Source organism: Haemaphysalis longicornis, unplaced genomic scaffold, assembly GCF_048455015.1.
Source record: "Haemaphysalis longicornis isolate Haplotype H1 unplaced genomic scaffold, Haemaphysalis longicornis Haplotype H1 scaffold_9, whole genome shotgun sequence".
In the NCBI taxonomy this organism is placed as follows: Eukaryota; Metazoa; Arthropoda; class Arachnida; order Ixodida; family Ixodidae; genus Haemaphysalis; species Haemaphysalis longicornis.
In genome coordinates this window covers 154,289,271-154,361,359 of record NW_027526460.1, presented here as the reverse complement: position 1 = coordinate 154,361,359, position 72,089 = coordinate 154,289,271, and the positions used below count along the sequence as shown (strand labels likewise).

Below are 72,089 nucleotides of genomic sequence, written 5' to 3'. Positions count from 1 at the left end.
ACATGACTTATTAGGAGTCGAAACACTACGCTCACATCATACTTTCATGCAACTTGTTTTATTCCGTCAGATATTTTGTGAGCATAAGCCACTACGGCAAAGACGCTGGGGTTCTATTTTGGTTTATCTGTTTCTTCGTCCGATATTACCCATTTTACAAGACTGCCACTGGCCCTACCAATTATGTGGTCAGGGTACCGAAATCTGCTTAACTTCTCCACCGGCTCTAAAACGCTGGTAGCCATTGACTACTGCGAGGATTTGGATATGGCCGACTTCAGGCTGGAAAGGGCAACGCCCTGCTTTACCAGTTTCAAATGCCCCAACCAAAAATTTAAAAGTGCTTTGACATACCTCAAACAGTACTTGTAGCACGCATGCCCCGAACCGAAAGTCAGTCTTAAAGGGACACTGAAGTGAATTGTAAAGCTCCCGTTTTTGTTTGCACTGCATAGACTGCCTAAAATTAAGCACACTTTTCATTGTTTACCCGGGCGATAAGTCGGTAATTATTTTATAAAGCGCGAAAGAAGAAAAATCGCAATGCGGGGTCTGCGGCGGCCGCACCAACTAAGGGCTGTGACATCGGAAGGAGGTGCACCGTGATTGGACGGTATCCAAGATTAGCATTCAAACAAGTTTCGGTTTCGATTCTGTAAAACAACATGCTTGAAATTAGACGTTATCGGTGGATGGGCATTCTCGATACCTCAATGATCACCACACCGTGCTTCTGTCATGTTGTCGGCTGCAAATGCCTAAGATTGGCCACCCAGGACGGCTTGGAATCGCAACAATCACTAGCCAAGGCCTACGCAGTGGATGAACGCCCTCCGCGTCCCCGCAGATGCTCAAATGCCACGCGCTTTTCCCCCATATTTGGAACTTGCCTCACTCATGCCTGTATAGTAAAAAGCGTGTTCGGTCTGCTGATTCTGCCCTGTCCCCACTGCCCGCAAGCAGTCGGTGCTTATGGCAACAGCACGCCAACGAGAATACGCTACCGCGTCATTGTCAGTCTGCGCGCGTTCTGTGAAACACCTCGGGGAGCAATAAAGGTTACGGCCCAAAAATGGTGAATTCAGTACACACTCTTCGGGGGAAAACGGAAAAATCAACTTGCACAAAAAAGAATGTACACTTGGTGATTCGAACTTCCGACTTTCAAACTAACACACCTAGCGCTCCAGACAATTCGGCCACGGGCCTTTTTGTCTTTATTGCATGGAAAAATAGCCCGAAGAGCTTTTAAGTCGCACCCTAACTACAAGAACGGTACATTCACGGGCACATATTTTTAAAGTCCGGCAGGCACACACCCGCCTCAAGCAGACGCAGCCAGTCTCGCGGCTGCGATTGCGCGGCATAGACAATGTACACAAGCGCACATTGTTCGGGAAAACATTGACGTAGTTCCACGAGGTTCCTCGGCATTGCGGTCAATCATGCGACACTTCCGTAGGCTAAACAATCCCATAAGCACAAAACGTTCCTTTGGTACGGAACAGTTCTTCTCACTGGCAGGAATCGTATACTGTAGGGGGTGATGTCAATGTCCTTTTTAGGTGTCCGCTGCAGAACCTCACACACAAAAAAAACACAGCATACCGACATAAGACAAAGGAGTGGTTGAATGACTCAGGCTGGTCGCAGAAGTGACAGTTAACAGACCTAGGCAGATATACACCTACACTATTGAGCCATCTTTTAAGAGGCAACGTTGATGTGTGCAACTTAAAAAAGGAAATTTTTGCAGCCGCTTGGATGCACATTTTCTTGGCGCGCTTCAACACACTGTCATCTAAAATCATCAGGTATAATTGACGGTAAATGAGCACTGGAAATAACCTTTCAATTAAAACGTCCATCAATTCCTTCCTGGAGAGACCGTACAGATACTTAAGAGAAAAAAGCACAATAAGAAACTTGAAAGTGTCAGCAACCTCTTTCTGAAAGCCCCAAAGCGGCTTAGGATTCGCGGTGTGGGTTGGAGAAAATAAAAAGACAAATGAGCATTTATATTTATGCTGAATAAAAACCTTTAAAGACGAATGATCAGCCATTTCGAAAAAGGAGAACCGCGAAACGAGCTGATGTACAAACAAATGCACCAATCCAACACCGCCAATCCATAACGGAAGGAAGAGGGTATCGCGGTGCATGGACTCCCACTTGGACCGCCATACGAACGTAGCCAACACTCTATGAAATGCTTGAACCTTATTTCGTGCACAACTAAGGACCTGCAGAACATGAACAAGTTTGGAAACAATAAATACATTACAGAGTTCTGCACATGCAAATATAGACAGCTCCCGCCCCATCCATGTCTGTGATTTACGCTTCACTACAGTATGCGCAGAAGACCGATGAGGTCCACTGTTTCGAATCTGACGTAGAGTAACTCCAAGGTACTGTATTGTTTCAGAGTCCCACGTAATGTCTCCATATTGATGTGACTACGTACCCCACCAGGCCTTCCCAAAACATCAATTTTGAAGGTTCTTGTCGATGTTGTCATCTCTGTGGTACATTCGGTAGTCTCCGTCGGCGTTGGTGAGGTAAAGGTTGTTGACGTTGGTGCACCGGCTGAGAGCAACGTACACGCCCTCCTTTTCACAGCTTTGTCTTCTTCTCCTCCTTCTTCTTCAGCGGTTCACCTACGGGAAGATGACGACGGTGGTTGAACACGAAGCTATCTCGAGATGGATTCTTTGGTTGGCCAATCCCTAGGGGCATCCTGCCACAATCATCACCCGAGGCGCTGAGGACGGGGCAGGGACAAGTGACATCCCCCCAAAAAAGAGATGCTCCGCATCTACAACACAGCGGCTCCGAACCGCTTCTTCCTTTTCTCCAGTGCTGCCAGCGATGGTCATATAAGGAATATAGTCATAACAAGTTTACACTTTGACTTAGTTTTAGCATTTGAAGCAGCTAAGATGACTATATGTTCTATAGCGGTCGTGCAGTAAGCGTGCCACAACTTTCCACAATATCTCAAGTCTAGCAATTGCATTTGTTAGGGGGGAAAGCTTTCGCAGATGTGTGGTCGTGCTGCTGACCGCTGTGCTTCTTCACCCCGCGCCAGAAAGTTCTTCCTGCACTCTAGTTTTACGCGGTACAGTAAAACGTTTTAGGTGATTTTATTTTCTTAGTACCTATATTATTTTTCTGACTCTTCTCCCGCCTTCAATTGGCCTTAGATTTTCTATTCTAGCGTACCAGTCAGCGAAGCATCGAATGTGCGTTTGGGGAGCACTTGTGGGGAGTGACCTGGACTTTGATCTTGGTGCAATGTACAAGCTAACAAACTCAAGAAAGGCACATTCTTCCATTCGCAAACGTGTCGTGCCTGGACTTAGAGCTTGACACAGTGTACAACCTAACAAACTAAAGAAAGGCGCAGACGTGTCCTGGCTTAGTTTCAATTGAGCGGACGATTTGCCACGACCCGTCGGAGGCCAGCGGACTAAACGCTGGGCCTTCTCACTTTGTCGGAAGGTCGGTGAGCCGTGCAGTAGCGCAGTCAAGCCAAATCATTTCCTCCTGACGTCACATGAAAACGCCACAGAAAATGGGCGAGGATCCAGAGAGGAGGACAGCATTTTCGAATTTGTTTCTCTACTAAATAAATTCGCGTCAACGCACTCAGAGTGGTCGAAACATGGCCAATGAACTCTGGACTACAATTTCCGCTAGTAATACGACGTTGTTTACACCCGCCGCGGTTGCTCAGTGTCTAAGGCGTTGTGTAGCTGAGCACGAGGTCACGGGTTCCATTCCCGGCCGTGGCGGCCGCTTTTCTGATGGATTCAAAAGCCAGAAACGCCCGTGTGTACAAGATTTCGGTGCACGTTATAGATCCCGAGGTTGTCAAAGTTAATCCGGAGCCCTCCACTACGGCGCGCCCCTTTGTCTGCGTTCCTTGGCGCGTTAAACCCTACAATCAATCAACCGCATTGTTTACAAATTACTTAAGTGTCCCTTTAAATGCAGAAACTGTAGTGCTTCATCTTAAGGCCATTCAAAGGTAAATCGTAGAGCTCTTAGAAAATAACGAGTACATCGGGAAAAATTCAAGGAAAGTCAGGGCAAATGGAGTGCATCCGGGCCAATTGTGCATTCTGTAAGATGGGGAATTACCAACTCGCCTAATTCGCCCAACTTTCAACCCTTTACACTTATACTCGCCGTTTCATTTCCGTGGTTTTTTGACGTCCCCAGCCAATCTCAACAAGCTGCCCACAATACGTGAAGTTGACTGCGGAAAAGTATCTAGTGGCTCTCAAGCCTTAACTGTTTTCCCCATTTTATAGCTTACATGTATGAACTTTAAGTGAAAAATAGTGTCGGTTATATTTGGAATGAAAAGAACTTGCATTTTGTCTCCATGGCCCCTTTAACCATCTGCGAAGGGTCATCAAACTCTCTGTACGCCAAGGTGCGGTACCGCTTGACGACTTTAAACCACCTACTGTAATTTTAAGCCTAACTTCAGTTGGCTAGGTACCGGCGTCCCTTTCACCGCTGTGCACCAGCTCTTTTAGATGTGGAGCATCTCTTCCTCGGGGGGATGCCACTTGTCTGTGCCCCGTCCGCAGCACCTCTGATGATGATTGTGGCAGGAAGCCCCTACGGATTGGGCAACCAACACATCCATCATGAGATAGCTTCGCGTTCAACCACCGTCGTCATTTTCCCGTAGTTGAACCGCTGAAGAAGAAGAAGGAGAAGACAAAGCTGCGAAGAGGAGGGCGTGTACGTTGCTCTCAGCCGGTGCACTAACGTCAATAACCTTTACCTCACCAACGCTGACGGAGACTACCGATTCTACCATAAAGACGACATCGACAAGAACATGATGGGCGAATTTCAGCGCCTCGAGAACTACCACCTACTCACCGCCACAAAACAGTATTTGCGTGCCTTTGCCACCAATGTGGACCCGTACGCGGAATTTACTCTGGCACTACTAAACACCAGATCACGCAACATAACGGCAACACAATGGAACGACACGGAACCCCCCTGATGCTTCGCATCCTCTTCAGTGTTCCCTACGGGAAGACGGTGTAAGTTTTTTTTTCCTCTCCACCATTAATCTCTTCGTGCTCCTCATGCTCTTTACCATCCCTCATTCTCTCTCCCCCTATTCTCTCCTCCATCTTCATATTCTCATTCCTACCGGACTTCCCACCTCTTCAAAATCCATTCGGCTCCAATTTACTTCTCTTTTCTCCCCTTCCCCTAATTAACCTCCTCGTCTATTTTCCGGTTTCCGTCGTCGTATTTCCCTCCCTACACTCCTTTCCATCACTACTCACGTACGCACAAATTCGTCAGTATGGAGCTCACCGCTTATGCGGTCAGACAGGGCTTTTGCAGAAAGGCTATCGTCGTATCATAAATTTCGTTTTCGGCGGGGTGCCACAACAAAGACGCAGCTAGGTTGGTATCCTTACGTTTTACCGGCTCTACAGGCTAGTCTGAGTGCACATTCGATTAGAGAGTTTTACCTGACCGTTTTGACGGATCGCTCCGATCCCATATCCAGCGGTGGAGCCATTCCGAACGCGTGACGCGCTTGGTGACGAGCAGGTTTACCGGTGCACGGCTCCTGAGACGGCCCGCTCCGCTCCGCTAGACAGGCTCACTGAGCGGATCTTCGAAATAGCTTCCGCTCCGGCACCAAGTTCTCAGATGACTGCCCCCAGCAAGCCGAGCGCCACATTTAACTCCGTTTTTTTTTTCGGTTGCAACACCAGCGCAGGTATCACGAAAGCGTTTCAAAAAAGGTAAGGATATCAAACACAGCTCTGCCAGGTTGAGAACGCAAGCAAAAAAGTCGGACGAACAGCGAGCCTACTTTAATGCGTCCTCCTAAATGCCATCCTTGTCTTGGCTATTGGAAAGTGGAACAGCTTCTTTTAAGTTAAGTGACGTCAGAATATGGGCGTTGTAACTCAATTATTCTGAAATAAATGAAAACGACAACGGTATTTGGCTTCATTTTATGAGTAAAATCAATTTACACACCCCGAGGGCTCCACAAGAAGCGTGAATGGTTCCTTCGAGGTAGATACGGTCATTGTTACCCTCTTTGCTGCTGAGGCTCCGGTCGTGCTCAGCGTTCCACCGGGAACGGGGCGGACCGTCAAAAACGGTCAACTAAAAGTATCTAGGATCTCTGTCCAGACAGCACACGAATAAATACAAAACTTAAACTAGGCAAGGTTTAGCAATGATTCGTTCTTATGACCGTAAATGCACAGTTTTTGGGAATGAAGGGTTCATGGACGATTTTCGTGGACGATCTTTCCTAAATGGGTAGGGAAGTCGTTCTTAATATTGAACATTCGGCGGATTTGCGCCGGTGTCTTGCCCCTGATTATTTTGGCGAAAGTGTTGCAGGCGACGTCCTGACGGCGAATGATGTCCAAGTAGAAGGACGCCCCAGCGCCTTTTAAGAGCAATTACTTGTTTTCCACCAATAACTCTCGATCCCATGGAGCCACGTGCAGGTTGTATGATCCCGCCTCCTCGTTCAGGAGGTTTAGAGGTTGCATGGAGACCACTGCAGACTATCATCCTTATGGTAAGCGGCCCAAATAAGGACTTTCTCGAGCACTTCCTCGCGCAAGTTTGACATGGTCGCGACATCATCTCCGCCGACGCGTAAAACGTTCAGCATGTTTTTATAGTCAGCGACATCGTCGCCACGTCCACATCTACGTCGAAGACTTTGCCCTCAGAAGTCGGGAGTTTAACCCTTGGATGTCTTCCGGCACGGTGAGAAAAATTGCGTGCGAGATTTTTCCCTTACTCAATTCATTTCAAATTTGTAGTGGAAAGCATTGCTTTCTTCTAATTGAAACGTTTTTCCAAAGCAACGACATCAGCTGATAATCTGTCGACTGCCAAACAGTCTCCTTTGTAATTGAACATGCCTGATTTATTTTCCGCCGTGCAGAACGCGAACAATTCTGTGCTCCCCGCTAGGTAGTAGTTCGTTACACGCAAGACTCAAGACTGGTTATATTTATGGGAAAACGAGAAAAAATAATGTATCCTATATTCTTATAACCAAGGTTGTAAATAGCATACCGACCATAAACAAAAAAACAATTTTAAGCATATACAAGTGCGTCTTTGAAGTTCGTGGTTTTCTTCTGCGTTACGAGGTGCAGCTCAAGTGCCGATTATTGAAGCACGTCAATGCGGCCTAGGTAAAACCTTTGTAGTCTGTTTTGCGCGATTTAGTTCTTGACTTTCCGTCAAGGAGTGTATGCGCCTATTGTCGCTTACATCGATTTTTTTGCAGGAGAGGAAACTTGCACACCTTCCGCAGGAGTCTCCCCTTTTCAAAGCAAAGCTTTACTACTGTCATCCAGCGATTTTGTGGAGGATGCGCTAATGACCTTTTGACGGCAGCGACACCCCTGGAGACACACCCCTCGAAGCCCGTCGTGTGATTCGCCGGGCCTGTCGTTGGCGCCTGCGCGCGCCGACAGCTATCGCCACCGCCGCTGCGGCATGGCAGCCAACCACCCCCGCAGCCTCCCATGCATGCGCCGCTGAGTCGTTTCGAGCAACGTGAATCGTTTCGCGCCCGTCGAAAAGGAACGGTGCGTTCGCCACGAATGAACGCCCCGGCGAATGCCCCGTTTGCCCGGCCTCCTTCTGTGACCGTTGCACGGAACTGAACGGCTTTCATAAGTGGTCGGCCATGCAGCTAAATCAAAGGTTAACCAAGCAAAACCAAGACTGAACAAGATAAAGCCAATCTTTTGCTTTGCATATCCAACGTTAGCGAAGCAAAGCCGGAGACATTTTTTGATGGCTGCTTGAGCAGAGTGAAGTTGTCCTTCAGCTGTGGACGGGGGCGTTGACGATCCCTCGGAACACGACGTAGACGATGTGGACTCGCAGTACCGGTATGTGCCAGCGCTCCGCGCCCAGCTTTCACGTTGAGCAGGGACGGCATCTTGGTGTGTGTCAGATGAGCGCCTGTTCTCGTTGAGGTGAAAACATGGTGGTGCAAGCCTTCTTATCCCGGTCATTATTCGCCGCCTCAAACCCCGCACTCTGGGAAACAGCAAAGCCAGTGCCCCGAGAACGCCTTTTTAGTCTTTCTTGTCGTCCTAAATGTCGCCACTAATGATACCGTGCCAATCACTGAGCTTATAAACAGTCCCTCAATTTTATGGTACGTTGTATATTAGAGGCACGTTTAGAAGAAGGTATAAAAAACAGTTAGGAAAAAAATTTGAGAAGGTTTTATTAATAACAAATGACAAATACAGTTCTATGTACCCCTAAAAGCACCCGCAAAACGAGCGGCAGTATTTGAAGTAGGAAAAAAAGCCGGAATGCATTAGTTGCCTTGTTGCACGTTGCTCTGTTGTTCAAGAATAACATTTTTGTTTTTCGTCCTGCTCCTCTTCATTTTGGCCTCATTCCTTCCCGTTGTTGTTGCGTTGCATTAACCTCTCTGTATAAAGCTCCCAGCACGTTCCGATAAAAGTCGTTTGGTCGCTGGTAAGCGCAGCTATTTACCTTGTTATCACCTTCTCGTCCTGTATGAGAGGACGTTGCGTTCATTTTATGTTGTGTACCAATAGGCCCAAGTATGAACTTCTCTGCGGTTAGTGAGGCTCGATGAGGCGGCGGACGAGGAATGCAGCCCGATGGTGTAAATTGCTGAATTAACACAAATAAAAAAAGGTAATATTTCGAGTGTGCTGGCTGTTCAACGTACAGTCGGTAAAACGCTTGTCTATAACAGCGATTTGAACTTCAACCAGCCACACCCGAAAACTGCCGAAACATACTCGTTCCAAACATGTCGGAGGCAAAAGCGAAGGGCTAAGACTTCAGAATTCCGCAGTAGTTTTATTCAAATCCCGCACCGGCGGGGCAGGATAAGGCTGAGAGTACGAAAGCTGTGTTATAGACAAGCCTTTTACAGGCTGTACGTATGAAATTCTCGGGCGAGGTTGTTTATTCCCTGGCAAAGCGGGAGGTAGTTTTCGTTCCGGCCCCAGCAGTTAATAGGTGAATGCCACGCGTCCGACTGGACATCGCCTGCCAGGTCGACATATGTGGTGCGTAGAGCGTGAAGGCTGTGAAAGGCCCCGCGCCGAGACCAATCGGGTTGAGCGCCGAGAACTCCGACTGAAGCAAACGATGCGAGTAGAGAAGAGCCAAGCGGGGGGAATGGAAGGTGGATAGTCATAAATGAACCTGGCAACCGGGGTGTTAGTGTAGGGCTGCTAAAATGGCCGTGGAAGAACGACAAGTAGGGGGAGCTGTCATTTTCAAATAAGTTGCTGAGACGCCTTGGGAAGTATGGGTAATAATGGGGTAAACTGGCCGTGACTGACAGCAGGGGTGAGGCTTGACCATTTCCCCTGCACCCCCAAGGGGGTAACGCCAATGGAGGTCCGCCAACACGAGTGTAAATTGCTCATGAGTGGGAACCAGAAACATAGCGAATGAGAAGGGTGCAGTGTGTTTGGTGGTGATGGCGTTGATAATCTTTATCCCATAGAGAGTACTTGGGTCACGTTTGACCACAATGCCGTGGGCAAGAGCTGTGCGATGGTGTTGGAAGTGAGGTCTTGGGAATGCATAAGGCGTATTTTGTAATGGTCGTGGTAAGGAAGGGGGAAGTGGGTTCGTCAGCACCGGCTGTGTGACATTCATGAATCGCACCCGGGCCAAGAGCGGCGAATGTTCTTGAGAAGGAAGCCAAGCTTTAACTGCCTTCTATTTGAACCATAATTTACCGTTGAACTTAGAATGCGGGAAAAAAGCAGAAGCACAAGCACTTTGTTTTTTATGCTTGAAATACAAGCCTTTTTCGTAATTAAGGTCAAAACATTGTTTTTAACGCATTCTTTTGACTTGCTCCGAATATTCCTAATATTTTATTTTTCCTCATCAATGATTCAAGTATAAAGTGTTTTCCAAATTTTGTTGTTTGGCAAAGTTTTGTGCATATAAACACTTCTTCGAGCATTCATTTTAACCTTTGACCGGGCGGATGAATCAATTGAGGACATACGTACACGCGGGGAGTTCAACATTTTCGGGTTTCAGTAGCCCAATATAGACTATCATCTTTAAAAGCTTTACTGACCGTGGTACTGCTGAGGACGTTCTCGCCGCGGCGTCACTGCGGGGCCTCGGCACAGACCAGATGGCCCTGGCTGTGGGGAGGGAGGGCGCTGTGGTTCTGTGAACCGCCTGGACGGTCCTGGTTTTGGGGGAGGGCCCTCTGTTCCTTGAAGCAGCCTGGACGGTCCTGACCCTGAGGAGGAGGGGCCCTCTGGTCCTGGGAACCGCGTGGACTGTCCTGGCCTTGAGGACGAGGGGCCCTCTGGTCCTGGGAACCGCGTGGACTGTCCTTGCCTTGAGGAGGAGGGGCCCTCTTCTGGTTGCAGCAACGGCGGGCTCATGGGGGTGCGGTGTGTGTCTGCAGGAGCATTGAACAATTTGAAATTTTAGCAAAAAGAAAAAGGGTATCGTGCAGCTACAATTCTGAGATACTGCTCATGGTTTAACACAGGGATTTATACACACCCCCGTGACACCGCACCAGGAAGATTTCGACCCCCCCCCCTTGAAATCGAGATTCTGGATAAACAACTCATTTTGCAGGTACACTTTTCACGGCCCACATTCCTATTTTGATGCAGGACCCTCACATGTTTCCAACTGTGAAAACTCGCAAGATTCAAAGTATACCTGGACGTTAAAAAACGCAGTGCAAGCAGACAGTACAACACATTGTTTGGCGGATTGGTGCATTTTTTTTTCTTAATTACAGCGTGATTAACACATCACTGGTTGCGGATTAGGCTAGACAATTGTGTTGCAATGCACTACCAAGATACTGGCACATAGGCCAATATAAGCTGTTTTCTGTGCCTCTTTCTGCAGCAGGAGTAATGTGCAGTGGTGACTGTTAAGGGGGAACACCAGGGAAAAACAACCCCCACGGCCTTTTTGTTCATGCAAGGAGGGCTAATGCAAAACCAATTTCTTCATTCTGTGAAGGATTAAAGTGTGCATCATAATAATATGCATGTCGCCGAACACAACTCCTTTACAAGATTTTTATGCCAGCATGAATAACGAGTATAGACTCTTTATCCCCCTTTCGCAACTGTTGATGATATAAGAATTTGGATCAAGAGAAATATGAACTCTTTTTGCTCCTCTGCATTGATAGCACCCCTCACCCACTGCACAAGCGGAGTGAACATTTTACCTGTAGCCTCATAATGGAGTAGCATTAAAATGGTTGAAATGCAGCCCCTGGCAGTAATGAACAGTAGCTCTTGTTGATAAAAAAAGTGGTCCGCCCAAAAATCCAGGCCCTTTTATTGGCCCCTAGTCATTTTTATTCATTTTTGCTAATTATAATTATGCCGTGTGTAGAAGCAAAGCATATCTGTTTTGTACAAGCAAACTCAACGCGATGCAGTTTTCTGCTGTTTGCATTCACAAGGTACATAAGGGTATAAACACTGAGATTGAGTTATCAGCATACAGTAGCTATGAAGTAAATACTTTGGCATGAATGATAAAAGATTTCTGAAATGAAAGTTCTCTGGCATTTTTGACATTCGGGCCCATCTACAGGTTTTTTATGTAGGCCATTGAAATTAAATGTGAAAGGATTTTAGCCACGCGGGAGCGGCGTATTATGTCGTTAATTGAGGCACCTTTAATTACATTCACGTACACAGGATATTACTACATGTACTCTTTCCTGCGCATTAATTTTTTAATATAAATTTCGCAGCTACACGCGAATACGTACGACACACGCAAGAAACATGACCTATACGCGCACTGTCGCTCCCTTTGCTTACCTTCCGGGGAACGCTGATAAAAGATGCCTTGGCCTTGGGGAGGCTCCGAGGCGCATGGGATTGGGGGTGCAGTGGGGCTAGCCAACCGACCTTGACTCTGCCGCGGGAGGGGTTTCGGTCCACTATCTGCTCGTAACGCAACTGAAGTAAACAAGAAAATCACTCGTGTCATAAACCACAGCACTCAACTGCACCTGCCTTCTATTTCCGATAGTCTAAACCATTACGTCTGCGCAAAATGGTTCCGGTCCACTATCTGCTCGTAACGCAACTGAAGTAAACAAGAAAATCACTCCTGTCATAAACCACAGCACTCAACTGCACCTGCCTCCTATTTCCGATAGTCTAAATCATTACTTCTACGTAAAATTAGAAATAGCACCAGTCGGCAACATCTTAGCGAAATTAACAACTCGTCTGAATCATATAACACGTCTTTAAAAAAAAAAAACGACGCGTACACGTTGAACTTACCTTCACTGGCCAAGCATCGTAGCCTGGAGTCCGATACCCCCGCTGACGGCACCGCTGACCAAATGAGCTTCGTCTTTTGGGGGTTGGCAAAATCGGACTCCTTGAAGTGGTCCGAGCAGAGGCTGTATGTGGACTTGACATGGACTTGAGAACCCGCTCCTTCGGCAGCGCCTTCAGGTCGGGTCGGTTGGCGTAATCCACCCAGGCGTCATACCTATAAAAACGACGCAAGATTTAACCACGACTACGCACGTTTTTAAATTTGGCAAACGCTGTCGAGCGCAAACGCCGTGCACGAACGCGGTGCACTACCTTACGATATATCGCGATACGGCGATACGCGATACGGTGATACGCGATATACCTCGATCTAAAACACAAACGAGCGTACCTTGACAACAGCGTACTTGAACAAAACAAACCCTTTAATTCATAAACGCTTGTGTACACTTCAGAATAACGCGAGCTAAGAGCTATACCTCCTCCGGCATAGTAAAAAAACACTTCGCGCGACGGTTAGTTTTCCAGTTAGGCTTATCAGCTGTATACCTCACGGGTAAAGAAGTGTTTCTTACCTGAGGTCCTTCGGGAAGCAAAAAAACTTCCTGGTGTAGTTAGCACCGGTGTTGGGGCACCACTTCGCGGCACATGTCACGTGCCGTACTTTCTTCTGCGGCGCAGACATTGTGTCAAATAAGAATACTAAACCTTGGCGCCCACCTCCATCTCTCCAACGGCCATCGCGTCGCCCGGGGAGCCGCGGAGGCTGCGGTGAAGCCGGCATAAGCTCGGAGGCAGAGGACGCGGGTTCTGGGGTGCCAACCCTGCCGCCTCCCACGCATGCGCCGCTGGGTCGTCTCGGGCTACGTGACTCATCTTGCGCCCGGACAAGGCGGCGTTGGCCCGGCGAAGACTCGCCGGGAATGAAACCGAGGTGGACGTCTTTCTGTGAGCGTTGCACGGGACCGAAAGGCGTTGAGTCGTGTTCGTCAATACAGCTACATAAAAGGCTAACGAAGCGAAAATAAGACTCGAACATACTAAACCAAGCCTTTGCCTGGCGCATCCTAGGTTAGCTGCAGTCATTTTTTTTCGTGGAGCAGTACCGCGGGAGCGTAGACCGGCAGTTGGATCAGCACGAAATTGATAAGATCGGAACCTTATCACGGTAGGAAACGGCGAAACAAGCGAGGGCAAGTCGCATTCAAAGAAATATTCCACATATCCAACCGTCGTCTGCCAGGCTGTTCTCGCAAGTGCACTACAGCCCTTTTCCGCTGGTAATGGGCTGCCTGTAATCATTCGCGGGAATAAGGCGCTCGCGAAATCACTGTCACCGCCCGTGGCCACGCCAACTTGTGGAATATAGCGCACCCGCCCTTCCTTCAGCAGCATGCCATTGCCGACTCACATGCAAGAAAACAAAAGCTTAGCCGCAGAATTGCCGAACTCTAAACTGAGCCGTGTGCGCACTTACCAAATCTCCGACCGTCTATTGCAACTTCTTATAAACATCTTCTTTTTTCAAATGAAAAATTCATCCTCGTCATGAAAGTACAAGTTTTTTACGTGGCTAATAGTTTATAAACTAGTCAACATTCTTTATAGCTTTTGTAGTTCAAAAAGGTACATTAAGTCAAGTCAAAATGACAGCTGGGTTAAGCCAATTTCGAAAATCACGTATCCCCCCAAGCATGGCCGCATTCGATGTTGTTGAAGCCGCCCTCCGGCGGCTCGCATAGACACTAGCGCCAGTGTCCCCTCTAACGCATATTAGTATAAAACGCTATCGTCTGTGTTGTCATGGGCCATCATTATACCGTGTGCTCGCCTTAGTTTCGTCATTGGCTTGGATTCAACCGTTTTAGTGGCCGTAAATTCAAGTAGAAAGCCACAATAACGAAAAGAAGAGTATTTAAATATACAATTATAAAAAAATCACGCGTGTTTAAAGCCAAAGAAATAAAAGAAAGCGTTTTCTTTTTACTGAGTCTGCCAGGATGGTTATGACTGCAATTGCACAGACCAAGCTGGCAGTCAACAATATTTATTGTAAAAGTTTCGGAGAAGACTCATTAAAGGCACCTATTTTGAAAAAAAAAACTTCGGAAATAAATTCTTTGAAAATCTCAGAAAGGTTTTATGCTCTTACCCACTAAAACGAGCACCTCTGATTCGTGGTTTCTTCTTCCGCGTTTATGTAACCGACCTTGTGCTACAACTTACCCAGAGGCAAATCACCCGCCTAGTCAAGATGTCTGGTCGGTATTACCATGTCTACTACTACTCAAAAAACCGGAAAAAGCACTCTCTTTACCACAAACGTACGTGAGTACATGGTGAGCTTGTAGTTATGCAAACATGTAATCACGGTCACTCGCCGGCACTGGTACTCCCAATGGCTTATAATAAAGCACTGACGTCTTAGAATGCACCATAGGAGCGAATATCGAGTATCCAAGCGAGACAAGAGAAGCGAAGATAGTTTGGACAATTTCGACAATTTCGGCCGTAGCAGCTACCTCGTAGACACAACCCTGCACAATGAAGAAAGCAAACTCAAGAAGCCTTTTATGCAACCGATAGACATTCCAAAGCATCCGCTGTGGTCTTCCCTTAAGGATATAACCCCCAGCCCGACATGAATTCCCAGGCGTAGTTTCCTCTCTAGTATACTTACTAACAAATTCTATGATCTCAACAGCAGGCGCTGGGTAGAAGGGGTCGCGCCGATTGGTCTTGTCCGCCGCTCGCTTGGTCCGTTTTATTTTGTAGCCACCGGTACGTATGGTGTTCGAGACGCAAAAAATGTTAGGAATGACAACCACCAACTCTCGAGCAAAAATAATTTCCTGAAGCCCATCTCCAAAATTCTGTGTAAACTGTATGTCGTGTAAAAATAGCTTCGCTGGTCAACTACCGTCAAAGAATGGAAGGGCTGCTTTCTGCATATAAAAGAAAGAAAACAACACCTTCGCACAGCTCCGCCATGTTCGCTGTTACCACGATAAGAATTTGTTGCTTTTTTGCCTCGGAACGTGATGTTCACTTATTTCTCTTCGAACATGGAAACTATGTTGATTTTTAAATCATTGATTTGTTTTCTTTTCGAGAAATTGAAAGCGCGGCAGCAGCGTAAACACGTTTACGGAATTAGTTACCAATTCTGTCAGTTAGTGTGTTGTCACTGTTATCATTATCTTTTCTTTCCGGGTGTATACTCTCACGGCTAAACGTAATGCCATTAGCAGCCAAAGCCGTTCGATTGGAATGATATGATACTTGCACGTGACAGAAGCACCAAAAGCACCGGACGTATGCTTGGCAGAGTGTGGCTGTCGAGCAGTTCTTCAACCACCGGGTAATCATAACTTTGAAACCCGGGTTCAATAAAGTCGACCCTCGCAATTCATATTGACAGAACAAGCTTAGCTTTGCCCGTTGAACACAATGAAAAGTAAATGACTAAGTGCTCCTCTTTTTTACGAGGACACAATCTGAAAATTTTCTGTAACTCACTGATGACTTCAGGAGCTCACACAGACATGTTTGTGTGAGTTCTGATACCCCTTCTGCAGCACAGTAATAGTGTGAAAAATTTCGTGCATTCTCATAGACATCGTCACTTAAAACAAAAAAAACTCTGAAATAAATCACGTGGGAAACTGGGCGTCTTGGTACAAGGTGGAACAAAAAAACAGCTAAAAAAGGAGACAATGAGAGAAAGGCCTTGTCGTCCTTTCTCTGTCCTTGCCTCGTTTATCACATGGTGGCTTCTTCGATTTGAAAGAAATGTTTGCACTCAGAGGAATTTCGCTGGTATACTAGTTGTTTATTGAAACGAAATCATTAGAAACAATATAAAAGCACACATAAATAAAAAAGCTAAAGAACCCTGGCATTGCCGGCTTTTCTAATGAGGTTCTGTTTTTCATAGGGTAGGTTTACTGTATATAAAGTTTACATACTAATAAAATGGCCGTGTACATGTGGCTCTCGCTAGAAGCAACCTGGCTCAGTGTCGAATAACGAATAGGTTTGCAAGGCACAACAGACCGGTAACACATGCTCTCCTGGCCCGGTGCTGGGGGCACGTCTTCGTTTAAGAGTTGCTGGAGTATTCATTACATTTTTCTTTCTCGTACAGCAATACCCCTGGCCCGCAGATCTCCCCATTCGCTTCAATGCATTGCTGTGAAACAATATCAACAAACTCGTTCTTCACAAAGAGAATGCATACTGAAAGAGAAAGAAAACATCGAAAATGGTTAAAATGACGTTATTTGTCCACGGAAAATTACTTTCAATAATAACCGTCACGATATAAATGGCCAGTTTCTTGCAATGCAAATGTATTGTCCACAACCATTGAACAAAGTGCATGATCAACATATTATGCTGTGTAAACTTCTGCAATCGCTCCCTTTAGCAAGCGAATTCCACAAAGTACTACACGTATTTTATTGATTTATTTTGCCCGCCGTTCTAAGTTTCTGTCGATGGTATACTATATAAAATATCGTTCTTTATTGTTGTCACTCAATGGGAGGGCCGTGATGATAACGGCTAATAAACCATTTCTTAAGACTTTTCCACAAAGCGACAGCCCAGTTCCCGCGCGTAAGTTCAGCTTTACACCTGATTCCTGTGTATCTCAATTAGGGTGAACTCCAATCAATTACAGGAATTCCTAGTGCTAAAGTAAAAGAGAACTTGTTCCTATTATTGAGACATGCAGTCTTGTAGTCTGCATTCGACATGTATGCATACTTATTGTGAATCCTGAGTTTCAATCAATATTTAAAGTCGGTCTTCTTTGGGAACTCCTGAAGTTGAGGAACACAAGATGAAAAATAATTAGACACACCGGAAAGAAAAAAAAATTGGTTTTAAATGAAGGCAAACGATGCTACAAATGTTAAAATCTCACCATAACAGGAGCTTGCAATAAAAAAAAATTTGGTGCAAATAATCGGACGAAAAATTGCTGCCTGAATCTTGCAACGCGGCTTTTATCCGCGTAAGATAAATATTTTGAGGTCTTCAAAACTTTGCAATCACTGTTGCATATCACTAGACAAACACCTTTCAAAGATTTCGAAGATTGCGCTAGCTTGTTGAGGAAACAGCAAAGTGAATTGCACTGATTGAATATGCGCTGGAAATTCGAATATATCAGAAACATCCGTTATATTAGATAGCCGAGGGGCAATCCGATGCATGGCAATAAAGGGGACCGCATTGGCGCTTTTATTCAACAAAAGCGAACATCAGTAATACTGCTAGGATATTTACAAGGGCGAAAAGGTGATATATTCTGCAATGCAACCATACGGCTACAAGAAAGTTAAGCGACTATTCAGAAAGTTCGCAGAAAAGTCAGCGCCTTTCCACTCTGTGAAGAAGGATGACCAGCAAAGCTGTGGTGCCGAGCCTGAACGTGAGCGACGTATGCCTTGACCGGGCCGTAGTTAAGGAGTGCACGAAGGAATACACGTTTGTTGTAATTTGCGATTGAGCTTGCTTCCTGGTTAATTAATTAAAAAAAACTCTGATGAACTGGAGTTTTATTCTAGTGGACAATCACGGCACTGCTCGTTTCCCATTGAGAGCAGGCAAAAATTTCATAATATTTCCAAATTCGCTGGGAACTATGTAATTTTGAAAGTATATGAAACTCGGCGTGATGTTAGAGTCGTCTTGTTGGCTAATTGTCATGTAACTTGCTTTGGAATAGTCGCAATAAAAAAGAGTTGGATCCACTTTCTAAAATCATACTCCTTCCGTAGATGGACGTGGTTCACTGTGCCACACTCATTGTGTGAAAGCCATATCACAAAGACCAAGCTTACAGCGATCTTGTTAAAGTCGTCTTCGCCTCTAAACACAAACGCATTGCTGGCGAGAAATTTATCCAGGGAAAATATAGGACGTTCTATATTAAAATATAAGGACCCTAGCACGTGTCTTCATTTTTTGTGAGTTTTTACATACGTTGAAAATATGGCGCAGTTTTACGATCCCGGGGATTTGAGTGGACGCCGCAACGTGGCGCAACGGTTGCGTGCGATTCTTGTGTACATCGCTATGTAAGCGGAGGCGATCTGCTGGAACTTAGCCATAGACAGCTTCGCTGTAAAAACTTGGTCGCGTATCTGCTTACTTCGCTGCAAATGTCGTCGAGAGACCACAGTCTTTTCCGGCTGCCACGTCAACGCCTCCATTTTAAACCCCCTCTCATGCTTTTCCTCTCCCGCATTGCCACTTCCGCGATAAAGACGTGTTGGTTTGCCACGGTCAATTCAATGCTACCGCGTTCTACTGCTCCCGTGCCATCTACTGAAACGTTTCGTTAGTGTGGGACTTATTGGAATTCGTCCGCGAGGCACGAGCGGTGGGCGCTGGCGCGTTTTGTATTTTGAGGTCAAAACATTGTTTCAACGCACATTTTTTTGTATTTCCTGTCGAAAAATCAAGCAGCCGTGCATATTCAATTAAAATAAAGCATCAAATACCACTTACATATTTTCGCTCTGCTTCAATAGGCATCATGTTTAATTTTTTTCTCATTAACGTTGACAAGTATGAAGTTTTTAAGGCGCAGCCCCTTTGCGGCCGTCACTGGGCTCAGACGCGTCGCCGTCGTAACCGAGGGAAATATGGCAAGAGAGAGACGGAATGGTGAAAGAAAGCAAACTAGGAAAGTGGTGCGAAATTGAGAGGAAAGGGCGGTTCACGGTGCCGGCGCGAGCGCTCTCTGAATGTGTGCGGTGGGGAAGAGAGGGGCAGTATGCTGTGCCCGCACGAGAGGCTCGTCTCCGCGACGCTGGCAAAAACGGCAGGGGGGAGTGCGTGTGACGATCGTGTGCCTTCCCCGCCTAAGACACGGGTCGCGATCCCTTCCTGAGACGCACTTCGCGCCGCCTACGCAGAGGCTCATCATCGTTGCCGTCGAGAGAACCCACGAGTGAGTGCTGCCTCAGCGCACCGCTGTTTCGCCCAAATATCGCATCAAAGAGTATAGTAACCGTCAGCCAATTTTTTTAAGTGCGAATGCACTTCTTAAGCGAGCCTGAAGCGTCCGCCGCCGTCCGCATAGCAACAGCTGCGGGTGCGCGCGCTCCTCGTCTTCCTTGGCAACGGGGGGAGATGGGCGCGCGCTGCCTGGCCGCTGACATGGCACATACCCACGTGGGGGATTGGCCAGGAATCTCCTCGTCTTCCTTGGCAACGGGGGGAGATGGGCGCGCGCTGCCTGGCCGCTGAAATGGCACATACCCACGTGGGGGATTGGCCAGGAATCGGGCGTGAGAAGGGCTAATGCACCCGCTTAAAGGAGTACTGACACGAAATTTCAAAGCTGAGATCCGCTCTAGCAATCAAGTACAACGACAACACAAATAGGTGTCTGTGAATAAATGCATCTTTCTTTCTTTGTAGTTGTGTGTGTGTGTGTGATCTCTCTTTCGCGAACATTACCGAACCGCGCAAATTCAACTCGTGCATTCGCACTTTCACATTCTTCCCCTCGGGGAAATGCGGGGAATTTTTTGCGAATAAGTGGTTTAGAAAATCTTTTGCCCAATATACCTGTCTTTCAAGTATTTTTTAGCTTCTGGCCGGAACGGTTAATCGAGGGAAAGACCGATCTACCCACAGACAGACAGACAGACAGACAGACAGACAGACAGACAGACAGACCAAAATTTCCGGGTTTAAGAAAGCCGAGAACGACAATCGTGTTTGAAAAGAAAATGGTCACCTTCACAAAAACCACGAAGCTTACAATGTTTGCATCGTAGCTAGCTGGTACGGCCAGTTTTTATACGTTACATCTGCGGGCTATCACTACAGGCATGCAGCGAAGTCATTTTATAGGGACACACGATGAACATTTACAGTGAAGCTGTTAGCCTCTCGTTCGGGAAAACAACCCCTCGCGGGAACCCGTGTGTAGATGCGACGCATAGGGGGTTCACGTTGCAGCGTTGGACCGCGGAAGAACGGCGCTGGAACGATGGAGCGGAGCGGCGCAGGCACCTCGTTTTATAGCGCGCATTACCGTGAGGGGACGCGCCGGCGCCAGTGCGTCTGCCGCGGCTATGACACAACACAATCCAACTCAATCCACTTTAATCCAATCCAATCCAATTCAATCAAAGCCAGGCCAAGCCAAGCCAATCCATTCGAGTCCAATCCAATGCTCCTCGCGAGAGAGTGTTCGTTATCGGAGAGGAGAGGGGGTGAGCTGCGGAGAGCGAAGCTGGCGTGGCGAGGAGAATGGATGAGGGGCGGACGCCGACGACAACGCCGACGACGCCGAATGCAGGGACAATGCGAGTGAATGAGATGCAGTCGCATCTAAAAATTTCGTTTCGTAAACACCAAAACGCAGGCAGGACAAAGCAGTCCGCCTTTAAGACGCCGAGTGCATACGTCAGGCTATCAAGGGCGTGCGGCACAGCGTTTTCGGGCGTGCGGCACAGCGTTTCGAACTTGTGTAAAGAAAAAACATGAATCAAGCATTGAAACCGCGTGATGGATGATAAGGCGCCGTTGAACAATGGGAAATTCCCTCCCGCCTCCCCCCTCCCTCCTCCTCCACCCTCCCCCTCATGAGTTCTGTTAAAGATTAGGTTTGCAGCTCCTCACGAAAGAGGAGGGGTTGACGTCTTTCGAAGGATAGCGCATCCGTCAGGCTATGCAGGACCCAGAAGTCCTCGCACAAGACGCCGAGCTAGCGTCAGTACCCAGCGTTTGACGCCAGAGCCGCGGAGTGCAAGCGACAAGCCCGCTGAAACAGCACGGAACATTCCATACCCTCCCCGCTCAGCACGTGCAGTGGTTCACAACAGCGGTGCTGGACATAGACTTTCGCCGGGCAGGATGGCGTTTATTTTATTGGTGGCGTTTTAGGTGAAGAGCGCTTTAGGTGCTCGCCTTGTCGTCCTAGCTCGCTCGGTCGATCCAAGTATACGGTCCCTGAGTAATGCTGTCGTTCGCGGCGTACCCCAGAGGCTTCAAAAGCCAACCAGTTTATATAGTCAAGCGTTGGAAACTAGCGAAGCGCTGGCGCTTGTCATACATCTTCCCGTTGTTTAGCGCAAAGAAAACTATAGCTACATTTGAGGAAAAATATGCGGAATTAACCGGCAGCGCCCGCGCTCTTTTAGTTGAGGACGCCCGTTGGGATGGTTTTTACGATAGTAAACGCAAAATGTGGAAGTGCAACGCTGGCACGTGCGGGTGCAAAAGCACAAAGAGCATAGAACTCCTGCTGGCGCAGTTTCAGGCAGGGAGCACGCGAGCACTGCGAAGGCGGGAAATTTGAATTGCATGGGGTGGTAGCAGTAAGCGGATAACGGCGGTACAGCCCATTATGGCGAATCACTGCTCTGCCCTTCCGTCAGCTTTCACATTGAGTGGAACGGCTTAAATTTTTTAACAGGGTGACACTTTCGTATTTTCATTTCGGCCGAACTACTTGTTGAACAGCGTTGGCAGCTTTTCTTTCTTAGAGGGGGGGGGGGGGGAGGGGGGGGACGCGCAGTTCTTTTCTTGGTTTCGGTGCGGTTTTGAATCGAACCTAGTCAATTTTATTAGAATTGGGAGTTAGAACCGTGATGTTACGACTTGATTACACAACAATATAATCTACAAAACGCCTAATCAACATTGCAATATATTCCACAAAACACCTAATAAACATTACAATATATTCCACAAAACCGCTGTCAACGATATCCGAGCGTGATGAACAAGTTTCTCGGGAGGCATAGAACACCATCATGTCAAAGGTTTAACCTCCTAATCTCATACCGTCACGTAACGAATTCCACGTGGGCTTAAAAACAGCTCTTTGCGCATAGTTCTCTAAATAACCTGCCAAATATTTTCCTTCGTGTGAGCGTGAAAAAACGTGCTGGATAGGTGCTGGTTTTTGCGAACTTTACAGCGCCACCCTCAAGAAAGAAACAATCTCCTTTCCTACACCAATGTGTCAGAAAGTATTGTTTTATAGTGTAGTTTGAAGAAGAATGACTTAAGCTCCGGTGGTACTGGTATTCTGTTTGCATGATTGAGAATGTTTCGGTCTCCCCTCAAGCATATAGGCCTCTACACACTGGAACAAAAAAAATACACTACCAGAAATTTAGGTAATTTTGTTCATATCACGGCGCTTATGTACTCCACAGAAAGCCTTCCCTCCGAAAATGTTACCGAGTCGGCCGCTTCTGCTAGATAGCCGTGAAGGGCTCCACTTATGCTTCCAGTCGGCACACAAAATTTGGCAAAAGCCCCGGCTTGTCAAAAATTTGAGAGCAAAGGGCAGCGCAATGAAGGGGATGAAGCGAAGGGGAGACAAACAAACGCGGCGAGAAAATAGGAGGAAACGAGCGTCTCGAGAAAACAAGAACCGGCTGACTAGTTGCCGCACGAACAGGTAGGCCAATCCCATTCCTTCTCGTGAACTGTCCTGAAGGGGCAACTTCAGGTACTCCACCCCTGTTCGATTCCCATGCAAATTTTTCAAAAACACGCGCAAGTTTCCGTACGCCCACTCGGTAACCACGCAACGATGGCACACGAGTATTGACCCATGGGCAAGTTTGAAGCTCTTTAAAGTAAGAACTTTGGTGTTGGGTTGTCGGCATTCCAATTTATCGAAAGGGTACATTTATATTCTGTAAAGGGACAGTTGGCCAAAGTGCAAACCCAGGAAAAAACAAGAAGCACCAAGAGAACAGTAGTAACGCACTGTGATCGTACGGCGGGAGAGGGGGGGGGGGAGGAGGCGGGAGGGCGGAGAAGGAATACACATCTTTTAAAAAAAAACAGTCGGCCCTGGGGAAGAGCCCTCATTCCAACTCCCCTTGAGTCCGTCCGGCTTCTTGGGCTCCCTTCACCAGCGACGACCCGCCGCGGTGGCTCAGTGGTTAAGGCGTTGCGCTGCTGAGCACGAGGTCGCGGGTTCGATTCCCGGCCGCGGCGGCCGCTTTTCTGATGGAGGCGAAAAAGCAAAAACGCCCGTGTGTACGAGATTTCGGCGCACGTTAAAGATCCCCAGGTGGTCAAAATTAATCCGGAGCCCTCCACTACGGCGCGCCTCATCGCCTGCGTTGCGTCGGCGCGTTAAACCACACAATCAATCAATCAAAATCCCTTCACCAGCGACAGCTCGTCGACAGGGTCCGAGCTGGACATTGCTCTCTCCCATTCCTCAGGAAAGGCGGGAGGTAGGGCGGGCGTTGAAATACCACACGCATTCAACCGTATTTTAAATGCAGAGCATTTCTTTAACTCACGATGTTATGCGTCCGTAACTCGGCGTCCGCACCACGGCAGCTGCGCCCTCTTCCCCACTCCTCCTGGCTCTCAACAACAGGTGCGGGCGCGCATGCGCGTGCTCCGGCGCTGAAAGAGGCGTTGCAGCAGCAGGTGCAACGCCTCTTCGACGATGGCGCACTGCCCTCCCGAGAGGGTTAATAAGAAAGAAAAGAAAAGAAAGAGAAGAATAATAATAAAGATCCAACCGATTGCCCCGCAGAAAGGGTGGGGTGCAAACGCTGGCAATAAATAACACGTTACGTACTTACGTCTCTCTCTCTCTCTCTCTCTCTCTCTCTCTCTCTCTCTCTCTCTCTCTCTCTCTCTCGTCTCGCAACCCAACTACTCAACCCCTACGACAACAAAAACTACAACTACCACCGCCAACTACCACAACCTACGCCACGTGACCACCCCCAATGCTCTGCATTTACTCGTGTCCCTCGCGCGGGGGCATGCGACGGAGGATTTTTTATGTGCCCTTCACAGCAGCGGCATCTTTTTTTACCAGACGACGGCTACAAGAACCACGACAGCGTTTTTCCGCAGAATGAGTCAATGAAATCTTTTGCTTTATTAGCGATTGGGTTTATTGATGTTTAGAAAAACGCATATACGCCTATCAATCAAAACGGCATCAGTGCGATAACTGGACCCTGCTGAAACATATGTCTACTCTGATAATATAGTGAGTAAAAGACGCAGTTTTTCGGCATAGGGTGAATTTTGGAGTCAAATGCTTTGCCCTTTGATATAGGTCAAAAACGGGTGAATGCACTTATACTGCAATCAGATAGAACGCTGTCACTGGTGGGCAGCGTAATCCGCCTGAATGTAAGCATATAACGACTCGCAATTTTATTGTATAAGTAAAACGCACTGAAATGTGACCACGAACGTGGTGGTCGATATGTGTAGTGTTTGACCCAAGGCGTACTACCGTGACTTGAACAGGTGGCGGTTGGTGTGATATACGTTTTCTAAACAAACAAGCGTATCACTCCACTTTGCCCATTGAAAAGTTATTTTTCCCTCCAGTTTGCTAACCAGGCGTATTCCTCGTGTATATTACAAGACCACCTAACTACTCCAGTGTCTGTTTATACGCACACACACTTCCGGCCACACAAATATCTGAAATGAATGCCAGCAAGAACTTCATTTGACTGTTGCCACCTAATAAAGGTCGTGAAGAGAAGTTGCAGATTAGTTGGGACACAATGATTGCTGGTTTTTCTTGATAAGGGGATCCGGAGGGATCCGTTTTCTCCCCCCACGTCATACGCAGAATTTGTTTTACCGTAATTCCTGTTAGGATACAAAGTTAGAACGGCGAATAGCGGTGATTGTATGCACTGATTTTTTTACGGTTTTCGATATGTTGACCTTTAAGGATGTAGCAGGTCTTGTTGTCCGTGAACGGAAAAAGGGCTATCCACACTGTGCCTGGATCTGAAATATATGCAACATTTTCGTTTTGTAGACTCGTTAAATGTTTCAAACCAGCACAAAGCTAATCAGCTCTGAATCCCTGTGGCAAGGTTTTTTTTAAGCCTTCCCTTGATATTGCACGCCATGCAGGACAAAAAAAAAATATCCGTAAGTGTAACTTCAGCAAAACAAGCAGATGCTGGTTACTTCGTACTCGTACACATTTAACGCAATTGTATCAGATTACAAGACGCACAGTGGCAAAGCAATGGGGTGGGATAAGCAGTATTCCAAAAGTTTTTCAGTTAATCCTGAATGATCCAGATAAGAAATCGTTTGCATGAAAACGCCCTCCAAGGCAGTTCCCACCTTTTGAATGCAGCTTTGCCACTCCTGAATAGGCCGTTCATAATAAAACGGTAAGGTTTTGGCCCAGTGTCACAAAATAACGTTACACAACTGTGACCAAGTTTTTGACGTTCCAAACAAAACGGTAATAGCTAGGAGGACGTTTTCGATAATGTAGGCCTGTCAGATCATCTCTGTCTTTAAAGATTCAAAATGTTTTTTTTTTCTGCGACATTATAGGCTAGGGCAGGAGGGCAAGCATACACTTTGGATTTGGAGACATTCTTATAGATACTGAAAGGGGCCATGAAGAGAAAACACAAGTTTGGTTCATTCGAAAGATTGCCTCGTTAGAACCATACTGACACCACTTTTAACACACACTTCGCTCAAATAAGCTACATAATTAGGAAAAAAGGGAATGACCATGCGACCCACCAGCTCATTTCCCGCAACAGAACCTATGATGTCACACGAGAATTCTCTGCGATTGGCGGAGGCCGGCAAAAGCAAACGCAAGTTAGGCAGGGCTTACCAGTTTGCATAGTGAGCTATATGCCCGTTAAACATACTGCACATTCTTTTTATGACACTAAGAACGGTGGAGTAAACGGTTGAAGTTCCGAATAAACACGCAAGCCTGTAAGCCAATGCGTACGAAACTACCGCCAGCCGAACTCGGCATCTCGCCGTCGCCACCGTCGCGCAGACGAATTTTCGGGTTCGAGGCTCTTCGGGGACAACGAACCGTCCCAGCACGCACAGCCGCGACCTTGCTTGGTATCGTAATCCCTTCACGGGAGGTTGGCCGTCATATCGCCAAACAGCAAAGGTAAAAAGAGAAACGAGGGGAGTAAGGAACAGCAAGCAGCGACGAGATAGTGACAGTCGTCGCAGAAGTTTCGGAATGGTGTTGGCTCGCTGCTGTTTTAGGAGTTCGTTTCCAGTTTACAACCACTGAAAACTTCAGTTTGTTCGAGTACTTTACAATGAAATTTCGTGGCTGCGTTTTGAAATGCCCATGTAGTACGGCCAAATCGTCGAGGGAGTGCGACATCCCCGCCGGTGAGCAGATCTCCTTTCATGTGCTGCCCAACGACGAACCTCGGCGAAGCAAGTGGCTACGTTTTGTGAACTTCGCAAACGGAGGAGAAAGAGAGCTAAAGGAAGTACGAGTGTGCTCGCTTCATTTCCGAGGAAGTGATTACGGCAGGGACCCCTACGTTAGCTCACTCCTGGAACATGCTGGCGCTCGTCGCCGACTTCGTCAAATCGCCGTCAAAGCGCTCTTACCTTGGGGGAAAAATGCCGTACACACCGCGCATTGACGCTCGTATCTTTCTGTTCGGAGCAGAGAGCTCACGCGAACGGCTTTCCATACACGACACCGGCCAACTGGCATAAGCGATACTGCTACTGAAATTGAACTATTATAACCGTAATAAAAATACGGCACATACGAACCAGTCTGTATTCGTCCGTCGCGACGGGGCTGACGAGGCAGCGGTGCCGACGGCTGGGCGTTCGTCTGTTGTGGCTATCGCGGAATGGCCGCTTTCCGGTCCATCCGCGTATCCCACAACTCCTGCCGCTCGTGCACTTAGAAGCATTGAGCGTTCGAGTGGAGTGAGGTTGTTAAATGCAAGCCCGAGCTTCTCGGCGAGAGTTTTGTTCTCCCGATCAGGCGATTCCATCTAAGGCTGCGGGTGCACTAGATTTCACTAGTATTTTTAAAATGGCCGCTGTCTCGGTTTCGGCACGAGTTCCGGTTCCTGTTTGATTCCCGCGTGTGGCTGCTATATGGAGTCGACATACTAAGTATCTGTTTTATGGACCGGCTCGTATGACGCCATTGTTTACGTCACAAAATGTGCAATTTAGCGGGAGATTTAAAATTTTGGCTTAAATTGCCCTATTTCTCAGTGAATAAAGCATCATTTGCTTCCGGGAAAACGCTTAGGGTACTATGAAACACCTAATCTTTCGAATAAAACAAACTTTTGTTTTCTCTTCATGGCTCCTTGAACAGACAACGCATCCTTCGGGTGAAGGTATTGACTTGCTTGGTTCAACACATGGAAATATGAATTGCAATAATACTTCGACTCGCGGATATTACATGAAATGGCATGATTAAGGGCCCTAACAGCAATTTTCAAGCAGATGTAATAAGTTTCTTAACAAGCTAGCTTGAACCAGCGTTCACTGTGCGCCACGCTGTCAGAGAATTTCCTTGCAAGCCAGCTGCTACTGTAATTAAAACATTTTGCCGCCATACGACAGGGTGGACATTGTCAGTAACAAGAAGCGACTCGCCCAACCAGTAGTCGCCATTTACTTGACCACTCCAATAATTTTTCCGACATTGGTGTGATATCGCCATCAAGCTTCCTCCAAGAAGTACTGCCGTTGTTCAAGAACGGACGTGCACAATTTTTTTGCGCCGTCATGTTGAACTTTTTTTCTGGCAAAGTCCCACAAGCCAATTGCGGGCTGTATGGGAGGACATCTATATATATTTTTTTCACATCGTGGATCATATTTCGCGCTACACAATGGTGGTATATACAATCTATTGGCAACAGTTTTTATCAGCTCCTGTGATGCTTTTCAGTTTGAGTGGGTTCGCCCTCCCCTTAAATATTCGCGATGCGGGAGTGCAAATATAAAAGCCAAAAAATTGTTGCGGACAAAACTGTCTTGTCCAGTGCCAGGGTTTTCTATTCTAGACACTGGAACGACCACCGAACAACTGCCCAACGTACTTGCATCATCAGGACCCCGGATAGTGCAGGCCAGAACACTTGACCAGCCAACATCAGCAGTAGTGACTTTCGAGAGCCAGCATGTGCCGTTTTTCATCAGAGCACATGGACTTCCCTCTCGCTGCATGCCTTACCGACGGTCCATACAGTGTTGTACCTTGTGCGGCGACATTGGACACCGGCGGGATGTATGCCTGACACCGGAGGTGACCGTCTGTGCCTAATGGCACGAGCATGACCATTCGGCCGAGCACGCATGCACCCCAAAATGCAAACTATGTGGCCTCGCATATCTCACGGCAAGCAAAGATCGCCGCAAGAAGCTTCACCCGCCACCTCTGCATGCTCGCGAATGCCTATGCAGGACCGCGGTAACGTACCAACGACAGCACAACAGCCAGCTGCTGCCTCTCATTCGCCGCCTCCAAGCAGGTTCAGGACAACGCTCGTCGCCAGTACCACTTATCGCAACAAGTAAGGTGGTCTTCAGTCGTAGCACTCGAATTTGTCTTCCCCCATTGCCTTCACCGAAAACCTCTGCGTCTGACAACGGCCCCCGTATTCAACAATTAGAGCAAGAAAATGCGCAACTTAGGAAACAGTTAGAAGCCCAGGCAGCCCGCACAGAACAGCTCAAGCGCCGCATAGAAGAACTGCTAACTCATCTGCAAACATCACGCCGGTACCGGCGAGAGCGTCGCAGAAGTTACGCCTGCTTCAGCAGTAATGCAGCAACCCTGCATGCCACCCACACCGTCGGATATCGGAAGGCTAGAAAAACTTATCCGAGACAATGGACAACAAATGGAAAGTCGCATAACTGCTATAGAACAACGACAGGAAGCTTATCAAACTGTGAGGAGGAAGAATCGCAGGAAACATAAGACCCGAGGCCCCAGCAACCCGCCTAGCACAATACCATCAGACGATAGTTTTGAACCATGTGAAAGCGGGGAACTCTAAAAGCTCCCCTTTAAAACCAACAGGGATTGGGCAGTGGAATTGCCGATCGTATAGAAGCAAGCGAAATTCCTTATGTCATTTTTCATCACTACATACGCCCACAGTAATCGCTCTTCATGAAACAGGCACCGAAAAAGTAACGCTGACGGGATACAACACGTATTCTGCAGATACAAATTTGAAGACGGCAACCCTAGTCCGTGCAAGTGAAACAGTGCAAGCGCACACCCTCCCTACTACAATCGACTACACATTTGTTGAGCTAATTCGAACCAAGAAGACGCTAACCAGCCTGTTTATTTGCAACATTTCCAGCAAGCCATCATCATCGCTTGGAGACATCGATCACGTCTTTAAAATCGCGAAGCAACGCACGAAAGGCACGCCTTAATTATTGTCGGTGATTTCAATGCCCATCACACTACCTGGGACTATCAGCGTGACAACAAAAAGTGCCAGAAACTCCATGACGCCATCCGGAACAACAAGCTGCAATTACCGTAAAAACCCGCGTATAATACCAGGTTTTTTTTTCCAAATTTTACTATGTAAAATTTGTGCCTCGTATTATATGTGGATCCCAAAGTTTTCAGCCGAAAATTTGCACTTTCGGTTTCGGTTTCAGCGGAGGGTTGGCCATCTTGCGGTGGCGTTAGCTGGCTGCTGCTTCTCTCAGCCGGCGCCATTTTGATTGTTTTGACCACGCGAAGGATCGGCACGTTCACCGCAAGTCTATCACGATGTCGGGTGCACGAAGACAGTATTCAGCGGCAATTAAAAGAAAAGTTACTTTATGTGCCGAGACCATCAGGAATTGCGCCGCAGGACGGCAGTTCGGCGTCACCGAAGGCAGCATTCGCGGGTGGAGAAAGCAACCGGTGCTTGACTGGATAAAGTCCGTGTGGTGTCGGCGGCCTGGAGCACTGTTGGGGGTTCCCGTCAGTGCTCGTGTTCGACGCGTTTCGCTGCGACCTGGCCGATTCCGTGAAGAAGTTGTTGCGTGAACCCCGCATTGAACTCATTGTCATTCCAGAAGGAATGACATCCCAGCTGCAACCACTAGACGTTTGCATCAACAAGCCTTTCAAAGACTGCATCAGTTCCTGCTACCAAGAGGGGATGAGGTAAGGAGTCCCGTAAGTGACAGCTACCGAATGGCTGACGCGGGCTTCTCCAGCGGTTCTTTGTGGCTGGATCGCGGATGCGTGGGGCAGCATCCCAGAGGAGCTCGTCAGTCACTCTTTTAAGAAATGCGGCATCTCGAACGCCCTTGATGGCACTGAGGACCACTTTCTGTGGGAAGACATTTCCAACAAGGCGACTTCAGGAGACAGCGGCAGCGAACCTGACGATGACTGAACGGACGTCGGAAGACAGTGCCAGCGAAAACTGACAATGACTGAAGGGTAACTGCAGTGCAAATAAATGTTTTCTGTGCTCTTTACCTCGTATTATATGCGGATGAAAACTTTTTTCTGATTTTGCTGTCCCCGAATTACACCTCGTATTATACGCGGGTCCGTATTATACGCGGGTTTTTACGGTATGCAATGCAACCGACACTCCTACGAGAATAGGGAATGGTGTCTCCAGTTACACTTCCCCTGACCTCGCTCTAATATACGGCAATAAAGATATCATCTGGGAATGCCTAAAAGAAACACTCGGTAGTGACCATTATGTCATTCAACTGCAACTTCCGCATCACAAAACCGCACCACAAAAAATAGGAACTGCCCACGTCACCGCTTGGCGAAAATTCCGAGAAACAGCTCCAACAAACCCCATTGATGACATTGAAAGTGGACAGAAGAATTGTTGGAAGCTGCAAAAAAGCAAACTAAAGAACTGCCGCTCACCCAGGATTGTCCCGCCGTAGATGTCATCCTAGTGCACTTTGGAGGCCTGACGAGGGTTTACAAAGCGATGGAATTCTTGAAGAACAAATCTAACATTATGGCTCAGAACAGCTCGACTAACGCAAGAAGCAGCAGATCACGCATGTAAGCGTAGCCTAGAAAATTGGTCTGATTTCTGCGCGAAACTGCAAGGCACACTCGGCACCCGAAGCACGTGGCATCTCCTTTGATCCCTAATGGGTATTACGGAAAGCAAATCAGCCAGAGCCCATCAACTAAAACGTCTTATCCACAACTACGACGGCACGGAAGAAGATCTCCTCGAGGAAATCAAGAAACCGTTGCAAGACGTAACTAACACGACCCCGTCCCCTCTTCAGCCATACACCGGTGCTCCCAACCGTGAAATGGACAGCCCTTTCACCCTAGTGGAAAGTGAAGCAGTGGTACGAGGTTTATCGGGAAATACTATGCCCTGGAAAGACAGGATTCCAAACAAGTTACTTCGAAACCTGGATGCCACAGCGTTAGAGACCCTTCTTGAATACATTAATAAACATGGGACTACCGGCAATATCCCTCCTCTGTGGAAGCATGCAGATAATAACTTGATACGCAAATCTGGAAAACGGCTAACCCCTGCTGATCAGCCACCTATTTCTGTCACTTTTTGTTTGAAAGGTGATAGAGCATATGGTTTGAAATTGTCTCTCCCCTTACATTGGAGATAATGGACACTTCCCCAACACCATGTACGGGTTCCATCACCACTTGGCCACACAAGACATCCTTTTGCATTTGAAGGAAGAGATTATTGACCGGCTGTTTAATACACACAAGAGGTGCATCCTGACCATGAAAATCAAGGGCGTTTTTATAATATCAGCCACCAAGCCATCCTTCAAGGACTAATTTATATCAACTGTGGGCAACGAATGTGCAACTACATCGCAGACTTGCTTACCGCATGCAGAGCAACTATAGCATTCGGCCACGTTCGCTCGAAGACATTCACGACAATACCCTGGGGCACCCCTCAAGGATCTGTGATATCGCCGCTTCTTTTCAATATAGCGATGAAGAACCTTCCCCCTCGTCTGGAAGCCATCCCACATCTCCGGCACGCACTGTACGCAGATGACCTCACCCCCTGGACCCCCACAGGATCCATAGGTGAGCAGCAAGATGCTATGCAAAAAGCCATAGAACAGGCGCATCTTTATCTGCGGGCTGAAGGTCTCGAATGCGCACGAGAAAAGTCAGCACTCCTTGCTCACAGAAATGGGACGGCTCAACGAAGAAAGCGGTCCATCCAGGGTCCGGAAATACAAATAGCAGGCAAACCAGTCCCAAAGCTAGCCCATATACGCATTTTGGAGCTTACAATCCCCCAAAATGGATCAGGCCTCCACACCATAGCCCCACTACAAAGGAAGTTTAGTCAGTTGGTGCAATTAACACACCGCGTATCAAATCGCCGATTTGGAGAGCAAGAGTCGGACACCTCGCACATGGTGCAGGCAATACCAGTCACCCGGATGGCCTACGCTGCACCGTACTTGGCTCTCAAAAAGGAGAAGGCGAGATTGAATACCTTTATCCGCCAAGCCTATAAGACAGCCATAGGATTGCCCTCCAAGACATCGACAAAAAAATTGCTTCAACTTGGATTGCACAATACCTGCAAAGATATAGAGGAAGCCCATCACACCTCTCAAATAGAACGCCTCAAATTACCGCCAACAGCACGAGTGACCCTAAGAAGATTGAGCTATGCAAGGCCGCCAATACAAGCCCACACGGTTAGGATTCCCTACTTATTCGGCAGAATATCAGGGTAACGCCACCACCACGCCACATGCACCCAATTTACAATCAAGCTTACCGAATCGCACGAGCCAGGGTCATGGACATAGAGTATGGCCGAAACCCGACTACAAGGTAAACTTACGCGTCTCCCTACATTCAGTAGCCAGCCCACGCGGTATGCGTCACCAGTTCAGCAGAGCAAGAAATGACCTGCCTCACCATCCGTACAGCACAAACGGAAACCGCAGAGGAAGTGGCTATTGCCCTAGCCGCAACGACTAGGGAGGACGCAATCGCAGTGCTTACAGGTTCGAAAGCAGCGTGCCGCAGTTATCTACGGGGACGCATCTCCAAAACAGCCCTCCGCCTCCTCGAAACCAAGGGCCAGCTACCCGAAATAGAAATATTCTGGGTACCCGGACACACATCCCTTGCCGGCAATGAGACGGCCCATGCCGCTGCCCACGCGCCCGTACACCGGGTCATTATCTACGAGGGACAAACACCGCTTGCTGCTCGAAGAACACAACCTCTTGGGAAATACGGAGACATTCTGCCCCACTATCGCCAAAGAAGAAGAATATCCCTGGCTCCGCATCTCCAGTTATCGAGACAAGCAGCCACCAACCTGAGAAAGATACAAACTCCTATCCCCATGGCACCCTTCACGTGATCTACCTCACCATATACCCGGCCACCTGCAATTTCTGTCCCTTGCTGGGCACACTATACCACCAAGTATGGGAGTGCGGACAAACTCCAGGCCTACCCCCCAACTCTTCCTTTTCTTACGAGTAGTGGGTGGCCTGCCTGAAAAGTCCGTACCATGGGACCCAACGCAACCTGGTGAAGAGGGCCTGGTCTGGCAGCCAAGGCCAGGGCATCCCGGACTAAAGACGACCCCCACCGGGCGGATGCCCAAACAGCAGTACCAGCTCTCGTGGATTAAACATTTATTCCTCCTCCTGGTCTACTCTCACCATACAGGAAGAGGATGCGGCTGCGCTACAAACGCGTTGCTATAGAACACTGCGGACGCTACTTTGCGCCACGGAAGGCATAAAAAGCGGAATCATGTCACCTGCTAGCCCTCACACCCCAGCCATTGCTCCACTTTTTAAGTGCTTCAACTAGCCTTCGCCTACGTAAAATGGCTTTCAAACTTACGTGCTAACGCATATGATAATGATGATAATGATACCCTCAAAGTTTTTGACACGTACTCACAAGGAGGGATTGGCCGGGGCTAACCCAGTTGCTGAAATTGGCGAGGACCTCAAAATACCAATTTATTACCGGACAGAACGAGTCCGTAAAATAAAACTTTATTATGATTAAAACCCGAAGAACCCAGTAATTCTTACCCTTCAGCAATTCAAGCCACCTGAAGCAGAAACAAAAGCTTGAATACGATTATATATATCCCTTTTGCATACCCCACATTCATTGCGCACAAAATTAATATAAGTGGAACCGATAAAGTCAACCCCAAACGCTCAATTGGGTCCTTCAAAAGCAGCTGTCTAGCTGCCGAGAAGCGGCGACAGGTGAGAAATAAATGTTCGATTGTTTCAGGGACCTGGCACCGCACACATAGTTACGTAGGTGAAAGCCCTGATTTAAACAGACAGAAATTTAGTCCTGGAATCCTGCAGCGCAGGTTTGTGAAGGTCACTGCCTAAGCTCTAACTATTCACCTGCCGGGTGCCTGACCATCTGTACAAACACTACGAAAATAATTTTAGAAACTATGACTACAAAAATATTAAGAAGTTAACTACGCCCTGTCGAAGCCACAACGATGGGGAAAGCGAATCTTTCCAAAATCAACCCCAACACAAAACGAAGCATCCCGGTTTCTTATCGGGCCGGTTTACTGCACTGCGATTGTGGTCTCAAATGCTTTACAGATGCGGGCACCATGGCGTTGCCTGGCGTTTAGGCATCGTCGTTGTTAGAGGAAAAGGAGCATTTTAGATGCGACTGCATCTCATTCACTCGCCTTGTCCATGCAGCATCGTCGGCGTTGTCGTCCGCCCCTCCCCCATTCTCCTCGCCGCGCGAGCTGTGCTCTCCGCCGCTCACGCCGTCTCCTCTCCGATGCCCCTCTCTCGCGAGGGGCATTGGATTGATTGGATTCGAATAAATTGGCTTGGCTTGGCTTGGATTGGATTGGATTTGGATTGGATGGGATTAAAGTGGATTGTGTTGGATTGTGTTGCGTCATAGACGCGGCAGACGCACTGCCGCCGGTGCGTCCCCTCACCGTTATGCGCGCTATAAAACGTGGTGCCTGCGCCGCTCCGCTCCATCGTTCCAGCGCCGTTCCTCCGCTGTCCAACGCTGCAACGTGAACCCCCTATGCGTCGCATCTACACACGGGTTCCCGCGAGGGGAGGTGGGAGTTTTAAATGCAGAGCATTTGTATAACTCACGATGTCACCCGTGCGTCGGCGTCCGCAGCAGCCAGCCTCCCCCTACACTATAACAAGAAATAACAGTTACCGGCGCCTGGTTTCGATCCCACGACCCTGCGGACGGAACGCAAGGTACATGGTGTTCTACCCACTGCGCCACAAAGCCGACACAGAATGAAAGGCTACGAACGCGCCTTATATCCTTGACTCATTCAAACTACGTCAAGAAGCTGCTGATACAACGCATTCACTACCTGTGGGCGGAACGCGAGGTACATGATGCTCTTCCCACTGCGCCACAAACCGACACAGAATCAAAGGCTACGAACGCGCCTTATCTCCTTGACTCATTCAAACTACGTCGTCAGCGGCGTGCGTTGGCGACTCAGCGGCGTGCTAGCGGCGTGATAGCTGCGTGGTGTACACGTGATAGCACCAACCCCCCAAACACTAAACGTTAACGCAATACACCCACCCCCTATGCGACGCATTTACTCGAGTCCCCCTCGCGGGGAGATGGGCCCATTTTTTCACTCTGGTTTTTAGTCTATGCAACCCTCTCCTAATCCACACTGCTTCCGCCTTACCGGTATGGCGCAGTCGGATAGACGTCGGCTTAACAACGCGAGAACCCCAGGTTATATTCCCACTACAACAAGCGCCACTTTCTTTAACATCACCCATCAGATAAAGTCGACTTTCCTGCAGCGAGTTTTAAGTGAATTACAAACGATTTCTGTGAGACTTCGAAATCTTCGATTGAAGAGTATGCTCACACGAAATCGAGCTGAATTCGTGGAACCATATTCGTGGAACCATTATGGGTTCAAATGAAGCTGCGTCTTCTGTGCAGTCCACCTCTTGCTCATCAAGGAATGCACCCTTTCAACTGGTGAGTTTGTGTCTGGTGAGCGCATGGCGTACTCGATGATTCTTTTGATATTGTTTCAGGGTTCGTCATTTGTTTCGAAGTGCTGAAGCACGTCCACCTACCGGTCCTCAAATGCAGATGGGTGTGGTGAACGGTTTGTTGGTACTCTGTAACTTCAAGAAAACAACGCAGACCACGGGGCTAAAAGCAAGAAACACGCAACACCGACGCTGTGTTGTCTGTTTCTTGATAATTCCTGTCGTCTGCAGTGCTTTCTTAAAGTTCCTCAAACGGTTTCTTTTAGCCCTTTCATTCCTCCAGCTTTTTATTTGTGACCGAGGGCTTATTGATACCCGTCTTCCATACTTTCGGCCGAAGGCGGGACAAAACGCCGTCCCACAGCAGGCTTCCGGTACAGCGAGACCACAGCCGCAAAACTGGGACATATCCCACCTAAATCAGGAGGTCTGGTCAATTTATAACAAAACTGCAAGGAGAGATACCCGGACAAGGAGCTACGTCTCGCCGCGGCAAAACACGGGTCGCGCGGCTCGGTTTCCTCGGGACGGTCCAGCGGCTGGTCAGCGACCTTCGCCGCACGCCGGTGTCTTCTTCTGCTTTTGGTAATGGCGCGTACCCACTTAGGGGGATAGGCCAAGGCTTGAGGTTTGTCTATTAATTCAAAAAGTGTTCCTTTAGACTGGGAAATTAATAAAACAAATTCCCTGCTCTGCTGATCCCTTCTTTGTAACTTTCTCCCAACAAGAACGAATCTGCCCCCACTGCTCCTTGCCTCCCTAAACCAATACTTTGGGCTTCTTTTCGTGCGGCCGTGGTGAGCCATCTATGGGCGAGTGTGTCCTGCGTTAGCGTTCGACTGCAGCCTGATTTCTCAAGAGTCGAACACAATGCTCTCAAACTGAGAGTGGCAGTATTGGCGGAAATGCACGCGTTCCCGCATGCGTTTCCGCGCCGAGAACCGCTTTGGCTTCCGGATGACCAGCGGCGTCGCCCTCTTTCGCGCACATCCAACCTGCTAGATATTTTGACGCGCCGCGTTGGAAGCCGAAAAGCTCGTGCAGACGTCTCCGTTTCATGCGCGCGGGGTGCCGCCGGAAAGTGCTACCACCTGAAGGGGTTGACTGTGACTCGCTGCTACCTGTGAGGGGGGGCTTAGCCATTTCTAATTGCTATGCGCTGTTCATTGCGATGAAGGGTTTACTGGATTTGTGCGTGTACCGTTGTCATTATGTCAAGCATAAAAGTATTGGCGAAGGCATTTGGTGACCTACCAGCCCTACTAGATAGCAAAACCGATGAAAAAAAAAAGACTTGAAAGCGTTGTTCACATCCGAACTCGAGAAGATCACGAAATTAATTGATTTCACAAAAAAAAAAAACTTGAGGAGTTCCGGAATGGGGAGGTTTTACTTAGGAAAGATCTTGCCTCTATGCAAACTGAAAGTCATGAGCTGAAGAAAGAAAACGGCCGTCTTTTGAGCTAGTTGAAAGCGGTCCAGCAAGAAGCGGCTGGCTTGCAGCAGTACAGCCACAGAGGCAATCTGGAGATAAAAGAGGTTCCAGTGGTCGCGGTCACGGAATCGCGCGGGAAGACCTTATCGCCACCGTTAAATTCATTTCTGTCCGTGTAAACGCGGAAATCAGCGTAGCCGATATAGAGATAGTTCGTAGGGTGCCAGTGAAAAATGCGCAGCCCCAGAAAATCATTGCGAAGTTTACGTCACGAGCTCTCCGAGATAAACTTCTGAATGCTTCAAAAAGGCAAAGGCTATACGTGTCTCCACTGAGCTTCAAAGGCAATGACCCGATATTCATTAATGAACCCCTGTGGCCGGCAAATCAGATCCGTCTGGGTGAAGCCTGGAATTCAAAAAAGGGAAAAAACTGGAGGTTCACAGGGCTGCGTAGCGGGAAAATCCTGAGGCGAAATATAGAAACTTCTCGAGTGGTGCACATTCAAAGTGCATAACACCTAGCCCAGATCGTCTTAGCTACAATGTCTTTTAGCTTAGCGAAAATCTAAAAATGATGGCCCGAACGTGATACCCAATCGATACCGAACCGTACCATTCGCAGTATCCGTAAAAATGTTAACCAGCTTCTTTTTTCCCTGTCCCGGCACTCGTTTGTGTATTATGTTATTACGGTAACCAAGACTTGGCTTAACGAAGATGAAGCTATTCAAATAAGAGGCTACGTGCGTTTTTATTTGCCAAGATACGGCCTGTCTCGTCGAGGCGGCGTTTCCCTTTTCATGTACTGTGGAACAGAATATGGTTGCCTTAGTGCGATCCCGCGCATAAAACAATGCTGTTGAATCTCGTTTGGTTGACCTCAAACTTGGCGTTATCATTTGTGTAGTCAATCGTCCACGAAACGCTAGTTTCAATTACTTTGTCTCGGGAATGGAAGTTATATTGGATAATCTTACGTCTCGCAGCCCCCCTCTGGTGTTATGCGGGGATTTTAACGTTGATTTAGTAACTGCTTCGAGTCGAGACTATGTGTTTTTGCTACAGTCATACAGCTTAAAAAATGTCATCAGTACACTTGTCGCGTGTCAGCGAATTCTGCAACGTTAACTTATCATATACTGTACAACAGCAAAATCACTGCGGGCGGAGGAGTCCACGAAATTTCGATTTATGACCCCGATCACACTTGTATGTTCTTGCTTAGTAGTACTTATATCTCTCTCCTGTAAACATTTCAGCCCGAGTAAACCGCGTTGATAACGGACATGTTAGTAGCCTTCTTAAATTGATTGTTTCGCAAACATACTTGATAACGACGCTCGCGTAGAATGTGAAAATTTCATTCGTTGTATGCGGAGTGCAGTCAACAGTTCCACGCGGGCATTATTGCGTCGTCAATATAATCATGCTGTTTGCCCCTGGGTGACTATAGAAAAAGATACCTACTATCGTAGGTGGAAACAGCATAAAACAAACAATTATTACCACTGTCGGTATAAATATTACAGAAATATGTCTGTTGTAATGTTGAGAAAAGCACGAAAGCAGTATTACACAAAACAGGGCAGAAGGGTAAGTCTAAGCTCCTGTGGAACACCGCAAAAGACGGAACAGATATAGGCCAGGTAAAACGTATTTTCGCTGATGATGTTACGGTACAAGTAGCAAACAACTTCAACAGTTATTTCACTAGTATTGGTAATTGCCTAACTAGCTTCTTTCCACCGTATCTTGTTAATTTAAACGTAGCAAGAGAGGTAATTGAAGAGATTCCGTTTCGCCCAAAACAAAAGATGAAATTCCTTCAGTGGTCAGTGGATTGCCAATTAGCACAGCAATTGGCATGATGACATCTATTCAAGGGTTTCAAAACACAACATTGGTGTGCTCTGCACCCCGCTGTGTCACATTATTAACATTCCTTGGAATCCCACTGTTATCCAAAAATAGTAAACCTCGCGAAGGTCGTGCCGCTGTTTACACCAGCGGATACCAATGATCCTTGTAGTTACCGACTGATATCCATACTAAGTATAATTAACACCCATTTAGAAAAGCTTATCTCCGCTCAGACAAATCTTCTCCTTTAATGGAACCCAAATAATCTGTCCTCAAAAGCATGGCTTTGTTACACATAGGTCTAGAGCCACATCCACTCTGTCCCTATCCCAGGTTCTTATCTCTGCCCTTCATAAAAAAATTGCAGTAGGAATAATTTTAGATATCAGCAAAGCATTTTACACGGTTTGCCATACACTGTTGTTGAAGATGTTAGAAACATATGCATTCTTGACGGGCTCAAACAAGTTCTTTCAAAGCTATTTATCATCCAGACAACAGAAAATAGTAATTGGTAATTGTCATTCCGGGTATAAAGCAATCGCGAGTGGAGTAGGTTAAGACTCGGTGTTTGGGCCAATTTTACGTTCTAGTTTCATAAATGACCTTTCTCAGTCTGTTGCTCTTTGAGAAGTTTTAATGTACGCAAACGACACTGTTTCTGTTCCTATTGGAGAAGCTTTGCCAATCATTCAAAATACTATCGTGACGGAATTATCAGCCGTTTTAAGTGGTTTTTGAATAACAAAATTAACTAGTCATACTGATAAATCAAAACTTGTAATTATTTATTCCAGATCAAGACAACTCATTTTTAGCACATTTAGTTTAGCTACAGAAAATTGCAGAATTGAAAAGTGCCTTCTATGAAATACTTACGGCCTATTTTTCATCAACAGCTGCACTGGAGGGAGCAAATTGATAGCATATGTAAGAAGCTTGCTTTTGGTTGCTCACACTAACCAAGGCCAGTCAACTATTGCCACATAAAATTCTCCGGTGCTTATATTCCTCACTATTACACTGCCATCTAAGTTAGTTTAACGAAAAGGGGGGGTTACGTATTCGATCTATGTAACTACAAAAGCGACTGCAAAAACGAGTGTTAAGAAAAATAACATATTCTCCCTTTCACCACCCAAGTAACACACTATTTGGTGGACTCCGAGTGCTTTCCTTTACATTTTTCAGTGACTAAAAAATTGCTGTTTAGGTCAATAGCAGAGTAACTTCCGATTCTCCCCTTCCATTTACCATGCTTTCCTTGCCGGGTCGTGCGATGAGACATGCTACAAATGGAAATTCCAAACTTCCTGTTCGAAAAAATGTGTATGGTGAACGGTTGATTGAAATCTATGGTGCAAAAGTATTGAATGCGTTATGAATTGAACTTAACTTGCAAGAAATTTTAAGTGGACGTGTAAAATGTTTTCCTTGTATCACTAAGCTCGGTAGATTTGTGTATTTACATAGATCTTGTACTTTGCTTTTCTCCGATGTGTCGTTTTGGAATACACTACGCATTTCTGTAAGTGGCCCGGACACTTGCCTTTAGCTATTGGTCCAAATGCGAGTTGTAATGATTAAAAAACTGCATTCAATAAAGCTGCCATACGAAAAAATACATTTGGGACCCCCGTGTTTATCAATATGCAAACTGTTTTGCTCACGAGTGCTGCTGACGACCTTTACTTCACCGGGCCTATCTCCAAGCATTATTTTCTCGATCTTCTTTCTGTAACAAACATGTTAAAAATTGGTTCGAAAGCAGGTCGTAACACTTGGGTAATTGTGAGCATAAACGGATTATTTGCTGCAGAAAAGGCCCAATAATCGGCCCTTTCAGTATTACCATAAGGTAATCTGCGGCTTGAGATATGTTGCTTAGAAGCCATAAAATGCAAAGGAAAGTTTGACATCCCGCTGAATGCAGCCGTACGGCTACGAAGCCATAACCACTTGTTCTCAAGCCATTAAACATTCACAATACAAGGACTGCGGTGCCTGAAATTGCACTCAAGCATAATGATTCTGCGTTGTGGACACGGCACAGAAACGTGTACCGGTCACACGCACACATGCGGTGGGAACTTTCTCTTCAATTGAACAACTAAAACATTTCTCGCGGGATTCTTGTGATTGCGAATGGTCTCCTAATGTTAGTGTTGTTACACGGCAATGAAACGTCTATTTGCAGTATTTACAAGACGTAATAAGCTGGTAGGTGTTGAGGTAACTTGAAGCGTAAGGTCGGATCCGGGCTTCGTCGTTGTCATCTTCTTCAACCAGTGGCACCACTGCTCGTCAGTGTATTACTATTTGACAGGGAGTACCACGTCACGATATTAAACAATACCCAGCAGTGTTGCCATGCGCAATGTCGTAGCTATCGGGAATAAGTGCTTTCCCTTAGGTTCCTGCAGTCTTAACACGTGCGACATGGCCATATACAAGCACAATCATCGCTCGCAAAATTTCGCACGGTTGACCTCTGTGTAACTGTAAATAAACGTACATCAAAACGCAGAAAACGGTCAAGCTAAGCCATTCACCCGGTGGCAGATTACCTGTCGAAGGTGCTACGCTTTTACTGGGCTCTACATGTTCACGAAACAAAACACCGTTGAATGGGGTGGAGTAAAAGAGTGTACGAAGTGGCTAAGTTTTCCCGGATGGCGGTATTCGTGTGGTTTCTAGGGGATCGGAGCTGACCCGTTTCTGCTGGACTCTTTCTTCATACTCTCTCGAACAAGGGATGCTGCTGCGTCACCACTCTTCCCCTATAGCGCTGACGCAACCTCTCTTCACTCTCTCCCAGGTATCGCCCTCTCTCCCTCTACTAGGTATCTGTGCCAGGGTACATTCCTTTGCAGACATTTCCCGGCTTCGCTAAAACTGCATTGCTGAATGTGAGCATTTTGTTAGGAAAACACAGCTTTCATACTCTTGAACGCAGGCACAGATTACAACTTTCAACCTGCTGTGCTTCTTTTTTTATTCTGCTGCATAATTTAGGCGCGGAATTGCGGCAACAAATTGGTAGGGCGAACGAAGAAATAACAGGAGCGCTGTCGCCAATGAAATATGAGACGACTGAGAGAACTTTTGTTTTAATTGAATGCTGTAATTGAAATGTGGAAGGAGATGCAAAAATTATCCTGTACCCACCAAGCAATCAGCAGTCGGAAATACGGTTCGGAGTGCACTTGAAGGTTTCTCAGACTACGTGAATCGTATAGAGTTTGAAATGTAGGGAAGCTTTTGGAAACATTACAAACCTAAACCCCGGGCTTCGCAGGTTACACGAAACCTCTGAGCGCTTTTCTGTACGTTTGTACGTACTTTATTCCGTCGCCGTTGTTTTTCAGGTACCAGGTGTATTCGGCGGTTCCTGCTTGTGGATCGAATTGCGTCCTTTCCGCAGTCAGGCACTCTAGGTTGTCCCCGTCATACGTAGGCATAACGGAATATAAGGCAGTCGTGTTGGGAAAATTTTCCATCTGCAAAAGAAGTGATTAAGGCCAAATGAAAAACGTATTAAAATGGCAAAATTGTCTAATTGAATAAACACATTTTATTGGCAGAACATTCGCCCATCTAACAACCTAAATTCGATCTGTAAGAAAATCCGCACATGTTATCAGCAGAAGCCGCACGATGCCTCAAGACTATAAAATCTTTCACTTGGAATTTTTGTAAAACGCTCCAACTTCTTCAGGTGAGGACAAACGCTACTGGTTTCCATGAAGTGAATTCTTGACCTTGTATGAAGCCCTAAGGAACGGCGTAGGTATACCAAGGAGGAAAACCTTATTGTTAGTGAAGGACGCCGCGATCAAGGATTCTTCAGTCCGCCACGAAGATTACAATTCGACATGCCCGTAGACGGCTTCGGGCAACGCTTAACACCAGTCTCCCAACCCTGGGGATTCGCCGTTACCTCGGCCAAAAAAGGCGGACACCACCAGTGCACTACTGCTGCGTTGAACCACCGCAGCCATGGCAGTGGCGCTCGCGCTATTTTCTGCTTCTGTTACAAGTTAGTTACTTGTTACCGCGAAAAAACTTCGCAAGAAGTATATCATTTAGCAAGAAGCATGCTCTCTGTTACCTTGTGCTTCTTTCTATTTTACTGTTAATCAGTTGCGATGACGTCGTATTAAAACCTAAACCCGATGAACTTCAAAAGATATTGGATGGTCAGGAAGATATTAAGAGTAAATTGGCTAACATTGCGTCCGAGCAGGATTTCAATAGGACATTGTAAACTTTAAAAAATAATTTGATTGATTGATTGTGGGGGTTTAACGCGCCGATGCAACGCAGGTGATGAGGCGCGCCGTAGTGGAGGGCTCCGGATTAATTTTGACCACCTGGGGTTCTTTAACGTGCGCCGAAATCTCGTACACACGGACGTTTTTGCTTTTCGCCTCCATCAGAAAAGCGGCCGCCGCGGCCGGGAATCGAACCCGCGACCTCGTGCTCAGCAGCGAACTTTAAAAAAAAAATAGATTGCCCGATTTTGATAATATGCGGCAGGGCTGTATGACAGTAAGAGCTGCGGGAGTCACGAACGTGCCATTGGCTATTTACGTTCGAAGGATAACGACGTTGAAAAGCGTTCCAGATGATGGAGTGGGGATTTTTGGTCATAAAAGAATTGGATACCAAAGCCCACCTCTGAAAACACGCTTGCCAGCTGTGTGAAACAAGTTTAACCTCGAACTGATTGATTGATTGTACGGTCTAACATGCCGACGCAACGCAGGCTATGAGGCTCACCGTAGTGGACGGTTCCGGATTAATTTTGACCCCCTGGGGATCTTTCCCGTGCGACTAAATCTCGAACACACGGGCGTTTTTGCCTTTCGCCTCCATCAGTAAAGCAGGCGCAGCGGCCGGGAATCGAACCCGCGACCTCGTGCTCAGCAGTTAACCTAGAACTGAAAACAATAGAAAGAGCACATAGGCTTGGCAAGTTCCATGCTGATAGGAACCGTTCTTGACGGTCAATTTCGCGTCAGTTAAAAATAGCAATCGATATTAGAAAACGCTAAAAGCTAGAAGGTTCTGGTATGAGTGTGTCCGAAAACGTTCCAGAAACTCCGCACAGAAAGAGGCGGATCCTCTGGGACATGGAGTTTCTTATATCCTAGCTGCACAGATACATTTATTCATGTTTAAGCAAACCGCGGTGAGACAAGAACGCACTTTGCTGCGTCACACGACAGACGAAACTGCGGCTATTCTGATAGCCGTGGATGACGCAAAGTGAGCTTGGCGTACTCAGTTCGGTCACTCTTACCGCTATCGCCGCAGTGTTCAAAATCTCGCAAGTCAGTTCGAACGGAAATGACGGCGCATCAGCGGAGGTTAAAAAAAATGACCTCCAAGGCCTGCGGAGGAGATAAAGGCCCTCACAAAGGCAAAATAGCGGGCGCCCCAAAGCTGACCACAAGAAGTGCTTGCGTTCTTTGCGTAGCTCAGCAGTCACCGTGATTCCACGTGACCATGACTGAAGGGAAAGCCGCGGCTTATTCCCGATCCACCCGATCAACTACGGAAAAATCTAGCCTAAGTTTGTAAATTCCACTCTTCGTTCGCAAGAAATGGATAAAGCAGGAGATCATGAAGTGTTTTCAGCACTCGGAAACGATCCGCGCACACGCCGGCCGTGCCTGCAATCACGCTGGTAGCGTCTACCCGCACGGCCCACGAAGGGGCTCGAACCGGCCCAGTCCACGGCAACAACAGCTTGTCGCCGTTGTTCGATATCAAGATCGCGGAAAAGAGTTCCGCACGCAAGAAAGTGGATGTTAGTGTGGTGATAAATTGTGCTCTGGATTCTAATTCGCAGTTGTAGAGATAGCGGTGGTGAAATATCCACCGCGATACTGAGCCTAAAGTTTCGAACACCGAGCCCACCCGAGAAACGCAAGCCGGTTGCCACCTGCTGGTGAGGCCCCTCTTCAAAAAAATTCCCCCGCATTTCCCGAGGGGGAGAATGTGAAAGTGCGAATGCACGGTTGTCGGCCCGCTTGCGGCGCTTGCGCTCGGCCCCCGCAGCCCACCGCCTCGCCGCCTTCTCTTCCATCTCTTCCATCGGGTTTGTAGTATCACGTTACACCACGCAGTTATCAAGCCGCTATAACGCCGCTGAGTCGCCAACGCACGCCGCTGACGACGTAGTTTGAATGCGTTAAAGATATAATGCGCGTTACTCACACTGATATCAGCGTGGCGTCCGTGGCTTAGTCGGTAGCGCGTCGCGCTGCGGCCGCAAAGTCCTCGGATCGAAACCTGGCGCCGGATGCTGTTTCTTTGTTAAATATAGAGGAGCACTGCGGACGCCGACGCCGCCGCCGCCGGCGGTGGATGGTTTGGGGTCGCTTATAAAGTGCATAAAACACGCCACGCACGAGTGCGTTGCCTCTGGGTTTGAAGCAACCGTGTTTGCGATATTTTCTTTTGTCTCCACTGCTTCTCTTTTGTATTTTTATCGTGCGCTTAAAAATTCGAAATTTACCCGCCGTTGGCGCAGTGGCTAAGGCGTCTCACTGCTGAGCACGAGGTCGCGGGTTCGATTTACGGCCGCTGCGGCCGCTTTTGTGGTGGAGGCAAAAAGTAAAAACGCCCATGTGTACACGATTTCGACGCAGGTGAATGATTCCCATGTGGTCAAGATTAATCCGGAGCCCTCCACTGCGGCGCGCCCCATCGCCTGTGTTGCGTCGGCGCGTTAAACTCTACAATCAATAAATCAATAAATATTTAATTTTTTTTATGCTCACAACCCTGTGACTGGGGTCGCCACACAAAAATTGCGCGTGTAACAGCCGAAACCGCAGCTTGCGATACCCGCGGTTACTGTTTAGTAACCACGGTTAAACGTAACTGCGGTTAATTCCGCCGTGTAACTAGGGCATTAGTAAGTATACTATACAAAAAAGCGCGCCTGGGAATCCATGTCGGCATGGGGGGTTATGGATGTATGGTAAGGCCACAGCTGGTGTCTTGGCAATCTATAGTATTTTTATGCGCCTTTTTGGTTTTGCTTTCGTCCCTATGCAGTGCTATGTGTACGAGGTAGCCGCTCCGGACTAAATGGTCTAAGCATGCTTCGCCTTTCTCGCTTCGCTTGGAAACTCGTAGTTTGCTCCATTGGTTCGTTCAAGGACAGCAGTGCTTCATTATAAGCAAGTGGGAGGACTGGTGCTGGCGAGGAACCATCAGTAATTACTTACGTAAATACAAGCTCACAGCGTAGACAAGCTAGTGTGTGGTAAGAAGGATCGGCTTTCCAGTTCTTTTTTGCACTAGGAATACACATGCTAATAGCGCCCTTACATCTTCATTGAATGGGTAAATTGGTCTTCCGAAAAAGTTGTAGCGCATGCTCTGTTTGGAAAAAACGAACCAAAACACCACAAAGACGAGGTGCGCGCTTTTATAGGAACGCCCGTTTAAAATTTTTATGAACTTTTCAAAACATTTATATGTGAAATGTTTGCTTAATAAGAGTCTTTTTCAGTTTATCCCAAATTTTACATTATTGTTAACTACCACAATGGTCTGCAGGATAGTACCCAGGACTGTTCTGGCCGAATTTAAGTAAACTAATGCGTTTATTTTTTATACTGTATCCTAAAAACAGCGTGTTTGTTATTACAGCTATTTAATACCACACTCTTCATTAGGTTTTGTGGCATTGTAGTTGAATGTACGGCTAATAAAACGTTTGAATTCAAGGCAATGTGGAAAGTAAGGCTAGCGCGCTGTATTATGGCGGCCCCTGACGACCCAGACGGCCTTGATGGGAGCCGCGTAGACACTAGCGCCCAATTCCTCTCCAATGTAAGAAACTCTATGCTCTGGGAGTTGGCGAAGCCCTGGAAAAGTGACGATTCACGCGTCGACATTAGTCTTGATGTTCTCCCCTTTGACGACGTGGAATACGTTTATGATGGATAAATCGATCAAGCACTGAAGCTTTACTGACCGTCTGCCAAGTTTTCTTAGCGCTGTCATTCCTAGTAATAAACTGGGTAGTGTAAAATGCACGATACCTGAATTTGACAACTTCATGCAGATATTGAAGCCATCCATCGCCATCGGCACGGAAACGTGTTTGAATGACGACATCATGAACACTGCAGTGTTTACAGACAACTTATGCAAAAAGCTGGAATAAGCATGGAAGAGATGTGTAAGCCCGCTGCGTAATTCTCGTTTTGTTTACCGGCGAGACGCGAAGTTGGAAGCCGCGAGCGCATGCCTCGCGTTCCTTCCTTTTGTGCGGCGAGAGGAGGGGGTGCTTTTCCCGAGAACCTTCGTTGCGCTGGTATGCGGTCAGCTCTTCCCGCGGGTCGGGCGGCGGCCGTCCTTGGCCTCGGGAGGGGATTAGCCCCGACTTCCTCATTGTGCCGGCGAGCGCCCGTGGACAAAGGCGAGGCGGCGAGACGTAAAGACGTTGCTGTAAGGCGTTAGTCTAGACCGTTCTAAGCCGTCCGGCTTTCGCTTTGGAGCAGTTACCGCCCGTTCAACCTAGTGGGGTGACTGCGCCTCACGGTATGCGACTTTGTGTAGCCGAGGCCTTGCCTTGGCTTAGCGGTGGCAATAACGTTCGCGGAAAGCTGACTAGGAGTTGCATGAGAGAGATTATAGGGTCATGTGACCGCGGGGGTGACAGGTTTACGATTGGTTAGTTTTTTTTGTGTGTGTGTGTTTTATTTGTTTGTAGTGGACCAATCGGGGCTTTGAGAGCTGATGTCACCCTGATGTCAGCCGGGATATCCGCCTGACATCATGTGCACTCTCGCACCAGCAGGGGCGCTGCCCAAATCCTATAAATGCTAGGAACCCAATAACCGGGGGTCGGATTTTACTTCTTTGCAGGCGCTTCGCGCCATAGGCTATGCCGAGCGTTCTTTTAAGATCCACCACTTGGATCCATTCTCGTTTGTAGGTACCCTGTACCTTCGGCTGTGCCGAGAGTTGTAACGAGTTACCCCATTTTATGTAAATATTGTAAATTTCTCTTGTAAATAGTACTGCCCATAAACTCCAAGTTATATCGTACCCAAGCCTTCGTCTCATGGCTGTCGGAGACCAGCAACCACCGAACCCATCGACTCCTCGACTGCCGCCTCCGGCGGCTTAACAGATCGTCGGCCGCACCGGCGAACATCTCGTCTGGTCCTCATCGGCTGACGGCGGTACGAGCGGATCCACCTTTGGGGGAGGAGTGCGAAGGAAAACTTCACTAGATGTGTTTACTTTACTTTATGAGTCCGTTTCTTCAAATTTTATCGCTGCTCCTGCCGCAACGGGTATCGCCGTCTGGTATCAAATAAAGCCATTTAGTGGGAAATCATTATCTGTCTGCAGCTTCAATCGTACACTGGCATCTTCAGTCGATATTTTGTCTCAGTTTAGTTCTGCAGTTGAAGCAGTCGAAAGCGACCACACGGTAGTGACCGGGGATTTAAATTTACGCGATCTGGACTAGCAACAATAACCTGCGTTTCCTCTACAACTAGTGGGCATAAAAGAACAGGGGTAAATTTCATGAGCCAGTTTTCGCACTTCCACATTGTCTTGGAGCCAGCTAGAGAAAAACACATTCTATACCTATGGCTCAGAAATGAACCGTAACACGTAAAACCCACCAAGATTATTCCTATCATCAGCGAACTTCAAGCTGTTCACTGTGAAATGGCCTTCGAGAGGGCCAACACATACAGCCAGTAGACAAGACGAGTTTGTTTAAAGCTTCAGTACTTTCGTCCAGCGGTTTTGCAGAGGATGCGCAAGTTTACCTTTTGACCGGAGACCCACCCCAGCCAACGTTTATCTATGTCTATAAACTATGTCTATCTATATCTATATAAAGTATCTATAAACGCTGCCCCCACTGACACACCCTTCGAAGTGCACCGCGTGATTGGCCGGGCCAACTTTCGGTGGTGAGCACAAGGCCTCGTTTTCAGTTGTTCTGCTCTTATGAGTGGCCGATGCCGGCGCGGGAGCGGCCGATCGGCTAATGGGCAGCCGAACACCGCCGCAGCCTCCCATGCATGCGGCGCTCGATCGTCTCTGGATACGTCACTCGTCTTGCACCCGGCGAATAGGCGGAATACGCTCCCCGCTCACATTGCAGTGGATATGGCTTGTCACCCGACGTATATTCCTCGGCCGCTGCCAATGTTAAGAACCGGTCCGATAGAAAACTTTCTCCAACGGAAGGACGATCTGTGTCGTGCCACACGTGCACTCATCCCTCCATGTGGACAGCAGCTCCCCAGTAGACTTTCTCGCTGGGAAGAGGTTTTGCTGCGCAGACTTCGCGTTGGAGTGGCGCTTTCACCTGCTGTGACCCGGGCGTGGCCACCACGCTACCATGCCCCGTTCCACGACACCTGCCCCTTCTGCACAGCTCCGGCCGCACAAGCTGACGCGGACCATCTCATATGGACGTGTCGTTCACTGGCCTCTGCCAGAAAGCGACACCTGAGAGGCACAGGCCTCCATCCTGGAAGACCCCCCGACCTTCAGCGGTGGCTCTGGGGACCCCACCACCGCTCCCTTCTTGACTTCCTTCGAGAGACCGGGGCCCATGTATATTTGTAAATAGGTTATTTTATGCCAACGGGCATTCTATCGCAAAAACAAAATAATAGTAACGGCGCGTTCGCCGGGCCTCATTGTGTGAGCGTTGCGCGGGACCGAACAGCTTTGAGCCGGGGTCGGCAATACAGCTACATCAAAGGTTAACCAAGCGAAACAAAGACTCAACTAGACTAAGCCATGCTTTTTCTTTGGATGTCCAAGGCTATCTAAGCTGAACCTTGGCGATTTGTTTACATAAACGGTGATAAAGAGAAAATAGCAAGGCACCAGAAAGGTATTTTGTCGTGTTTGAAACGGTTCCAATTACATTGCCCGTACCAAAATTGTGGGAAATATTTAAAAAGAAAGTTCTTGAGTTTCGGGAAAGCTTTTTGACCATCTTGGTTTGTAAAGGAAAGACGTATTAAAAGCCAGCCATGCTATACATAAGAAGCCCATAGGTTAACACAACACAGACGGAACTTTTAAAGCATTTAAGTGCAATCCTCAAATGAATAACCTCCGAACCCATAAAACAATAGGCGAAGGAGTCAATATATCGGTAGACCAAGCTACGTTACGCTTTGGTGCATTTTAATCACGGATGAGGTAGAATTTAAAGGAAATATGAAAATACAAAAGGCGTAATGAGGAAAGATGCCGTTGCAATTCCAGTTCACGCTAACAATCCTATCGAGCAAGCTCTTGATAAAGCGGAATGCTTGAACTTTTACTTTATATCTGTGTTTCTTTGCCGGTGGCTCTTACTGCCAAAACCAAACTGCTTGATTTTGGCAGGCACAAAGCCTATGGAAGATGTGACATTTGTTTTTATTAGAAACCCAATTATTACTAGAAGGCCTAAATAGTTCGAAAGCAACTGGTTCTCAACGTGTGCCATATGCCTTGCTAAAATCCTGTGGGTATCAATAACACCATGTTTGAAAATAATTTTTGAAAACTCAGTGCAATACAGTACCTCCCAGTAGACCGGGAAATCACTTCTATAGCCCTTGTTCACAAATCTGTACCCCGTGATGTTGTTTCAAATTACCGCACCCTCCTTCAACTGGCGTGCGCTCCCAAAATAGTTGAACATATCCTGTGTAGCGCGACACTGAAACACATCGGTTGTAATAACCTATTTAACCCTCTCCAGCACGGTTTAAGAAAATTATTATCATGCGAAACCGAGTTGGCCCGAGTCACTCACGATATGGTCCAGCAGCTACATAACCAGACATCTTTTGATTCTGTTTGTCTGAATTTAAAATGGCATTCGACACTGTTCTTAACTGTTAATTACAAAATTAACGTCTGTTGGTATAAAAGTGAACAGACTTTCCTGATTTACTAGTATTTAAGGAACCGACGTCCGTGCGTGCTTGTAAACGATATGTAACGTCAGAAGTTCCCGAAATTTTTATATCATCCTGTCTTTACATACATAAGACTGTTCTCGGACGATTGCATACGGTACAGGAAAATTACTTGCCAAGGTGGGTACCTAATAACGCAAAAAGATCACAAAATGGTATATGAATGGCTTGCAAACGGTGAATGCCACTTAATTTAAAAAAACCGTCTGCCTTACTTTCTGAAGAAAGAGAACATAATATAGGGCCCCTTACCCAATAAAAACATTCACTTCAATGCAAATATTTCAGGGCATTGGCATGTTGATTCTACTATACATAAAGCTTGTAGGTGACTAGGGTCCTGCGACATAATACAAGAGTATTTCCAAAGAAACCAAGCGAATTCTCTATAAAGATAAAACGAGGTGAGTATATGGTAGGTTTGCGCGGTTTGGGACTCTCCAACGCTGCTTAACAAAAATGAACTAGAAAAGGTACAAAATATTGCCCCCCGGTAGAGCCTTGGCAAGCCTTTTAGCAGATCAAAAGTGAGCCCAAATCAGTGCAAACAGATGTTGCAGTGCAAACAGAGTAGAATCCTGATATGGTGAAAATAAGTTGGGCATTTATTTGTCTTGTTTTTTTTTGTTTCTTTTGTCGTCGTTGATACACTGGTCTGTTTTATATGAGGCAACAGCTGAATGGAAAGCAAGGCAGGGAAGTGGTGGCGAACGCTATGATTGTATAGCACGTGAAAATCGCGGATATTCCCCACCAGATTATGCCGTGGCTGATAAGTGCCAGTAGCGAAATTTGAAGAGCGTTGCGCATATTTTTTTCCTTTCATTTTTTTTCTCGTTGGGTAAACGAATGTGTTTCGGAAAGGCCTCACGGCCTCTGGAAATCGCTTCCTTATTTGTCAACGCAGCTCGTTGGTGCACGTGGTTTCATCATCATCATCGTAATAATAATCATCATCATCGTCGTCGTCGTCATAGCCATCATCATCATCAACAACAATAACATCATCAACATCATCATCGCATATCTACGCCCACTGCAGGGCAAAGGCCTCTCCCATTATTCTCTAATTATCCCGGTCCTGTGCTAGCTGCGACCAACTTATCCCCGCAAACTTCTTGATCTCATCTGCCCATCTAACTTTCTGCCGCCACCTGCCACGTGTGCTTCTCTAGGGATCCACACTGTTACCCTTAATGACCACCGGTTATCTTGCCTTCGCATTCCATGCCCTGCCCATGTCCATTTCTTCTTCTTAATTTCTACTAATATGTCCTTAACACGCGTTTGTTCCCGGACCAACTCCGCTCTCTTCTTGTCCCTTAAGGTTACACTTATCATCGTCCGTTCCATTGCTCGCTGAGTCATCCTAAATTTAAATCGCACCCTTTCATTGATCCTCCAAATTTCACGAAGGACAGCTGCATCTTACCGGTACTCACCTACGGTTCACGTAGGTTATGTAGGCGTAAAAAGCGTTGCCTAGCGATAAGTGAATGATAGGATGTGAGTCTTGATACGAGTCATTTAGGTCTAACGTCGTCAACTATTGCTCATTTAAGGAACTGATCATTGTGCATCAGTTTACCGTATCGTACTGTGATATCTCATAGGGAAACACTCGTCCAAAGTGGGCGCATACACGATCGTTGCTGCTCTTACTTTAGAGATGTGGTATATACCCACAAAACACATACAACAGCAGTAGTATATTAAACAACATTGGATCAGCTTGTTGCATCCGTGGTCGTGCCGAAAGAAATCGATGGAATCAGCAACTAATAATTTGAGCCCAAGCGGTGGTCTGGTACGGCTATGGTCCAGCAACTGAATGCTGTGCCCATACCCTGAAAGAAGTTTGAAATTATCTCGTTTGAAATGTAGTCGTTTGAAATCAGCGTTTGTTTCAGGTGGCGCTGAATTCTTTGCCTGAAATCCACGTTAGAGAAAAAAGACCAAATTACACATAACAAAATTAAAAACGCGCTTAAAGTAGAAAACAACACTGTTCATAGAAACGAAATTTGTATACCTTAAAGCTGTCTTCGTCATCGCAGTTAATCCCCATGGCTCCAAAAATAACGGTGAAAACCATAACTACAGGTAACTTTTTCAGAGAAAATTCCACATCTATATGGAGCAGTTTTACAATCGCCACCTCCAGGCTACAGTATGACTACGACTCTAAGTGCAACAATGGCTTCAATGTTCTTTTTATGGGATTTACCACATATGTATCGGACTTCTCTTGTACAAGCCCTGATAAGCCCGTGTTAGCATAAACAGGTGCAGCGCGTGCCAAGGCTAAATGTTCTTTTACGTCGGCGTGGCAGAATTGCACGAAGCGAATGTTTCCAATTTTAAAAACTGACAAGTGCATCAGTAACGAAAAGTTCTCTCTTGTTCAGTTTTTGTGGGAAAAGACGTCTAGCCAGTCGTCCTAGATTGCGAGATTCTATGATAAAGAAATCCGTAGAAATGGCCTTTGTGTTGGTAATGTGCAGGACGAAGTGCTGGCAAAACTTTCCTAACGGAATCTAAAATTTCGCTTTAAATTTGTACTCTAACTGAAAGTTTTAAAGCACCACCTAAACAGTTAAAAAGTAACATCAACTCGCTGCTTTGCAGCTCAAAAGCAAACCAAATGAAGCTTGGAGCTGCGCTTTTTGAATACACATACTGTGAGCGTGGACCTAGCATACGTCCGTTAAACACGAGAGGTAGAACAATGTGAGTGGCCCCTACCCAATTTATACTTCGATTTCGTTTCTACATTGTGAGCGTTTATCCTCGCCTCAATTCATCTTCCTTTTACGTGGGCAACCATCATCCTCGCCGCTTGATGGAACGTTTGCTGTTCTTTTGTGGCCTTGCCCAGCGCTCTCCAATAAAGTGGACCTGAATTGTTCCCGCCGACTGTCTCAAATAAGCCAATATTTTGTGCGCTGATTTTGCAGAGTACACAGAAATTTTAACGCTTTTGTGATACTTTGGATGCTTAACTATTTTTCAAAGTTGGATGCTTAGTACTTCGTGAAAGTTCGAACATTTTTGCCACACTTCAAGGTCAGATCAATCTGGCGTGCTGAATATGCATGTGCAAGTGCGCTATAACGAAGCAAAGAGTTTCTATAAAATAATCGCTCCTTAGCTCATGAAGAGGTAATGATAGTCACGTAACCTTCCTCCCTTCCTCCCCCAGTATCACCCTCCTATTTCGCCACAGCCTTGTGGCCAGCACTCACCAGAATTCATCAGCATATGTGAACACGCTACACTTTTCCCTACCGCCCTTTGCACAGCGAAATGACAAATAAAGACCGACGAGTCCGTTGTCTGAAGCTTACTTGAACTGCTGTAGGGTATTTCGTACGGTCGCAGGATATGGGACTACGTACGAACACTAAAACAAGTTCTTAGTAGCTATTCGGACTGGCAAGCTTCATCAAGTTCATGCTGTAGAGCAGGTTTTAACAGGGAAGGTTGTTAGCGGCAGTATCGAACTTTTGCAGCGTAATTCTTCAAAGAATGGGTATCAGTTTGAATCGGCGGGGTGTTTGCATAAAAATGGAAGTATGCTTGGGTGGCGGCGTTCCTTTTGGAGGCGGGTGAGTGTGGAAAGTAAACGGGGAGGGCCCCGCCTGCAGGCCGTGCCCAACACGCAAAGTGACCCCGATACTCTTTGCTGGGAACGTGTTTACGGTTCTGTCGGTTGAAATCAAACCCAACCACACATGCAAAATGTTGTTTTTTTCTAGTTCGAAGAACAGAAATTTGAAACCATCCATTGCTTGTCGGAAAACAAAAAAAATAAGGAGTCAGACTACTTGGGTACTTCGGTGTACAAATATTCTTCGGCGACGAATAAAAAACCAGTTAAAAACAAATGCTGAAATAGGAAAAAAAAACCTGCTGGAGCACGTTGTCTACACGAGATTTGCTTTTTTGGAACAGTTGTAAATATTGTAGGACAGTTTCTCTACTGCAGTTTGCTTTTCTTTTTTTTCTCTACAGAAGAGAAAACTCATTGCGCTGGAGCAAAATATTTCAGTGCTTTGACCTCGCAGTTTTCATTGCAGACTAGTTCCAGGCCACCGATAATAGAGGCAATCTTCGTGGGTAAAATTGAGTCCAGAAAAATAATAGCTGCCACCGTCACGTACAATACATGAGGAGACTTTATTTTATTTTATCAAAACCCCTTAATTTAGACTGTGACAGCCAAGACAGGCGCAGGTGATGTAGTACAACTGACATGTTAAGGGTTTAGTCAAAGTCTCTTTATTTTTCAGTACTCCTGCCTCGCTAGCGTCCTCATAATTCTTCCGTCGAGCGGGCCGATTACATATCTCACAGAAGGCTTCACTTCAAAACCGGCTTTTGAAGAACTTAAACACCATAAAGGCACGATAAGTAAACACTGGGTACCAGGACACACATGTTTGACAGAAAACAAAAGAGCAAACCTGCTCGCCTGCGAAATGCTTCTGCGGGCACCTGCCGTTAAAGGCGACAGCCAGAAGTTCGTGATCCCGCCAAAACTACAACGTAAATAATACACATATAGCGGCCGCAATCGAACAAGAAATTACCAGACAACAGCAAGACCCCATAAGGCTGCAGAAAACGCAAACACAACTTACACACGACTAAACACTACTTACACACGACTACACATATTCAAAGGCCGTATAAACACTTCCCCACCAATGTGTGACGTATGCCACTTAACCGATTTATCAAGGGCACATATTAAGGTTATAGCCGAAGGCAGACAGAATAATATTCGCTAGGAGCGGCCGACTCAACCGGCCACGGTACATCAGCAGCTATCAATGGCAGGGTTCGCACAGAAAACTGTAGGCCCCCCGCCTTCCCGGCAAGACTCCTGGATGATCCAACAATACGAAAGCCGACTGGGCCCCTGAAATGATGAGGCCTTATTCAAAAGGACAAATATACTTTCACCGAAAGCGGTTTAGCAATTTGTAGTTTTTTGTGTCGGAAGTACAAATACCAAGAAATTACCAAGCGTGTGCACGTGAGCGCGGGCCTCGCGTCGTCCACCTGTTAGTAACAAAACCAAAAAAATGCCGGTCGCCCGAGTGTGCGTGGTTAGCTACGAACGCCCAGTGTCCCCTGTGCACGTTTTTCGCGCCAAGCCTGCATACCCACTTAGATAGATTAGCCAAGATTGTGTCGACCCCCTGGCACTTTAAAAAACCAAGAAAATACCGATCACTCGTGTGTGCGGCCATCGCGGCGACCGCCCAACGTCCCCAGCGCACGTTTGCAAGCCAAGCATGCCCATTTAGGGAGATTGGCCATGATTGACCAAAAGGAACTTGCTCGGAACGAGAAATACACGTCAATGCCTACGCGCTTCCGAAGTGATGTGCAATGATCATAAATTGCGTATAAATTAACGAAGCTCACACTTATAGCTACAATGATGGAGTAAACGTCATCGCGGTAGCGGAGAAGAAGAAAATCGGCTGCTATCGTAAACCATCCTGGTGGTCGTGAAGTTGCGTTGAGTGCCGCTCCCTTCACATGTTACGCGTTATTGCGAGCTTCGTTAATTTTAATCTTCCTCTCTCCCTCTCTCGATCTGTCTCTCAACGGCGGCTCAGGTTTCCCTTGCGCCTCAGCAGCAAACATGCGCCAGCACATCTCCCTCTCACAGTTTCTTAGATGCGACACATCTCTTTAAATCGCCTTGTCCGTCCGGCGTCTTCCGTCGTCCGTAGTCCGCATCCCTCCCCCATTCTCTTCGCCGCGCCAGCTGCGCGCTAACGCAGCTCTCACCGCAGCGCCATCTGCGTGTTAGCGCTCGCTCCCGTCGCCATGCCAGCTGTGCGTCAGCGCGCGTTAGCGCTCGGTTAAACATCGAACCCATGCGCATGCGCTGCTCTCTCTCATTCCCCTGACCGTTAACGCGCGGTACATATAAACGCGGTAACTGCGCCGCTCCGCTCAGTCGTTCCGCCGCTCCGATGACATCCGATGACATCCGATGACCACCGATGATTTGAATGGAGACTAACAGGCCTGCTATCGCGATGGTCGGTGCAACCGTACGTAATATAATGAAAACAACAACAAATTGACACGCTAAATGGAAACAACATAACGGAAACGCAACAGAAACCCCACGATGCGTCGCATCTACCCATGGTTCCCCTCACGGGAAGATGGTGTAAATTTTTCCTTTTAAAAGCGCTGAACAGCTTGACTGCGCGTCCACTCCAGGTCTTGTAGGCTTGTTGGGTGGATGAGCTTTCGTGAAGTTCATTCCCTTTTAGGGGCACTTGTTGCACGGCGCTTTTTGTGCAAGGAGCCTGCCTACTGTGTGCTGCGAGTAGCCAGAGAACATACACTGCTTTGCATCGGGTTAAGGCGGCTTCTTATCTAATGTGCAGACACCTTGATTTCCTAGAGGTACAGTTCCTTCACGAGCGTGGCTGATTCTATCCACTTTGCCTTCCTTGGGGCTCTGGAGCGAAGCAGCTTGTTCTTTTACGACTTAATACAGTTGTGCCATGGTGATGGCGCGTTGAAGGGTCAGCCCCGCGTCCAAGGGCATTCGATTCGACAGCCTTCTGTTCCAAATGCCCACTACAATTTGGTCCCGAATTATATTGTCATGCAATTCTCCGAAACTGCGCAACTTGACCAGTCGGTGTAGCTCTGCGACGAACTCTTCGACACCTTCTTCCCATTGTGCTCTTGTCAAGAATGTCGCTCGTTCGTAGACATTTCCTTGAATTACGAAGTGCTTTAAAAATGCTTTAAAAACATCCTTGCAGCTGCTCTTCTTTTCCTCCTTCAACTCAAATAAGGCAAGTATGCCTTCTGCCTTGCCGCCCATTAAGTAGAGAAATGCGCGGACTTGTTCCACCGAGCATTTGAAGGCGAGGCCACTCACGATTAGAAAACATTAAACACGACGCATACATTACGGCCACTCACTTGGATTTCCTAAATGAAATTCCCCCAGAGGCTCGCAGTGAAAACTTGAAACTGCCATGTTTTCTTGCTGGGCTTACACCTTTTCTATCCGTCCCTTCGTAGCAGGTCCAAACGTACGGTGCCACAACGTCATGTTTGTGGAGCGCGATAAACGTACAACCGACGCGTCTGGCGTTCAGTCTGGAAGTCCCTTTATTTTTAGGTTCCCCTGCCCGGCTCGCGCCCTCGTAATCCCTTCAGCGGGAGGGCCTAGCCTACACCTCACCGGCTCTTCCACCGTTGTGTCAGGTTTCCCTTGCGCTGCAGCAGTGAAGACACAGCATAAGCAGTTTATAATTAAAAAGTACTCAGCGATCCGTCGACTTCCATCACTCAAAAGTGCGTTCTGGTGCGTGAACAAAAGTTAAAAACCAAGTGTACAATGTTTTGTTGACAACGCCGCAGCAGCACCACGCAAAATCCTTCGCTCCCCTTAGAGCCTCGCGATCCTTCGCATGGCGCTAAAAACGGCAATGTGGCGTCCTATTAAAGAAACTAGAAAATGGGACCCGTAGAACAAATGCGCTCTTTAAAAAACCTCGAACTGCTTTGTTCGAAGCAGACAAGTTTGCTGTTTCTCACGGTTGTTGAAGTTCGAACCTAGTGTATCCTCGAAAAAGTGTGTGCATACAAAGGTCGCGCGACGTCACCGGCTCTATGCCATGATCGTACGACGTTGTCGAGTGTGCAGGTTTTCTGCTCCTCACTGGGACAACTGTTTCTCCATGACAGTGACGCTATTACATAGTGGATGCGAGAATTTTTATGTTTATGAGCACGACCCAGCGGCTGACGTCGGTGTTTCACGATGGCAATGCATACATGGTAAACATGTGGTCGGCTTTCATTATATTCCAAAGAATGGTCACACTAATTGTCCGCACATAAGATTTCGAGCCTGTTAGACATATCTAACGCTGGGCTGGTGTCCGCAAGGGCTACGTGTCGAAGCCCATGTGGACGAGATCTCAAATATCCTGACTTGTGCGGTACTTCTTTGGACATTTTGGAAGCTTAATAACTTAACGTAAACTTAATATCCAGGATGCTGCTGATGATGAAGAAGCAAATATCTTCATCATTGGTAAGGCAAGAGGAACAGCAATATTGTGGTGTTGATGATGCTGTCATGTCCGCATCCTTTGGAGGAGTCATGCAAACGCCTTTGCAAGTTCTATACGTAAACACTGGTGGCAGAATAACTCGAATGTGCGGTAAGCACAAACCCAAGGGATGCTCCCAAATGATTAAACGCAGGCAATTGGCTCTGGTAGCCCGGTTCAGGTCTCCAGGCTTGCACAGCTGCGTCCAAGGTTTTGCGACGACCTCCCTTTTAGTCATTACGGTGGGCCAAACATTCCCTGCATTCATCCTTGTACATTTCCCTGTCTGTCCTTCGGGGAGGTGGGCTTGGACTGAAACAGTGAAGCATTTTTTTTCTGGTACTCCCTCAAGGTTTGCAATTTGACGGCCGCCTATAGGGCAGGCACCACTGCGGATATTTTGGTGGTAGTTTGGCGGTTAAGATACCCACTAAATGTCCTGGTGCCGACAGAAGAATGGAATGAACCTGCGTGACCCGGTTGGCTACTGTGGGCAGGTCGCAATTGCAGCGCTGCGTTAGAACCATTTTTTACATTCTCGCACATGCCAGAGGGGCAGGGTAATGAAGTGTCGGAAGCTGGGGCTTGACTCTGCCACCGTGGGAACCCAGGTCCGGTGATGATACCTGCGAACGCTTCATCAGTCCTGCAGGAGGTGGTTAAGGCACTATTGTAATTCAGCGATAATTGCTTCGCCGTTACCACGTGTGCGCGTAATACAAGTTTTGTACATTTCAGCGAAGTTTCCTGTGTGGCGGTGCAACTACCTAGCTCATTCCGCGCTGGACATGTATCGACAAGTCAGAGCCTGGCGGCCGATAAGCGACCCGAAGCCTGTGAGTTACGCCTGTTGCCCAAGCTACGATACGAAACGAACGGGTTCCGCCGGCGGCATAATCTGGCTTGTCTGTGAAATCGACGCCCGTCTACGGAACTGCTCCTTTCCTGCCCTCCCTCAGGCAGAGTTTAGGCAGGCTTCGATCACGGAATCTTTAAGGATTTTTTGTGTGTCTGTGCTTTTGCGCGGGCGTAACGCGCGGAACGCCTGTTTACCGTTGGGAATTCTGGTCACGAACAGAAGCCTTCAGGGCAAAACACATGGAGGAAATATGCGACGAAAAGACGACGTAGAACGCCCGGCGACGCACGCCCTCAGCGCGGTGGCGGATAAGCCGTGTCCGCCGCCGATCCAGCAGGGTCACAAAAGTTCATCGGCGGCGGAGCGGCGGTGAGCGGACAACCGACAGAAGCAATCAAGTCTTCCAATTTCCCATCTTTGGCGTTAGGCGTCTACAGTACAGGCCGCTGCAGACGGCCGCCTTGAAAAAGTTTGATAGTCGAACGCTTGAAGTGAAGTCCGCCCTTTGCTGATAGTTCAAGCCGCAAGAGCGACATGGTCCCAACTCCACTACCGTGGCTTGTGTCGCCGAGGTTGGCATGTACGATACCTGTTATTATAGTAAATAAATGCGATCCGGCTCAATGACTTGCATTAACAGCAACATGGGGTCCGTGTGCAAGATCGGCGCGTGAGGAACAGGCAATATCGCTGCGAGGGGCTCCTTTTTTAAAATGCCGGTCTTCGACACAACACAGAAACAGGAAACCCAAATATTTACGCGAGCAACCCGAGAAGCAAGCGACCAACCTGTGAAGGCTGATGTCTCTCTAAAATTCCCGAAGCGTAGTCGAGGGTTCTATCCTTGACAGCCACTCAGGAGTGCATGCCTTGCGCTTCAGCACTTCTGCGAACTGTGATATTAAATCACAAAAACATTGTCGCGTAGTTCAGGCGTTCACATCACCATGGAGCCAGGCCATGCGCGAGCGCCGTATGCTATGCAAGGCCAACAACAAAACGAGGTCCATGGGTGCCCCCTCATCGTTTTCTACCGCTAGATAGCGTATGCCATGGGGGCTCAGCGGGAAGTCTTTATGAAGGGTCCTCTGGAGAACTTCCCACAAGATTACCGCAGCCTAACAATGCAAAAAAACGTGCTGTATCGTTTCTGGCTGTTTGCATATTCAACACTGAGTTTCCCATGGCACAAATATGCCTCTATTTTGCATTGAGGTTCCAACGGACAAACTGCCTGTGTGTAATGTGAAGAAAAATGCCTTCACTCCAGGGTGAACCTCCATTCGTTTGTCGCGCTTTAGCACATTTTGACCTGGCCCAGCAGAGTAATCATATCTATACATAGGGACGGGGAAAACAACATCGCAAATGTCCTTATACAGTTTTTTGCATGTCACAGAGGACAGGTAGCCGCCAGAAAAACGTGCAAATAGGAAACGAGCGTCACTACTATTTCCTTCAAATATCCATACACACCACATGGAATGCACCGTGTCAATACTATAAATTCCGGCATAGCACGCGCCAGCCGTGCTTGCATGACACTCCGCAAGAACGGGTCGCGTAAATCTCGCCAATATAAAAACCGGTTTACCAGCCGTCACACATACAGGTGCGCCAACCCCAAGCCACCATCTCGGACTCTCCGAAATAGGTTTGTTCTGATGCACATCTGCCATGTTGATCCTCAAACAAACACTGCAAATACCCTGTAAAGCCCTTGGACGTTGATTCGCGAACAATGCAGTGCCTGCATAATATACCAGATCCTCGTTACAAAGAATAATTTACATGCCGTGGCCCTTGCAAAAATTAAAAGCCTTCCCCCTTCCACTTCTGGCCTTCTCCCTCAACGCCTGTGTCTGGCTATGCCAGTATGGTTCGCTATCACTGTTATAGTTCAGTTCAACACCCAAGTACTTTACTGGGGGGGGGGGGGGGGGGGGTTGACCCAACTAACATTACCAAATGTTGGCTTAAATACAGCAAAATGATGGAAGCAGCGAGCCGTACGTATTTAGAGCCGGGCTTGGCATATTCAATTTTAAAGCAAAGCGCCATCTCTCGAGATGGAGTCTTCTTATTGGCCGATGAAATCTTTTGCAGAAGTATTTCGGAGTGTTTACACAGCACTTTTGCGATAGCTGAGCTTTTATTATATGAACATTGGGATCTTTTTACGCAAGAGATGCGAAACTCGGCTATAGAAGAGTCAGCTCGTCTTGCGTTTCTAAAACGCTTTCATGTTCGGGAACTTTTCCGTACACTGGCGGACCTTCATGACCTGGAGGCAGCCATGCCTGGATCAAGTATAGATAAAATTGGCGTAACTAAAGGACAATTGCAGCAATATGTTACTGAAAAATACCACGGTGCTTTAATTCGGTCCAGAACACGAAGGTTTTTTGACAGTTATCCCACTTGCCGTTCGCTGTGTGATGGGCGCCAATCCGCTCTTGCAAAGGAGATAATTCAGAATAAATATAATGGTACTACAGTCAAACCCGGCTATAACGAACCCGGATAGAGCGAATTATGCTATATATCGAACAAAAATAATTCAGTTACGGAAATCTATGGGAAACATATTCCCTATAACGAGGGTCACATCCGATATATCGAACTCTGGGCGCCTAGAATGGGCGCCGATATGCATGATTTCGGAGTGGCAATTGAGATGGATGTGGATTGACCGCGGCCACGAAGCTAGAGCCGCGACTGAGACATTGGGCCTCGCACGGAGCGACGTGAGGCCCAATACTTTCCGTAACTGCTTTTAACTCGCGGGACTCACGACGGAACCCGCCCTGTCAGCGAGTCCGGACCAATACGGCAGCATCGGTGAACTGCGGGAAGAGCTCGCCAGCGTTCCCGATGATGTCTCGAGTGAAATCCGTCCGACGCTTATAACGAAGCGCTTTCGGCAGTCGATGTGCTCCGCCAATGCTTCTTAGATTTTGGAGGACGCGGACTCGAACTTCTACATACAATGTTTCGTGTAGAGAATGATATGCTAGTTGAAGCCGCCAAAATGAAAGTGAAAACAAAAATCAACGCTTTTTTTTTGAAACGTGGGCAGTTAACGCGAAAGTAGCTTTATTACTTGCAATAAATGGATTATTTTGGTATGGTAATGGCTACTGTATTGTGTTCGTTTCTGCACACGCCGTTGGCGGAGTTGGCGAGGGGGTGTGGGGGCGGCGGGGCTCCCGCGGATTGCGAACTCGTAACAATAAGCTCGTTATAGGCGGGTTCGGCTATATCGAACTATTGGATATATCGAACTAATCGCGGTGCATATTGCAGTTCGCTATAAACGGGTTTGACTGTAGATGTGCAGACTCAGCTGATATTGCCGGTGCATTCCATGCTCATTACAGCAAGTTATTTGGTGGGTCCAATGTCATGGGTCAAGAGCGTGGCTTTCATTCTCTCATTGGGGCACTTCAAAGGCTTGCGGCTGATGAGTGTTCCGGGGTTCCGGTCCTATTGCACTGAAAGAGGTTAAGATTGCCATCTCTTCGCTTAAGACAAACAAGACCCCTGTACCGGATGGACTGAGCGGGGAATTTTATCAGAAGTTTTCTGATATCCTTGCTCCAGTCCTCTTGGAACATATTTATAGCCGCATACGATCACGGTGTTTTACCACCAACCTTTTACTTAGGGCACACAGCGTTAATACCAAAAACTGCGGATGAACACAAGCTGAGATCTGTAGAGGGCTATCGGCCAATCTCTCTCTGCAATGTTGACTATAAAATATTCGCCAAAGTTTTATCCAACTGTCTTAAACAGGTAATTTCTAGGTTAGTTGGTTCTCACCAAACGTGCGGTATTCGGAACAGAAGTATTCAAACGAATATACATACTGCTCGTTCTATACTGGAATGCGTGTTTCTGATTCGGTTGAACAGGTGGCCCTTATGAAAATTGGCCTTGCGAGAGCATTTGATCGGGTGTCTAACGACTTTTTATTTGCGCTTTTGGAAGTGGCTAATGTAGGTGATGTGCTATATAGAGGCATTCAGCTTTGCTACAAGAATTGTACTACACAAATTGTCGTCAATCGCATTCTCTCGAAACCAGTTCAGATCAGGTCATCTGTTAGACAGGGCTGTCCTCTATCGCCTCTACTGTTTGCACTGTATATAGAGCATCTTTGCGTTAGCATACAAAAGAGCCAAAGAGTACGTGGTTTTTCGTTAGCGTCATGGCAAGTTAAAATTCTTGCGTATGCTGATGACATTGCCTATGTTTGCGCTGACAAGCGTAGTGTTCACGAAGCCTTTATATTGACTAAGGAGTTTTGTGACGTGTCTGGAGCGGTAATAAATATGGAGAAAACTAAGGGGTTTTAGTTTGGCCTGTGGGGAACCAAACCTTCCAAATTTGCAGGTACTAATTGGGACAACACACCGCTTCAGTACCTTGGCGTGCTTTTGCACAAAATAAGGAAATCAAGACCACACTGGTCTTCAGCACTCACGCATGTCAAGAGTGCCTCGCAGGCATGGATGGGGCAAAAACTTTCTGTATTTGCCCGTGCGCAAGTCTGCAATGTCTTCTTGGTAGCAAAGCTTGTTTATGTGCTTCAGGTACTGCACTGTGCACGGGCGAAAGTCCAGGCTCTACACAGAGTGTTTGCTACCTTGGCGTGGGGATCTGAATGGGAGCCAATGCTCAGGGATAATTTATTTCTTCCTTTACGGTCTGGTGGTGTTGGGTTAATGCATTTTTTTGTGCACCACCTTGTGTCCCGGTTTTTCTTCTACAAGTCGGCGGAGCATCCATTTTTACGTACTGTAATTCAAGAGCGCATAAGTTACCATTTTCCGTTTCTCCTTGTTTCTACGGGTGAGGTGAACCAAAAGCCGCCATGGGGTTTTCTAAAAGAAGTTGTAGATACTTTTCATTTCCTTACTGCTCGGTTTTCTCTGGAGAACCTGTTTAGTCTTTCAAGGACGGTTATGACGAACACTCTAATTCATAATCTATTCCCCGTGCCTCTTTATCGCCAGCCATACTTGCAGGACCGTACGAAAAATGTTTTAGACCGTGTCAAGCGTATGTACGTGCCGCCAAATGCCAAAACGTTTTTTTTAAGCTTCATTCGCAAACGCTTCCAGTAAAAACATGGCTGCGAGACAAAGGAATGTCGATCCCTTGGTCAGACAATTGCCGCTTGTGCAACCAACCAGAAACTATTGACCACGGTTTTGTGCTGTGCCGTGACGCGGTGTTTTTCTGGGACGTTTTGCAACGGACACTAAAAAAGGACATTGACATCACCCCATACACCATTCGCTTCTTACCACTTGAGGACGTTAATCGGGTGCCATATGACATTTTTGTCCTCATAGGTTTGTTTAGCTTGTGGAAGTGCCGCATGACTGATCGGCATGCTGAACCCCCTAGGCCGACTAAGTGCATTTTTCGGGAACAGACAGCGGTAGTACGGAGCGCTTATGTTGCGCAGAGTGATCCACCAAAGTGGCTGCATCTTTCGGATGCGTGCGTTTGCTTGCCTAAGTTTTGAATTGGTGCCGACATTTGTTAGACTGACGTGCTTACCTTTTGCTATCTGTTAGTGTTTATATTGTGTGTCAATTGTCTTGCCTGACTTCTCTATAAAGTTGCCATGTATTAAAGAAAAAAAAGAGTGGAAGTAGGACGCCGGTTTCCTATTCTGGTAGTCGCTGGTTCGAATCTCCCTGGACGTTGTTTTTTTTTCTTTGCGCTAGTCCCTGTAGGGCTGTTGAGAACTGAAAACGAATATTTTAGTACAAGAAATGCTCCCGACTCAACGAGAATCATCAAAAGACGTACAAATCAAGCGGGAAGCTGCTTCACTGGGTCTGTTTTCAGACGCCTCCGTTGATTCTGGGCGTGGGGATTCATTTAGCGGCACTGAGCGCAACCCAGCGGCACCGCGGCGGCGGACGGCGTGTCTTCGTTCCATGTAGTTCAGCCCGACGAACTTACGGCGTACTGTCGCGGCGGAGTTTCCTCCGAGCGAACTTTGTAGTGGAAGTTCGCGCCATGTAATGTGGCCTTTACTCGAGCGCCGAGTAGTGCGCCTCCCGGGCTCTGCTGAAAACGTTTCCCTGCCTGTTGGAGTTGTCACGTTGTCAGCACGCTAGTGTGTTGCTTCCTGCATCGTCGCCCTTGTCTACCCGCCAAGCATTACACAGTTTATGTTTTGCCCTCGGCCCGTGGTTGTTCAGAAGAAACAACTACCGAGGTGACGGTGGTCGGTAAGTGCCAGCCTTCGCCAGTGTGACTACTAGTGCCGGCGGTGCTTATCCAACTTCACAAAATATCGAGGCCAAATTGGACATCACAGAATTCACTGTGGTCACTGCTGAGTGCAAAAACTTAATTGACTGAGTTTTAACACACTTTGGAGGTTAGCGGGTAGAGGGTGAGGCTCTGGGTGCGTTCCAATTTACCGTCTAGACAGCTTCGTTGCCGTCTTCGCGGACAGTACGCCATGTTAAGCCCCGTTCCAATTCGAACGAAGCCAACGAAGCAGTCAACGAAGACTGCCTCGAGGAGACAGCATCGAAGTCAGCAACGATGCATCCTACCTTCCTGTCTAAACCAATAAGTGACGCCAGCGCCACCTTTTTGCGCATTAATGTTGAAACAAAAGCACTTGTTCCTTTATTTAAATATTTAGTATAAATTACTAGTGATGAAGATGACTTTGTTCAATTTTTAAATTGCGTAACGTTTGTAATGACAACGGTAATAATAGTTACGAAACTTGCGGCTTGCGCAACTCAACGTGTCTGCTATGAGGCTGTCGTCTGCGCTGGTGTTGCGCTTGCGACCGCGGCGCCGTTCCAATTTTATTCCTTTAGACGTCTAGTTAGACTGCTTCGTAGGCTGTCTACGAAGCTGTCCGCGAATTGGAACGCAGCCTCTGTCGCGTGGGCTATTCGCACAGGACGATTTCAAAAGAGTTCGCTGAGATGTTTCGGACGCGCTGAGAAAGCTAGCGCTAACACAGTAGAACCTCGTTAATTCTGCCCGCGTTAATTTGGGAATACGGATAATTCATCATTCCCACACCCTCCCTTTAAAAATGTGCATAGCTCCATGGCAACAAACATTCGTGAATTCTAAACGAGACGGCGCACGCTCACCTGTTATTTCGGACTGGAAGCATATCAAAGAGGGCCCAACTGAAACGAGTTTTCGGAGCACGCATCGTTACCGTCTCAACGATCACCACGCGAGTTTAGAGCGACAGCGACTAGGCAGAATTTTTGCAGTCACGGAGGGCCATCCGTTGACCCAACAGTGTACTGCCGACGTAGATCGCGGAGGCCAAAAAAAATCACCTTCCTTTCGAAACCCTACGATAGGGTACGCTGGTGTAATCAAGGCAACACCTGAGTTGCGCCATGAGTTGTGGTAGGTCGTCGAGAGATGGCGCCGGCTAGTTTCCTATCTTTGCCAAGGAAGTTGACGTGTACGCTCTCTTCGTTGTAAAGGACTTTTGCTACGATGTTCCGACAATACGCTTGCGTTACAGCGATTGTAGCCTGCCCACAAACTACAGTTCCTTCCGCTGAGCTGTCCGGAAAAAAAAAAAAACAAGCATCATGGGCTACTTCTCAAAGCAAAGGTATGGAATGAAATAATTGAAAATCTTCGTTTTTGTTATGCATTCAATTATTTGACATTTGGATAATTCGGACATTTCGCTCACTCCCGTGAGATTCGAATTAACGAGGTTTTGCAGTAGAGGCTATACTGAGTGTGGGGCTGACCGCGGCAAGCTGTCGCATTGCATTGGGATGATCAGTGCACGTGAGAACGCTAAACGTCAGGCTGCGTAGGCTGAGATTGAGCGAGAGAGACTCAAGCGGGAGTAAAAAAAGCGATACGAGGAAATTCAACTCGAGCTGAATAAGTTGAGCTGAAGGAGCTCGGGCACGAGTTGTCGCGCACTCAGCTTCACAGCAGCGTTCATTAAGCGGCGACCGAGCCAGTTACGTTTTGAATGGGCCGCCTAATGTGACGCTACAAGGTCGGAGTGGCCACAGTTCTTTCTGGACAACTTCGAGCGTACGGGCGGAGTCTCCGTCTAGCCGTGAGTCATGGACGCAGCATTTGCTTACTCCTTCGCCAGTCGAGTCGCCCGATGTGATACCCGGCTTAGCAAAAGAGGAGGGGAAAGATTACGGTAAGGATTTATGAAATATTCTGCGTCAGTTTAGGCTGTCCGCTGAAGCGTTTCGCCAGACGTTCTGCGAGGTCAAGAAAGCTATGGGCGAGTCATACTCAGAGATCGCTTACAAACATATGGCAAACATGAAAGAGTGGCCCCAGAAGTGAAGGCTGTCGGCGAGCACGAGGAGTTGGTTCAGTGCTTTGGGCTAAAGCAGTTTAACCGGCGACTGCCGGAAAAGGTAAGGGGCTGGGTGCGGAACCGGCCGGACGTAACACCGTAGACAAGGCAGCTGAAGTCGCCGATGAGTTTGTCGCAGGACGTGGTGCGAGGGGCCGAAGGTTTCCGGCAGATGTCTGTTCTGTCCGGGCAAAGGGACGGAGCGGCCCAGAAAAGGGACGACATTTGCTATAGTGAGGGCCTGCAAATCGAAACTGACCGAAAAAGGCGGAGATGGCTCTCAGAGGCACAGAGCCAAAAAAAGATTTTAAGGCGCGCAGGCAAAAGATTTTCAAGTTGTCTGCATGTTTTAGATGTGGGGAGATAGAGATTTTTCTACGAGATGCAAAAAAAAGCAAGGTTGTTTTCCACTTGATGGACGACAATGTTAATCGACCAGATTTAGGGGAAATCCCCAAGGTGAGTAAGTTTCTGTGAAGGAACGTTTGACGTCCACCTAAATGCAGCCAAACGGCTACAAAGGAAAGCTATACAGCTTTCTCAGAAACTTCGCAGTTGAAGAAAAATTCGTCCTGGTCCAGGACAAACGGCTACAAAGGAAAGCTATACAGCTTTCTCAAAAACTTCTCCTGGACCAGGACGAATTTTTCTTCAACTGCGAAGTTTCTGAGAAAGCTGTATAGCTTTCCTTTGTAGCCGTTTGGCTGCATTTAGATGAACGTCAAACTTTCCTTCCTTGATGGACGACAGTGAAGAGGACATGCAGCTGTTGGAAATCTGCACCCGGAACATGGTTGTTAACGGCAAACCGTGCCCAATGCTGCACGATTCAGTAGCGCAAGTAGATGTGGTTTACCTTCAGTACGTCGAATCGCATCAGCTGACAGGAACCGTGTGCCGGTGAAGCAGGCTGTAGAATCGAGAAGCCTGCTACTGCCGATTGCTAAATTTAAAATCCACCTTTTATATTGCTCTGTGGCGGCCTCTGGTGGTGCCGCCGAGAAGCGATATGGCAGGGGTGCAAGTAAGCTGCCACTGCTGCGGAAGGGGAATCAGGGCTCCGTTGCTGGTGTTTATTTGTTTTATGTGAATTGTATTGGCAACCTAAAGCTGCAAAACGAATAACTATGCTGGAACACGTACGTTTTCAACTTGGAAAACATCTGAAGAAGCGTGTGACGATCGTTTCATTTGGCAGCGGTTCCGCAACTGTCAGTACCGGAGGGTGGCAATAAAGAAAAAAAAAAAGTCGGTACCAGAGGGTGGCTATCTGAGGATGTGGAAGTGATGTTCTCATGGCATTTCTTTTTTTAGATGCGACTGCATCTCATTCACTCGCCTTGTCCCTGCATCCGGCGTCGGCGTTGTTGTGGGCGTCCGCCCTTCCCCATTCTCCTCGCCGCGCCAGCTGCGCTCTCCGCCGCTCACCCCCTCTCCTCTCCGATAGCGAACACTCTCTCGCGAGGGGCATTGGATTGGATTCGATTCGGATTGGATTGGATTGAAGTGAATTGTGTTGGATTGTGTTGCGTCATAGCCGCGGCAGACGCACTGGCGCCGGCGCGTCCCCTCACCGTTATGCGCGCTATAAAACGCGGCGCCTACGCCGCTCCGCTCCATCGTTCCAGCGCCGTTCCTCCGCTGTCCAACGCTGCAACGTGAACACCCTATGCGTCGCATCTACACAGGGGTTCCCGCGAGGGGAGGTGGTAGTTTTTTCTAGCTCTTAAAAGAGAGGGAAGGGGGACATGGGTGTCTGTCAGAAAGAAGCATAAACGCAGGCCCTTAGTGTGGCCTTTATAAAAATCATTGTTTGAAGCAAGCATGTGGATTTCAGCGATGCAAAAAATTATACGTGGCTGCAGATTTGTTCAATTCCGCTGTTCTTTTTATTTTCTCTGTTTTTTATCATAACGGGCATGAATGCATGAGCAGCTTACTTTTGTGAGCGTTTTAACCGAAGTGCAAATCAAGCGAAGTCCCGACGTATCTCAGAAAATTATGTGCACTTCTCCCCTCGTGGCAGTCATTTCAATAGTGATTACTCTATAGTTACTTACCGAAATATAAATGTTTTTCGCGAAGGTAATGTTGGGGGTGAAAACTTCCTTTGTGCACAATCTTTCACGTTGCGCGTCTAAGTTCCACAGCAATGAAAACTATCACTTACGAATGCACGGGCAGTAAGGTTTGACAACGAAATATACAAAAAAGTATTCAGAATCCTGGAAAGTAATTCAGACGTTCCGTCTTCACGTTGACTTCTTGTTTTATGCCAAATACACTTTCGTGAAGTGGTTTTGCTAGGTTCCCCTGAGGTCGGAAGTTTGAGCGAGAAAGCAGGGGATGTTGCTTTTTGTGGTGCATTTTTATTCGTAAGCGCACTTGTTCATCCTAGTTGCACGATTACTTTCTTCAGAACAAGAACTGTCAGTTTGAAAAGAAAGTTAGTATTGGTTCATTACTTTTAAGCAGCGCCAATATCGCGGGCGAAAAAAAGCGGTGCACAGGAACTACATTTCTACTGAAATCGCAAGCTCCTCGTCATTTGGATGAATACATTTCCCATCAGTGGAGGGCTGTATGCTGATTACCACAAGAAAAAATACATCACTTCCTGCTAGCATGTCAGGACAAAAAAAATATCCCCAAGAGTATTCGAACCCCCACATTCGAGCAGGCCGGTGTTTCTGACACTCTTGACCACTTGGCCATGGCGCAGCAAGCGACCACTCTCGAATGCCGCGGAGACAAAGCTGAGGTTTAGCTTATGTTTTGGCACCTCTCTGAAAATGTTTTTCTCATAGAATTTCTGGCACAGAAACTGGTCGTCATTGTTTGAGTAGCGCTTGTCTACTAACCCAGGCAGCACAGGACTGTTCGGCCTTACTCAAGCCGGTGTACTTTGGCCAGCGATTTTCTGACCGGCCTTTCTCCGGCAACCATGTTCGGCCCGTGTCCAAATGTGGGCCTTCTGGCCGTATACGGCCGTAATCCCATCACTGTCCAACGGCCAGTGTCCATCGGCCAGTCGACCGGCTTACGTTCATAGGCCAGATTCCAGCCGTAGGGCTCCGGCCATCCCAAAGCTACCCGTGTGCGGCCGAAGTACGGCCAAAAGAGGACAGCCAAGATGCGGTCGTCGGACTCCAGCCGGACTAAAGCTGCCGGAAATTCGGCCGTGCTACGGCCATTGTAGTTCAGTGACAGTACGTTAACTGTACTGAGGCCGGTGGACGACCGCTGCATGCAGCGCAAGCAGATGACTCAATCGCGCTGTCC

The 72,089-nt window shown here is 47.4% G+C and overlaps 1 long non-coding RNA gene across 1 annotated transcript; it reads right to left on the bottom strand.

Annotated features, from left to right (window-relative positions):
- Positions 1 to 16,337: 16,337 nt before the first annotated feature.
- On the bottom strand, positions 16,338 to 48,097 carry LOC144153105 (uncharacterized). Its single transcript, XR_013319313.1, has 3 exons — positions 47,552 to 48,097; positions 25,056 to 25,139; positions 16,338 to 16,598 (listed from the first exon to the last, which is right to left on the bottom strand). It is a non-coding gene; the product is annotated as an uncharacterized LOC144153105 (long non-coding RNA).
- Positions 48,098 to 72,089: the final 23,992 nt, after the last annotated feature.